Here is a 63,163-nt window from a genome sequence, read left to right as displayed (position 1 = left end):
CAGCTGGCGGTCTTCCAGACCTTGCAGTCCTGGTACCACCGTGATCTGGAGGAGATGTTTGGCACTGCGCTCTTTGGCAGCAGAGAAACCAACCGTCGCCTGGCCAGGAGAGGCACCCGTGCCGCCAGAGAGCAGGAGGGCACCCAAGAGGGGCATCTCACCCCCAGCCCAGCGACCTCCAGCAGCCCGTCAAGATCCACCAGGGATGAGCTTCCCAGCACCTCATCCACTGCCGTTGGTGGACGTCCCAGCAGCTACCCCTCTGCTCCCAGTGCCACCCAGCAGCAGCCAGAGGAGGCCATGCCTGGGCCTTCTACTCCCAGCTGGCACCGGCAGCGCTCCACTGGGAGGCGACACCGACCCCCTAAAACGAAGAGCAGCAGCCGTGAAACCCCTCCAGACAAGAAGAGGCCACCGCCACGTCTGTGAGGCTGGAGGGTGCCTCGGGGACGGCCGAACCCAGACAGGGCCGTCAGCTGGGCCATCACAGCAGCTGCCCAGCTCCAGGACTGCTTCTCTCTAGCTGATCGAAGGGCAGATGTTTCCAGCCAGGGGCTCCCTGCATCTTGATGCTGCTCTCTACATCACCCCAGCAGCCTTTTAAAAACATACATGTCATCAAGACTTGAGAATGGGTACTCAATATACTGCGCACATGTGTTGGCTACTGATGTGTATGGTGTGGACTTCTAGCTTTGCGTCTACTTTTAAGTCACAGATTACTCCTTGAGAGTTTGTTATTGTACTTTTGTTCTCCTCTGAACTCCCTCCAGTATGTCCAAATCCTTAATGGGAACAAGGCCTAAAGAAAGGAACAGTGTGTTCTGCTAAAGTGACCCTCATATTTTATCATCTTTTCAGCAATTTTCTGTGATACAGTATTACGCCTTGGTATTTTCTGATTGTTACACAAACCATTAATATCCTGGCTTTTAGGGCTGCATTATTCTGTGTATACAAGAAAAACCATAATAACCAGATTGATACTGAGAGATAACAGTCTGGAGGGCAGCAGTAAACCAGGAGGTCAAGTTTCTTTAGCTTCAGTTCTAAATTTTTTCCTTTTTTTTTTTTTTTAACTTTGTTAGGATTACCCATTTATGCTTGGGTACCCATAAATGCTTTTTGAGGAGATACAGATAGACACAATAAAGATGCAAGTAACTAAGAAAGAAAGATTTCAAACTGAACAAGAATGCCAAAGTCAAGAGAACTGGCTAATTTGAGATACTAGTCCAAGGTTGCTCATGAGATAGAATTAATGACCCCATTATTTCCTTATTTCAGGAGATAGCTTCAGCACCTTATAGAAAATTTGAGCATCTGGAATCTGAGCTAACTGCAATAGGTGGGGAAAAGAAACCGCTTCAACTAGATGGCTGCTGATACTGAAGGGGGCTTTCTGAGGTGTACCAGTGGGCATCAACAGGAGGGAAAATCATCATAGTCAGTAACTGGGGAACATGCAGGAATCACTGTTGAGCAGTAGTCTGTTCTGGCCATTGTCATCCTGATACCTGCCAATGCTCTTTTGGCAAAGAAGTGTGCTGCCAGGCACATTATAAAGATGCGATGTAGAGAGAGGAAACTCTGTCATGGAGTCTATAATCCCTTGAGGCACACATGAACAGAAAGACTGTCTTCGTTAAGGAGCATTCTTGCATGAGTTTAACGTGAGCAGGATTATCAGAAGAAAAACATGAACAAACACTGCAGACTTTCGTGAAAGTGAGTGAAAGCATCAGGTTAGCAAAGTCACATGGACTGATTGTAATAGGTAGTGATAAAATGGCTCCAGGAGGCTATCATGCTTTTCTTCCTACTCAAATTCATTATATCATTTCCTATTCGTAACCTTCTGAGAGCTAGCTGACTTCGTACAATCTGACATGCTACTTATCCGTGTATCACATCAAGCATGATCATAATAGATAAAAGTGAGAAGTTTGTAGCAATTTTTTTTTAGGTAGGGAAGACAGTTTCCTTCCTAACCATAATTTTGCACTTCCTCCAAAATGAGAAACGTCTGACAAAACAGAGTTGTTTATAAAGAATTCAGACTGCAGGTGAGTTATTGTTGCCCCTGCATGTCATCTACAGGGCAGACTTTGATTTTTTTTTCCATAGCTGAAGAGACTAGTGCCTAGCTATTACATAAACTCAATAGCAGGGACTCAGTATAGACATAGACATTTCCACAGTGGACTCCCAGATACAAGACATGCTTTTTAATTTCCATGTATTTCTCACTTTGTTGCTCGGATTTGCAATTAAATTTTTTGTTGTTCCAGAAATTGAGGTAGATTGTTGCATAAACCAAAAGACTGTACCTCACTTCCATACCTGTAAACACTAGCACTGATGGGTTATTCTATAGGCAATTAAGAGATACCTCCAGATTGGTAGCCCTTCTCCCTACGGAAGATTTCAACTTCCCATGGGAATACCATACCACTGTGATGAGCAAGTCTAGGAAATTCCTGGAGTTGATTGAAGATAATTTACTGTCACAAGTACTCACTGAGTCAACTAGAATGGGTGCCCTCCTAAACCTGTAATTTGTGAACAGATAGGTCTCATGGGAGATGTGACGGTAGAGGTTGTCTTGGCCACAGTGATCACAAAAGGGTTTAAAATTTTCACTGTTGTGAGAAACAAGTTCACCACAGTTGCTATGCTGTATTTCAAGAGAGCAAACATTAAGCTACTCAGGGAGCTACCTCAGTGTCCCCAGGCATCTGCTTTTGAGGGCTTAGGGGTCTGTGAGTGCTGGTCAGTCTTGAAAAACCACTGTTTCAAAGCCCAGGAGAAGCCCATCCCATTGTGTCTCAAGTCAATCAAGCGAGGCAGAAGACCAGCTTGACTCAACACAGAATTTGTTTTGAAACTCAGGAGGAAAAAGAGATTGGATGATCCAGGCTTCACAGGGAGATTACAGAGTTCTGATCTGTGAGTGCGGGAGATGACGTGAAAGGCCAAAGCTCATCTAGAGTTAAAACTGGCTCTTGTTGTACCAGAAAGCAAGAAAAGATTTTATTATTCATGTCAACAGCAAGAGGAGGTCCAAGGAAAACACTGGACCCATGCTTGACGAAGATGGTCCCCTGGCAAATAAGGATGCAAAAAAAGCAGAGGCACACAATGCTTTTTTTGCCTCAGTCCTTGATATTAATGATAGACCTTGGGCTGTCTGGTCCTTTGAGTTGGAGGACCACAACTGTGGGAACCTTCCATTTGTGGACGTGGAAATTGTAAGAGGCCAGTCGTAACAGCTGAATGTTCCTAACTCCATGGGGCCTTGGTGGGGTTAATCCCAGAGCATTGAAAGAGGTAGTAGATGTTGGGGCAGGGCCCCTCTAAATTATCTACCAAAGGACTGGAGTATGTGGAGGTCCCCACTGACTGGAAGCCAGCCATCATTATTCCAAGTTACAGGAAGGGCATGAGGAAGACACACAAAACTACAGAGTTCACAGTTGAACCTCAGTATGTGGAAAAATGATGGAGAAGATCCTACTGGATGCTTCTGAACAGTGTTTGAGGGACAATACCATCATCAGTCCCAGTCAGCATGGGTTCACAAAGGAAAGTTGTGTGTCACTAGCCTGAGATGCTTCTATGATAAGGTCACTCACCCAGTGGGTGAAGGGAAGGCGGCGGATGTGGCTTTTCTGCATTTTATTGAGTCTCTTGATACTGTCCCACACAGCATCCTTCATGACAAGCTGTTCAGCTGTGAGATGAGCATGTGCACACTGAGCTGGGGGAAGAAGTGGCCTGATAACCTTAGGAAGCATTTCCTTACCAAGAAGGTGGTCAGACACTGCAACAGGTGTCTTAGGGAGGGAGGTGTTTGATGCCCCATGCCCATCAGTGCCTTCAAAAGGGGCATTTGGACAATGCCCTTCATAAGAGACTTTAACTGGTTGACAGCCCTGGAATGGTCAGGGAGTTGAACTAAAGACGATGTGGGTCCTTTCCAAGTAGAACTGGCATATTATACTATGTGATAGAGGTGAGCCGGCCAGGGACACTGCACCTTAGGGAGCAAGCATCCCTTCACAGACTCGTGACACTTGTGCTCTCTGCTGTGGCCCCTCATTTCTTGAAAACCTCCCAGCTTAGGGATGCCACAGAGTTTCTGGACAACCCACTCCAGTGCTTCGTTTTTCTCACATGGATTTTGGTTTTGATTCCATATGCCCAGCCTGAACCTCTTGTTTCAGGAGCTGCCATTATCTCTCACCCTTCCACCAGGCAGTGCTGGGCAAAGCCTATCCCCAGTGTGTTGATGCTTAAGCCATAGAGACCAGGATATGCTCTGAGGTGCCCCAAGGCCTTCTCTGCTCCGTGCTGAACCATCCTCAGCCACACACACCAGCAGCGTCTGGTGTGAAACACCAATTCTTAGCACACGAGACATGGGGGTAAGAAGTAGGCCCTGGTGCTGCGGTGCTGCAGTAACCCCAGATGCATGGGGTTGGATGGATGTTGTGACATCCCTGAGCAATGGCCAGCGACATCACCAAGCAATGGGTTCTGAGACCCCAAGCGATGGGTTCTGTTGTCACCAAGGAATGGACTGGGATGTTTCCAAGGGATGGACTATGATGTCACCTAGCAACGGGCTGCGACCAGATGCCCCCACTGCTTGTAAGTGGGTGCCAAGTCTCCCAGCCAGCAGATGCTCACACTGCCAGCTGAGTGACTTCACGAGGCTTGGTGTACCGAGCAGCGGTTTGGTCCTGGAGCTGTGCTCTGTGAGTTGCAACTTGCAGCTCTCAGGGCTCAGCTCCAGAGCTATTGAAGGATTTTCCCGGCCCTGCCAGGTTCAGGCAGCCAGGACACCCCAGAGCTGAGCTTGCAGCAGCAGAGGTGAGCTGTGCAGGGACACCTCACCCTGGGGAGGTGGGACAGTTTCCTTCTTGAAGGACCTGGGCATTTCTTCCCTGCGTCCCAGCAAATGACCGTGGCCTCTCTTCTCCTCCTAGCACAACACCCGCTGCTGCAGCACCGGAGACAGGGAGCAGCTTAACATCACCAGCTCCCTCCAGCCCACTGTAGCCTGTGGCCATGGAGCTCGAGGACCACTGTCCCATCTGCCTGGGCAGCTGGGAAGACATAAGCTATGTGATGCCATGCCTCCACCGGTTTTGTTACCAGTGCATCCTGCGGTGGGCTGAGACCAAGCCCAAGTGCCCACTCTGCCAGAGGAGGATCCAGTCTCTCTTGCACTCAGTGCAGGCTGATGATGACTACATAGAGCATGTCATCACGCCATCTGAAGCATCATCAGCCGTTGTTCAGCAGGCGAGGAGAGCTGCCAGTCACACACCCACCCGTGACTTCCAGCAGCGGGCTGCAGAAGTGGTGTCAACGGGTCCTATGGTCGGCTTCTGGACCCCAAACTGGCTGAGTTCTCTGCAAAACCAGCTGGCGGTCTTCCAGACCTTGCAGTCCTGGTACCACCGTGATCTGGAGGAGATGTTTGGCACTGCGCTCTTTGGCAGCAGAGAAACCAACCGTCGCCTGGCCAGGAGAGGCACCCGTGCCGCCAGAGAGCAGGAGGGCACCCAAGAGGGGCATCTCACCCCCAGCCCAGCGACCTCCAGCAGCCCGTCAAGATCCACCAGGGATGAGCTTCCCAGCACCTCATCCACTGCCGTTGGTGGACGTCCCAGCAGCTACCCCTCTGCTCCCAGTGCCACCCAGCAGCAGCCAGAGGAGGCCATGCCTGGGCCTTCTACTCCCAGCTGGCACCGGCAGCGCTCCACTGGGAGGCGACACCGACCCCCTAAAACGAAGAGCAGCAGCCGTGAAACCCCTCCAGACAAGAAGAGGCCACCGCCACGTCTGTGAGGCTGGAGGGTGCCTCGGGGGACGGCCGAACCCAGACAGGGCCGTCAGCTGGGCCATCACAGCAGCTGCCCAGCTCCAGGACTGCTTCTCTCTAGCTGATCGAAGGGCAGATGTTTCCAGCCAGGGGCTCCCTGCATCTTGATGCTGCTCTCTACATCACCCCAGCAGCCTTTTAAAAACATACATGTCATCAAGACTTGAGAATGGGTACTCAATATACTGCGCACATGTGTTGGCTACTGATGTGTATGGTGTGGACTTCTAGCTTTGCGTCTACTTTTAAGTCACAGATTACTCCTTGAGAGTTTGTTATTGTACTTTTGTTCTCCTCTGAACTCCCTCCAGTATGTCCAAATCCTTAATGGGAACAAGGCCTAAAGAAAGGAACAGTGTGTTCTGCTAAAGTGACCCTCATATTTTATCATCTTTTCAGCAATTTTCTGTGATACAGTATTACGCCTTGGTATTTTCTGATTGTTACACAAACCATTAATATCCTGGCTTTTAGGGCTGCATTATTCTGTGTATACAAGAAAAACCATAATAACCAGATTGATACTGAGAGATAACAGTCTGGAGGGCAGCAGTAAACCAGGAGGTCAAGTTTCTTTAGCTTCAGTTCTAAATTTTTTTTTTTTTTTTTTTTTTTTAACTTTGTTAGGATTACCCATTTATGCTTGGGTACCCATAAATGCTTTTTGAGGAGATACAGATAGACACAATAAAGATGCAAGTAACTAAGAAAGAAAGATTTCAAACTGAACAAGAATGCCAAAGTCAAGAGACCTGGCTAATTGGAGATACTAGTCCAAGGCTGCTGTCCTGGGTTCAGCAGTTGCTGTCATTTTTCGCCTTCTTGGTAGCTGGTGCAGTGCTGTGTTTTGACTTTCGGCCTGGGAACAGAGCTGATAACAGCGATGTTTTGGTTTGGCCAAGGACTTTGTGAGCCTCATGCTCTGCCCGGGAGGAGGGGAATCCAGGAGGAAGCAGAGACAGGACACCTGACCCAAACTGACCAAAGAGGTATTCCATACCACAGCACGTCATGCCCAGGATGTAACTGGGAGTTAGCCGGAAGGGCTGGGAGATTGGAGGAGGTATCGGTTGCTTGGTCGGGCTGAGGGGGACAAGTTATCCGGCTGGTGCTGAGGTATTCTCTTCCCTTGTTATTTCCTTTATCATTATTATCATCGAAAGTGATTTGTGTTATACCTTAGCTAAACTGTTCTTATCTCAACCTGTGGGAGTTGCATTCTTTTCGATTCTCCTCTCTGTCCCTCCGGGAGCAAGGGGAGGGCAAGAAAGGGGGGGGAAGTGAGCGAACGAATTACCTGACTGGGTTTAAACCACGACAGTTCTTTTTGGCGCCCAGCGTGGGGCAAAGAGATAACGACAGATTTGACTGGATTAATAGTCACTCGTCACAATGCTGATTTATTGGCACTCAGAGTTGTTCTCTCACAGCTTCAGAATGTTGTAACTTACTTAGAGCCGGTATTTGCTGTGTGGGTGTTTATCAAGTGTGGGGCCTGGGCTAAGGTTCTTGTCTCACTGTGCTTTATGGCAATGGCTTGTAATACGAGCAGCAGGGCGGGATGGAACTTGTACCTAACGTAGGCTGCGGGGATGGGGGGAGCTGCTGAAACTGAGAGAGGGGCAAGGCAGAGGAGGAAGAGCTTTCTGACAAGTACAGCAGCATCAACTGAGAGTTCTGAAGGTTTTGAACGGCCTTTGGGTAGGGACCTGCCTGCTGATTGTGATGGGGATCAGCATGTTGGCACACACACAGACTGTGTTCTACCCACAACCAGTCTGATCTCAAAAGTTAAGCAGCTGGGGTTAGATGACGATGCAGGGGGACCAAGAGGTTTTCCCCAAGGCTGGAGAGTCATGAGTGGCAAGTATGGGCAAGTATCTAGTCCACTGGGCCCCTCCAAAGCGTCGGAGATGGAAGGCTGTGTGAGTCCCCAGCAACAAGCTGCAGTGCTGGGGACAGTTTATTTTGAGCTGGTGGGCCATTTCAGGCCATCAGAGCAGAGATGCAACATAGAGATGGACTCATGATCGAGGGGTGGACTTAACAATGGACACTATTGCCCAGGTTATTCACCAGTGTGAACACTGCACAGAGTCTCTCCTGCTCTGAAAGACTGTTACAAGAGATGGAGCCTGGCATCATGGACCAGATGGACGCAGCAGCTTTATAGCTACATGCACTTAGATAAGAGTGATGGTATATTGAAAATGTGGGATCTGAGCATGATGTGAATGGTATGGAATAAGGGGTGGATAATGTCCTGGGTTCAGCAGTAGCTGTCATTTTTCGCCTTCTTGGTAGCTGGTGCAGTGCTGTGTTTTGACTTTCGGCCTGGGAACAGAGCTGATAACAATGATGTTTTGGTTTGGCCATTTGTGAGCCTCATGCAGGACCAGAGGAAGCAAGACATGACAAACTGACCAAAGAGGTATGCACGTCATGCAGGATGTAACTGGGAGTTAGCCGGAAGGGCTGGGAGACGGCAAGGAGGTGAGGGGGCAAGTTATCGGTCGGCTGGTGCTGAGGTGTTGTATTCTCTTCCCTTGTTATTTCCTTTATCATTATTATCATCGGTGGTAGCAGTAGTGATTTGTGTTATACCTTAGTTACTAAACTGTTCTTATCTCAACCCGTGGGAGTTGCACTTCTCCTCTCTGAAGCAGGGGGAGGGCAAGAAAGGGGGGGAAGTGAGCGAACGAATTACCTGACTGGGTTTAAACCACGACAGTTGCTCATGAGATAGAATTAATGACCCCATTATTTCCTTATTTCAGGAGATAGCTTCACCACCTTATAGAAAATTTGAGCATCTGGAATCTGAGCTAACTGCAATAGGTGGGGAAAAGAAACAGCTTCAACTAGATGGCTGCTGATACTGAAGGAGGCTTTCTGAGGTGTACCAGTGAGCATCAACAGGAGGGAAAATCATCATAGTCAGTAACTGGGGAACATGCAGGAATCACTGTTGAGCAGTAGTCTGTTCTGGCCATTGTCATCCTGATACCTGCCAATGCTCTTTTGGCAAAGAAGTGTGCTGCCAGGCACATTATAAAGATGCGATGTAGAGAGAGGAAACTCTGTCATGGAGTCTATAATCCCTTGAGGCACACATGAACAGAAAGACTGTCTTCGTTAAGGAGCATTCTTGCATGAGTTTAACGTGAGCAGGATTATCAGAAGAAAAACATGAACAAACACTGCAGACTTTCGTGAAAGTGAGTGAAAGCATCAGGTTAGCAAAGTCACATGGACTGATTGTAATAGGTAGTGATAAAATGGCTCCAGGAGGCTATCAGGCTTTTCTTCCTACTCAAATTCATTATATCATTTCCTATTCGTAACCTTCTGAGAGCTAGCTGACTTCGTACAATCTGACATGCTACTTATCCGTGTATCACATCAAGCATGATCATAATAGATAAAAGTGAGAAGTTTGTAGCAATTTTTTTTTAGGTAGGGAAGACAGTTTCCTTCCTAACCATAATTTTGCACTTCCTCCAAAATGAGAAACGTCTGACAAAACAGAGTTGTTTATAAAGAATTCAGACTGCAGGTGAGTTATTGTTGCCCCTGCATGTCATCTACAGGGCAGACTTTGATTTTTTTTCCATAGCTGAAGAGACTAGTGCCTAGCTATTACATAAACTCAATAGCAGGGACTCAGTATAGACATAGACATTTCCACAGTGGACTCCCAGATACAAGACATGCTTTTTAATTTCCATGTATTTCTCACTTTGTTGCTCGGATTTGCAATTAAATTTTTTGTTGTTCCAGAAATTGAGGTAGATTGTTGCATAAACCAAAAGACTGTACCTCACTTCCATACCTGTAAACACTAGCACTGATGGGTTATTCTATAGGCAATTAAGAGATACCTCCAGATTGGTAGCCCTTCTCCCTACGGAAGATTTCAACTTCCCATGGGAATACCATACCACTGTGATGAGCAAGTCTAGGAAATTCCTGGAGTTGATTGAAGATAATTTACTGTCACAAGTACTCACTGAGTCAACTAGAATGGGTGCCCTCCTAAACCTGTAATTTGTGAACAGATAGGTCTCATGGGAGATGTGACGGTAGAGGTTGTCTTGGCCACAGTGATCACAAAAGGGTTTAAAATTTTCACTGTTGTGAGAAACAAGTTCACCACAGTTGCTATGCTGTATTTCAAGAGAGCAAACATTAAGCTACTCAGGGAGCTACCTCAGTGTCCCCAGGCATCTGCTTTTGAGGGCTTAGGGGTCTGTGAGTGCTGGTCAGTCTTGAAAAACCACTGTTTCAAAGCCCAGGAGAAGCCCATCCCATTGTGTCTCAAGTCAATCAAGCGAGGCAGAAGACCAGCTTGACTCAACACAGAATTTGTTTTGAAACTCAGGAGGAAAAAGAGATTGGATGATCCAGGCTTCACAGGGAGATTACAGAGTTCTGATCTGTGAGTGCGGGAGATGACGTGAAAGGCCAAAGCTCATCTAGAGTTAAAACTGGCTCTTGTTGTACCAGAAAGCAAGAAAAGATTTTATTATTCATGTCAACAGCAAGAGGAGGTCCAAGGAAAACACTGGACCCATGCTTGACGAAGATGGTCCCCTGGCAAATAAGGATGCAAAAAAAGCAGAGGCACACAATGCTTTTTTTGCCTCAGTCCTTGATATTAATGATAGACCTTGGGCTGTCTGGTCCTTTGAGTTGGAGGACCACAACTGTGGGAACCTTCCATTTGTGGACGTGGAAATTGTAAGAGGCCAGTCGTAACAGCTGAATGTTCCTAACTCCATGGGGCCTTGGTGGGGTTAATCCCAGAGCATTGAAAGAGGTAGTAGATGTTGGGGCAGGGCCCCTCTAAATTATCTACCAAAGGACTGGAGTATGTGGAGGTCCCCACTGACTGGAAGCCAGCCATCATTATTCCAAGTTACAGGAAGGGCATGAGGAAGACACACAAAACTACAGAGTTCACAGTTGAACCTCAGTATGTGGAAAAATGATGGAGAAGATCCTACTGGATGCTTCTGAACAGTGTTTGAGGGACAATACCATCATCAGTCCCAGTCAGCATGGGTTCACAAAGGAAAGTTGTGTGTCACTAGCCTGAGATGCTTCTATGATAAGGTCACTCACCCAGTGGGTGAAGGGAAGGCGGCGGATGTGGCTTTTCTGCATTTTATTGAGTCTCTTGATACTGTCCCACACAGCATCCTTCATGACAAGCTGTTCAGCTGTGAGATGAGCATGTGCACACTGAGCTGGGGGAAGAAGTGGCCTGATAACCTTAGGAAGCATTTCCTTACCAAGAAGGTGGTCAGACACTGCAACAGGTGTCTTAGGGAGGGAGGTGTTTGATGCCCCATGCCCATCAGTGCCTTCAAAAGGGGCATTTGGACAATGCCCTTCATAAGAGACTTTAACTGGTTGACAGCCCTGGAATGGTCAGGGAGTTGAACTAAAGACGATGTGGGTCCTTTCCAAGTAGAACTGGCATATTATACTATGTGATAGAGGTGAGCCGGCCAGGGACACTGCACCTTAGGGAGCAAGCATCCCTTCACAGACTCGTGACACTTGTGCTCTCTGCTGTGGCCCCTCATTTCTTGAAAACCTCCCAGCTTAGGGATGCCACAGAGTTTCTGGACAACCCACTCCAGTGCTTCGTTTTTCTCACATGGATTTTGGTTTTGATTCCATATGCCCAGCCTGAACCTCTTGTTTCAGGAGCTGCCATTATCTCTCACCCTTCCACCAGGCAGTGCTGGGCAAAGCCTATCCCCAGTGTGTTGATGCTTAAGCCATAGAGACCAGGATATGCTCTGAGGTGCCCCAAGGCCTTCTCTGCTCCGTGCTGAACCATCCTCAGCCACACACACCAGCAGCGTCTGGTGTGAAACACCAATTCTTAGCACACGAGACATGGGGGTAAGAAGTAGGCCCTGGTGCTGCGGTGCTGCAGTAACCCCAGATGCATGGGGTTGGATGGATGTTGTGACATCCCTGAGCAATGGCCAGCGACATCACCAAGCAATGGGTTCTGAGACCCCAAGCGATGGGTTCTGTTGTCACCAAGGAATGGACTGGGATGTTTCCAAGGGATGGACTATGATGTCACCTAGCAACGGGCTGCGACCAGATGCCCCCACTGCTTGTAAGTGGGTGCCAAGTCTCCCAGCCAGCAGATGCTCACACTGCCAGCTGAGTGACTTCACGAGGCTTGGTGTACCGAGCAGCGGTTTGGTCCTGGAGCTGTGCTCTGTGAGTTGCAACTTGCAGCTCTCAGGGCTCAGCTCCAGAGCTATTGAAGGATTTTCCCGGCCCTGCCAGGTTCAGGCAGCCAGGACACCCCAGAGCTGAGCTTGCAGCAGCAGAGGTGAGCTGTGCAGGGACACCTCACCCTGGGGAGGTGGGACAGTTTCCTTCTTGAAGGACCTGGGCATTTCTTCCCTGCGTCCCAGCAAATGACCGTGGCCTCTCTTCTCCTCCTAGCACAACACCCGCTGCTGCAGCACCGGAGACAGGGAGCAGCTTAACATCACCAGCTCCCTCCAGCCCACTGTAGCCTGTGGCCATGGAGCTCGAGGACCACTGTCCCATCTGCCTGGGCAGCTGGGAAGACATAAGCTATGTGATGCCATGCCTCCACCGGTTTTGTTACCAGTGCATCCTGCGGTGGGCTGAGACCAAGCCCAAGTGCCCACTCTGCCAGAGGAGGATCCAGTCTCTCTTGCACTCAGTGCAGGCTGATGATGACTACATAGAGCATGTCATCACGCCATCTGAAGCATCATCAGCCGTTGTTCAGCAGGCGAGGAGAGCTGCCAGTCACACACCCACCCGTGACTTCCAGCAGCGGGCTGCAGAAGTGGTGTCAACGGGTCCTATGGTCGGCTTCTGGACCCCAAACTGGCTGAGTTCTCTGCAAAACCAGCTGGCGGTCTTCCAGACCTTGCAGTCCTGGTACCACCGTGATCTGGAGGAGATGTTTGGCACTGCGCTCTTTGGCAGCAGAGAAACCAACCGTCGCCTGGCCAGGAGAGGCACCCGTGCCGCCAGAGAGCAGGAGGGCACCCAAGAGGGGCATCTCACCCCCAGCCCAGCGACCTCCAGCAGCCCGTCAAGATCCACCAGGGATGAGCTTCCCAGCACCTCATCCACTGCCGTTGGTGGACGTCCCAGCAGCTACCCCTCTGCTCCCAGTGCCACCCAGCAGCAGCCAGAGGAGGCCATGCCTGGGCCTTCTACTCCCAGCTGGCACCGGCAGCGCTCCACTGGGAGGCGACACCGACCCCCTAAAACGAAGAGCAGCAGCCGTGAAACCCCTCCAGACAAGAAGAGGCCACCGCCACGTCTGTGAGGCTGGAGGGTGCCTCGGGGGACGGCCGAACCCAGACAGGGCCGTCAGCTGGGCCATCACAGCAGCTGCCCAGCTCCAGGACTGCTTCTCTCTAGCTGATCGAAGGGCAGATGTTTCCAGCCAGGGGCTCCCTGCATCTTGATGCTGCTCTCTACATCACCCCAGCAGCCTTTTAAAAACATACATGTCATCAAGACTTGAGAATGGGTACTCAATATACTGCGCACATGTGTTGGCTACTGATGTGTATGGTGTGGACTTCTAGCTTTGCGTCTACTTTTAAGTCACAGATTACTCCTTGAGAGTTTGTTATTGTACTTTTGTTCTCCTCTGAACTCCCTCCAGTATGTCCAAATCCTTAATGGGAACAAGGCCTAAAGAAAGGAACAGTGTGTTCTGCTAAAGTGACCCTCATATTTTATCATCTTTTCAGCAATTTTCTGTGATACAGTATTACGCCTTGGTATTTTCTGATTGTTACACAAACCATTAATATCCTGGCTTTTAGGACAGAATATTAATAAAATTTAAGTATATCCCACACTATATGTAAATTTTACTGAAGGCAGAAAGTTGAGGGGACTCAGAAAATGAATCAGTATATGTGATGGCATATCCACATCCATTGTACCTACCAAAATCCAGGTGATGGTAGAACATGAGTACATATTACTGTGTTTACACATAATAAGGTTGGGCAGATTTAAGAGAACCTGATAAACACCATTCACATTGTTGATTAGTCACTGGTTGATGTCACTAGGAAAAAATTTACCTGGCTAATGAATAATTATTTGCCATGGACTTTTCTTAAAACTCTCTATGGAGCCCTTCATACTAACAAATATCACAGGCATAGTCCAGGACTAGCCAGCCTAGTCCAGCATAGTGTCCTAGTTTCAGCTAGGGTAGAGTTATTTTTCTTCAATCATGCTGGTGCAGTGTTGTGTTTTGGCTTTAGTCTGAGAACAAAGCTGGTAACACTGATGTTTTAGTTGTTGCTCAGTAGCACTTACCCTGATTGAGGACTTTATGTTTTATGTTGTTTTGTCAGTTAATCACTGAGCTTATAAGAGTTTTTATAACTTGGAGGATGTGATACCCCCTTTGTGCTCGAACCAATTCTCCAGTCTCTAGGAGAGAGACTAGGAGACCAGCGAAGGGGATTCTTTCCATGAAGGCTTACTACTTCTTGCAGGGCAGGGAAAGCAAGCTGGAAGGGCATGAATATCCAATTGCCAATCTCCCATCTTACACATACAGAGTCCCACTGCCTTCTCTCCCTCCCCCCACTATGTGTGACTATCTTTCCTAGTCCCATGCCCTGAAGCCAGCTACAGATGGGTGAAGAGGGCCAGGGTCTCTGGGTGAGCAGGCCACCAACACCGCATTTACTGCAGCTGAGGGTATCATCTGGCCAGTTTGCAACTACACCCATCAACGGGGCTTGGCATCTACCACCCACACTCCCACATTGTGACACTTCACATCATCTGTGGAAGATACACCAACTATTAGCTGCAGAAACAGTAACTTCACCACAGGGAGATTTGTCATTAACTGCACCTAGCATCTCTTGTTGGATTAGAATGATGAACATAATAGAAAAACATGTTTAATTACATCTGGTTTTGAACAAAAGACAAATTATTTATTTCTTTCTTCAAATGAAGCATAACACTAAGGTATAAAGGGAGTATAAATAACATCTGATTGTGCTCCTAAGCTCCATGCTGTAACTTTCTTGCAATGACATCCTTCAACAAATTAACTACAACATTACTGTTAAGTATTAATTGCACAAAACAGATACACAAAATATATAATGAGCTAGAAAGAGGACAACATTCTTCCATTATGACAAACAACTCTAACAAGAAATGGAAAAAAACCCAACAGATCTAGGCTTACACAGATGGCAACACTGAGAGTTTTAAGTCCTCTCCTTGAACACATTACATGTGATAAATAATATGCAAAATATTTAAAGAATTTTATTGTTGCTTAGAGAAGATACTTAGCAAGCAAGGAGACAGTAGCAATCACTGCCTCATGTCTCATATCCCCATCATTCAATGCAAATTTTTTACATTTCATGCAATAATCCTGAGCTTATTTTCAGTAACATTGAAATGTCATCTATATTAATTACCAAATACATACAGAGCCCAGCTATGGGATCTATTGTATTATTAAGGCATGAAAAAAAGAATAACAGTTTATTAACTCTGAATGCCACAAATACAGCACAGCAGTTGAAGGGCTCAAAAGAGCTCAGAAAGTACCAGTGGTTTCTGTGCCAAGGTCCTCCCAAACAGGGCTGTGCATCACCATCAGCTACTGAAAAGGTGCAGGATCAGATCCTGGCCTTGCTTACGTCAGGGAGGCTTGCCGTTGCCTTGACTGCTGGACCAAGCTTCAGAGCTACTGGGAGTGACTTGGACTCCTCTTCATATCCCCAAAGAATTGACAAACTTCCTCTCAAGTCAAGTATGAATTTAAAAAACAATACCTATATGTTGTTTTCTTTCTTAGCATTTCAAGTCCATGGAAAGGTTCCATTCATTATACGGTATGGCAATTAATAAAAAGCCTTTTCGGAGAAAGCTTACAAGTTAGTCTGATGTATTAGTACGTTAACAGAAGGGGGAACTATCATGAAAAGAACCTCTGCCAAGTATATGCTCTATTTATAAATTATTCTTAAGTTTAAAACTGAAGACTTTGGTAAGCCACACCAAGGACAGATGTGTGATGCAATGCTACTCTCCATGGTTCCATGGCTCTTCTCAAACACCAAGAGCAGCGCAGCCCTGTCTAGTCATCAAGTGAAGAACTTATCATGCAGATGCATGATTTGTAAGGGGCTGGTCCTATTGTTGTGCAGCTCTTCGGGTAGTCTCTATTATGCACTTAGGGAGTTCTCACAAAACACCTCATAATGAACCAGGGTATTCCAGTTCAGATAACTAAGCCATTGAAACCAAGGCAAAACCGACTGCAATACTTACTTCATGCTTGTGTCACTGCATTATATCCTACACTGGGAACTAAGATAGATTGTGGAAGATCTCCTCTCGCTCTGCTACTGCTCCTGCCCTTACACTTGTCTAGCTGAGCTCAGGGTTCACAGCTGAAGTAGCCTCGTTCGTTTCCTGCAGGCAGTCCACCATCTGCGCTGGAATAAACCATGCATGCAAAAGGTACAGGCTCTCCTGCATGGCCGCTGCCTGTACTTCCTCCTCTGCCTGCACCCCTTGTGCACACTGGCCATCCCTTGACAGAGATGGTGGTGCCCAATTCTGGCACTGCAAGGCTCTGAAAACTTTGCAGATACACATATCCAACTTAACTAATATCACCTAAAACACCAAGTTACAATATTGAAAAAATGGCTGGTCACCATAAACCATTAAGGATACTCAATACTGTCTCATCCAAAACTGACCCAGTTACTGGGTTTGAATTTGTGTGGTTTTTGGTTAACTTCTACTAATAAATAAGTTAAAGAAGGCTAAGGCTATAAATTGGTACTGTCTTATTTATAAATATTCACTTTATTTCTATTCTGTTCTAAAAAAATGTGTTAAGGAAAAAGGTGGCCAGAAGGATTACACACATAAATTGCAATTTGGTTGTTAGGCTGTAAAAACCAATCACATAAGTGAAGTTGAGCACAGTGTAAGAAAAAGCCAGTTTTTAATTAACAACTTATTTACACATTCAAAAAATCAACTGAGCTGGAGTAGATGTTCTGTGTTTGTCACCAATATTTTATTGTAACTGGCAACTTGCACGCTTTATAGTAGAAGAACAAAAGAAAATGAAGTTCACTATATACAGCCTTTGTACAGGCTACTTGACTATACACAAGGCATAGTGATCATAACACAACCTAGTCTTCATAATAACTTGCACACAAAAAGACACCAATCAGACCTTATGTGAACATTACAGTGAAATGACATCACAAGTCCAGTGAAAATTCAGCATAATACAAAACATTTTGATCTACTGCAAATGACATCCTTTAAAACGGTAAGCCTTTTTCAGTAGTAACTTAACCAGAGTCTGATGCAGAGATTTGTTGCGTTGTTATAAGTCTTTTAAGCGAAGCAACCTCTGCAGATAAACTGGCTATGCCCTGCTTCAAATACAGGTTCTCTGAATCGGAGACATTGTAGATATTGTCTTTTATTTCAACAACTCCAGTTTTGCAACCACTCTGAATTTTTACATTGAGTTCCTTCTGATGCCAGAGCTCTGGTTTAAGTGACCAGTCTTGGATGTTAGTCACCTGAACTGAGAAAGGAGTGTGAGAAGAATGCACCAAGTTTTGTGCACCATGTTTTTCAAGCTCAAAATGTCGTTTTGAGGACATGTCAATGGGGGATGACAACTTCCGTGTTGTATCATAGTCATTATCCATTGCTTCCACTTTAACTTGCATGGCTTTGGCTTTAATTCGAAGCTTGTGAGGCAAAGCTGAAGAATTCACTTCTGGAACTTTAACTGTTGCATGAACATTTTTATGTTCAACTGGGGAATGGATTGGACCCTTAGGAACTTGCTGTTCATCTTCTCCATCAGATGACTTTCCAACTACACCATCATCAGTTTCAGACGTCCTGGGGGAGTTACTGGACGACCTATTAACTTGCAGGAGCGGAGGAGAATGTGAGTACATGTTAAAGGTAGCTCCCATGTAGCTTGGATATATGGATGCTTTGTATGAACCTCTATCCTCTCTTGGCTCTCTCTCTAATTCCATGGGCTCCTGTTTTATAATCTGGAATTTATTTTCAGGACTTCTGCAGTTGCCTTGTATACGACTTGGTTGAGTATGCTCTACGGATGGTATTTCAGACACATCGGATATTGAGCTTTGAGGAGAATGTTTAATGACAGAAATACAACTGCTACCAACTATAGATGGTTCGTGCTCATCTACAAATGAGCTGATATTTGATTTGGAACTCTGATAGTCTTGGAAATACACAGTCGTTGAGCTACTGAGTTTCTGTATCTCTTGGGCATAGGCTGCAGAACTAATTAAACCAAACTTCAGCTTCAATGAAAGCAGCTCCGCTTTCAAAGTGGCATTCTCCTCTCCCAGTGCAATTAGTTTGTTCTCTAAGACAAGGTCATTCAGCCGTCGTTTTTCACGAGATCTTTTGGCAGCTTCATTGTTTTTCCGCCTTTTCTCCCAATACATAGCATCTTTCTTTTCATCTGGAATGAATTCTCGCTTCCTCCGGCAAGCTGAAGATTTACTTTTTCCACTACTTGCTTCTGTAAGTAGTATATCTTCATTTGTAGAGAATTCTTCAGACACTTCTGCTAAAGAAGACTTAAGTACTATGATTTTGTCCACATTGCTACTTGTGTCAACAGGTCCGTGTTCCTTTTTAAGGGTCTGCATTTTTCTCAGCTGCATCAGAAACAATTTGTAGTAGACCTACAAAAAGCAACACAGCAAGCTATTTCCCCATTACTTCTCACTCCACAACTTGATAAATACAGTAATTTTAAATCCACACACATTCTTTTTTCATGTTCTCAAACAGAAGTATCTAGAACCAGTTCTCGTGGGAGATCCAATGGGGATCTTCTTAAAAACCTGGAATAAATAGAGAATTTAATTACAATTTAGGAATTGCTGGTTCAGGTCATGCAATAGCAGAGTTCAATAAAAATCTCAGACTAGCATTTGGTACATTAAACCGCTCAACACTCAACCAACCAATACTCTAAGCTTTACAATACCTAGGTAGCAGATTGGCTTCCAAAACAAACAAAACAAATGCAATATGATCCAAGGAAAAATCAAGTAAAAAATATCTGAGTTTTGATCTGACAGTAATGTTGTCACAGAACTTTCCATAGTATCACTGGCCAATCTAAATCTCCAGCAGTTAACACTGAAGGACACCACGCACGTTGATGAGCGGCACTGGAAAGTATCTTGCTCTTCCACATTAAAGCATCTCTTCTGAAAACAGCTGTGGCGTATGACTTAGAAATGCTGTTTATTTGGGTAGTTCATGGATTAAAAATAACATAAGCTGATTTAGAGAAGCTGAAGTGCTCTCTATTGTCTTAAAATAACACCACTATCCATTAAAGCTATTAAGAATTTAATTATTGGTTTTGAATTCTATTAAAATATACATCTATCTACAAATGTTTATACACACACACACTTGGAATTTTAAAATGCCTTATTGATCAATCATGTCATTCAAACTAGTAAATACACATCATTTGGGCAAATATCTAACTATTAAAAAAATTGGCTATTAAAATGAAAACTTTAAAATCAGGATTGAAGAATACATAACAGAACATTTAATAACTTGCGTTTGAAAAAATAGCCTTAATACATCAAAGTGAAATTTAATACCATCGAGGCATATGCACCTTTAGAAAAGTGTATGCATTAAAGAAGAAGTTTACATCCAAAATTGTACCATTAACAAGAGAAAACCAGCTTAACTTTTAGCTTCAAGCATTTTAATCATTGAACTTGAACCTAGCATTCAAATTTCCCTATGTTTTATTTAGTTTCTCTTAGTGTAAAAATAGTTTATTCTCATAGGATCGTTTGGTCTTGATCTGAGATACAGCTTCCAAATATCTCATTTTTCCACAGTCAGTCATGTTCCTGGTAAATGTAGTATGCCAAGTACTTTTATAGAACTGACTATCGAGTCAGCAATAATTCTTGTTGTGTAACAAAAAATTAAATAAATAAATCTGCCACTTCAGATTAATGTCTCTATTTATTGGGAATGCCTTCACAATGACTAATGAAACTAATTTTAACACTATCAGTCGGGAAAGTTATAAAAGAATTAACAAATTGTATTCTGCCAGTTTCTCTTGTCTTTTCCAGAAGGTAAAAAGGAGTGAGTGATGTAATAACAATTAAGCATGGTCATAAAGACTCAGGTTTCAAGCTGTGTTCTGTTCCATCAAACCATGCCAACTCTTCTGTCATGAAAAATTAACACATTTAATAGAACAGCTAAGCAGAATTTCCTAAAATCCATGGTTAATTACTGACATGTAACTATTTGCCTTCAATAATACAGCCTTAATGGAAAATAGAGTTAGAAGTCAGCCACACCAAAGACAGCATCTAACATTTTAGTGCAAAAGCAGCACCATAAACTGCCATGTTTGTAGAGAAGAAACATATCTCTAATGTACAAGCAATTACATAGTTAGATCCTGCTCCAAACCTCAAACTGTAGTTAAAAGGAGTTTTCTGTCAAGTTAAACAGGAGCTGGATCAGGTTTAAAAACAAAAATAAGCCCCACAGCAAAGCAACAACTGTTTGTCCAAATATTCAGTATAACGTGATTTGCTGAAGACGCTGTATAGCAATTTTGTATAGCAAGGCCACCCGAATTTTTGAGGCATTTCTAGAATATTCAGCCTCTGCAAAATACCTTTACATTAAAGGAAGAAAAATACTAGGATTTCATTTCATTATCCTGTAGCATTGGTAATGCACAGCTATTGGTCTGTAACTGTCTTGATACACTGCAATCACTGTATTCAGTTTTATCATTAACAACTGCATTTCTGAGGAAATGCATACACCTTCTATGGCACACAGCAGGAAGAGGTATAACATGTACCAAATACCCGTGAAATTGCTACTTGTCCCATAGTATGCATCTCAGCCAACTCTTACTGAATTCAAAAGGGTTCAAACCAGCTTTTGTGCAAATTTCAGGGCCTTATCAATAGAGATCTTTCTGTGTTGTGCAGTACTACAAAACTATGCTCAAATCCAAGTAATAGTATTGATTCTCTTAGAAATGGGATACTAATAGGCATACGTCATTACTTTCTATGTATTTATCTGCCATGTACCCTGGAACATCTAAACTTACTTGAAACAGCAGCAGCAAAGAAGTACTTACAAATGTAGGAGCTGTGCTTTTTTTAGAAGAATGAAACTACACCCACGCAGTTTGAATACAATTTTTTTTCCCTCTTATATTCCAATCTTCCATTTTGACAATATAGAAAGAGTATCTTTAGTCTTGAACAAGACTGTATCTGGATACGAGTATGGTTTCGTGTCTCTCTGTATGGTCTCAAGGTCAAAATGATCCTACTTTGGTGTCTGTTCAACTCCGCAATCTAGGAAAAATACTACTAATACTAATAATAATCAGAAAAAAAAGTTGTTGCCTTTTTTTAGGTCATTATGTCCCACTCACCCCCTCCCCAAACTTAATGTAGACTACTGGCATAGTTCATCAGTATGACTGTCTATGGACCAGTAAAAACTCAACTGCATGCCCACAGATAACCTGCAGCCCAACACTGGCACAGAGCTGCACTTAACAACCCAACAGCCTGCAGACCTCAAGTCCCTTGTTCTACAGGACTTCAATGCTGGGACAGCAGCATGGGCTGCCCCAACATACAATCTGCTCACTGTAGCACTGATAACTCCTGGTTTAGCCCACTTCCCTCCTGTACACATTGTTCCTGGCACAAAGATACAGAACATAAGTAGCATGCCAGTCTACAGCAAATACCAGTGTGTGTCAAACCGACCATGTTTTCACATGCAGTATTCAACTTTGCTCTCTGCCACAGTCTATCAGTAAGGCAGTCAAGACATACGTGTAACCCACTGACATAGTCTTACTGGTCTGTTATCTATGTAGTTAATTCTAACCATTACTTTAGCGAACTAACAAAACATCAATAAATCTTCAGCTCTTTCTACATCTTCCATGAGCACTTTTATCATGGTAACTGGAATTGCCTCTCTACAAACAGGAGTCAAAGCCCTTGTTTATTAATACTTCTCCATGTGGATCAGCCCAGTGCTGAGTCTGTAAACAAATTAAATTCCATCTGATGACAATGGCAAAATGCCTTCAATAAAACCAGCCATTTCAGTTCACTCACATTTTATAATTCCACTGAAAAACATCAGTATTTACACATAAATTAATGAACTATAATGATTCCTCTGACTATATTTCAAATTCCAGTATTTTCCCTTATGATTAATTTTTCAATTGCTTTATCACTTCCTCATAAAGTGTTTTAAACCCAACATTTAACACTGCCTTACATTAGTCACCGTTAGATTTTTTTTTTTTGTTTGGTTGATGTTAATGGCATTGAGTGCCAATTCAACAATGCAATAACACTCGACCCTATTAACTTAATTACAGACCCAGTCTTGCTCTCACAGTAATTTTGCCATTGGCTTCAACTGAAACAAGATACAATCCTACATCCAAGTATTAATGAGGCTGTTGTATAGAACTCATGCTACTGAAGCAAGAAATTACATATGTAGAAACCATGACAAGTTTATTTATCCATGGACTTCATACTTCAGTGATCTGATTGTGTCAAAATTGTACATTAAGGATCTGATGCTGGGGATTTGTGTATTCACACTGTAAGAACTGAAATGTTTCAAAGGGTTGAAGGACATGGGCACAGTCTTTTCTCTCTCTGTGTAATTCAATTACATAAGTCATTTCTGCTTTAGACAATGCCCGTGGGCCTCCCCACGTGTGTGTGCTTTCTCAAAGAGTAACTGTGTATTATTTTTTGTATTTAATTTTTCAAACATATCCTAGAATTAGATAGCTAATTATTTAATTCTATTGCTCTAACATTTGTATAGTAACCCCATGAAACTAAATGAAATCAAATTTCTAGCAGTTGGATGCCCAAACACAATTCACTTTTGCATCACCATGTGTTCAAAAATTTCTCTCTCAGTTCTTCAGAAATAAAAGAAAATGATGGCCAAGTACAGCTTCTGGTTTCAGAGAAGAACCACGCCTGTATCACCATCACCACTATATGTCAAGCTGCAGAAAAAGCAGTAAAAGTTTGTACTGGTATGTCTGTGCGTATTTTTAGTTGTTGCCCTCCATGTTTTGCATAGGTCTCATTAACTATATTACTGCTACCATTCTGTCACAGGTTATCTATTTTGAAAACCTGTCTACATACCAGAAGAGCTGGTGCCTAACCTGTTCATAGATACCAAAATTACCAGTTTGCATTCCAAACCTTAAAAACCTGAAACATATAGTTAGCACTTTAACATCGAAGTGTTTTAGAAACAATTGCTATCCATCTCGAGACTTTTATAAGGTCCAAAAAATATCATCATTGAGCACGCTAACAGGAGGCAGAGTTTAAACTTAGGTGGTGAGTATACAGCCTGTCTCAACACTGCTGAAATACTGGAAAATACTGTGGAGTTGCTCTACCTCTACTGCTTTTCACAGAAATCCTGCACCCCTCAAGTCTGTCATAATCCAACAGAGGATATGGCCCCATTCTAACCTCCACCAACATCCTTCAATATATTTTTTCTTGCCTTTTTATCTAACACAGTAGCAAAATTACATTCCTGTTGAAGAAAAGCCTTAATACTGGCTCCACTGGAAAAGTGACATTATTCCTAGGATGGATTTGTAGGCAAGAGTGTCTAGGTAATGCAGAGCAAATAAAGTTGCAATTTTCTGGAAAAAAAAAAAATAGGTGACTGCATTTTACGCTATGATGGACAGGTTATCCATAGCCAGAAAGGGTAAAAGCATTCACGATACAAATGTGACCACCATTTACTGCTATTATATAGCTGCACTCGTAGAGACCTGAATCCATTACAGCAGCATGGAGCAATGCAGAATTATTGATCCTGTACACAGTTCCCTCTTCTAACAACTTCATGGGCACCTTAAGTGCTGACAGTTTCAGGATCAACGTGTAATTAGGTCAGTGGAACACTGATGATGATAGCTTTGCACAAGATGACCCATTTTTGCTAAAATGTTGATCATCTTACTGAAAGAAAAAAAAATGGGAGATGTCTACACAATACAGTCCATTGGGAATATAAAAAAATAATTTATTACAACAAATCAAATCAATCAAATCTATTTAAAATATATAGAAAAATTAGTAAGTCTGTCATGGAACTTAGAACATTATTGAACCTTCATATTACGCACCTCCAAACTGTACCCAGAAATATCATCACACATGCAATTTTTACAAAAGGCTTTCACTGTTAGGAAAATTACTTAAGTTACTGTTTATCTTAATAACTACAAATAACTCATTAAAGTACAGCCTGCTTCCCAAACGTAAATTACACAAATTGTGCAAATAAAAGTATTATTTGGAAAGTACAAAACATGTTAAAGGTAGCTACTGCTCAAAAAGGTCAGTTGAGCTTAATAGGCGCAAATTTGACCTATATTTTCTCCCATTCCCTTAGGAAGACAATATGATACTATCAGATCTGTTCAATTTTTCCAAAACAGTTTACTGCTCTGATTTAAGGGATGAAAAACAAAAGCTAAAGAATGTTATTCAAAGTGCCATGAAAAGCTTTAAAACTGAGAAGCAAAGAAAACGTATACACAACTTGTGTAAATATTTCATTATAGATACGTAAGTAGTATGTGTACATAAATCATGCCATTTTGATTATCACATAACTTTCCAGTGTTTTTAATAAAACCCTAATAGAAACAACAGTTACTGAAGTTACAGTACTATATGACAGTATGCATCTCGTCATTTCAATAGCTATTTGACAGCAAGAAAAAACTACACTTGGAAAAGCTGTAACTTAATAGTAACAACATTCTGGAAATATGATCTCAATTCCTCTAGCTAAGAACCATAAAAAAAAATAAACAACAAAACCCAACCAAAAAACAAAACACACCACCATAATAAAATGTTAATTATTCTGACAACAAATGGTTTTCTATTTCTGAACTATGTTCTTAAAACGCCACGCATGGACCAGACCTTCAGCTGACCTAAATTTATATAGTGCTATTTAAAGGCAGCAGAATTATGTCAATTAATCCCAGCTGATGCCCTAAACATGCACCTTGTTATATAACAACTTAAATACAAATATGTAAACCGAACATCTCCCGTAAAATGTTGTAATCTACCACTCACAGCAAATGGAACAGAGAAAGAGCAATCTTTAGTACTCCAATTCTGTGAGACGGGTCAGGCTGGAAGACCACTGCCCATGCTGAGCACCATTTTCTTTATTGGGCTGTGCTCCCTTTGTAAGAGGAGGTCTTGCAGCTCTGACACCTGTACTGTTAACTGCTGTGCTGCCACCATTGCGCATCATAAAAAACAGTTCATTACTCAAATACCTTGTGACAGACTGAAAAGTACACCAAGATGGAGCAACTCAAAAAAAGGGGGGGGGAGGAACCTCTCAAATAAAGCACTCTTTCTGACAGAATATAGATTTGTGTAATGTCTGTCACCAGATTCAGTCTCTCAGTATGCTAATCTGGAAATGGATCAATTCAACACACAAATTACGAAAAAAAAAAACAGGATATCTAAGGAGGTTTTAATAATAATTGACTTCAGATTCATCTTTTAATACAAAAAGTTTAAGAATATTGCTTCTATCACATTTTCAGCCAAGTCCAAGTATGCCCTTGCTTACACAATCTTATTTTTGACAGTCATACTTAGCATCAGTATTAGGAAGTTACATATAACTTGTTAAAAAAAAAACAAAACACAAAAAAAAACAAAACAAGCAAACAAACAAAACCACCACATAAACCCCACAAAAGGGTGGGATTTTTTTATTTCCAAACACTATAAAATACTGTAAAATGGAAATCAGCTGACGTTTTCTTTTAGAACAGACTGTAGAAATTGGCCATCTATTTGCATTTTTTTCCTATTACATATCCTAAGCACATTTATATCTCATAACTGGCTGTAATGATCATGACAAGGTCACCTAGAAGAGTCAATTAAGCTGATGAGTCAGATCCATTGCTTAACAGTGTGTAATAAGACCCGAACAGAGGATTTTATTGTTCATATTATTGCATCATAGTGATGTTATAACAGCAGTACGATTGCTGTCTGGAAAAAACTATTGCATAAGGATAGTTTGCATAACTATTCGTTAAAATAAGTCAATTAAAAATGACCTAAAGGTTTTTTTTATTTATGAGTTTTATTTCAAGATAAAGGATTGAAAAAAGCAGCATGGTATTGATATACTTCTCAGACTGTTTAGACTTCACTGCAACAGAAAAAATGTCTGCATGTCCATCCTATAAATTTTAGCCAAGGCATGGCAAATACCCTTCCTTTTTAGGATGAGATAAGCTGTGAGGAGGTCATGTAAGTACTTACAATTTATGGGGAAGACTAAGCTTTTTGACATAATTCAGATAAGTTTTTTTAAATACATATACATATTTATAAAACCAAACCAACAAAACCCACAACCAAAAAAACCTCACCCCCCCCCCCCCCCAAAAAAAAACAAAAACACAAACACACACAACCAACCAACAACAAAAACTGAACACCAAACAAAAAAAATCAAGGAGAAACTCCAGCCTTTGAGGTCAAATCCAGGAAGCTGAATATTTTAAAAGCTAGTTAAGAATCCTCTGGAGAATGAGTTAAAAATATAAATAAAAATTTAAAGTGGAGGCAGATCATTCTAAAGTGCATTGCATTTCAACAGCCAAACACATCTGTAACATGAGAACTCTTACAACAATAACTGCTATGCCAATGACATTAAGGATCTTTATTCAGTAATCCTTGAACTTGTTGGTTTAAATCAGGTCTTTGGGCCAAAAGCTGAATCCTTATTCATTCAAGTTTCCCATCAAAGTCAAAATTTTGATTGAATAAGGTCCGTAAAACTGATAGATATAGCAGTATTTTAAATGAGGCTCTGGATTAATTACCAAGGAGGGCAAAGATGACTCAAAGTAGGTTGCATATACACAAGCAAACACAATGAAACGGAGTAAAATCATTCAAGTTACAAGGACAGGGGGAAGAAAAAATACAGTTGTTTTTAACACAACAGTAACGCCAAGACAACTTCACGATCAAAGCTGTACTTGACCCCAACAGTCAAGTAGCAGAAAAGCTTAGGCATGTTGTTAAGAATATCGCCTTTTTTAAATACTTTGCTGCTACTACCTATGGCAGGTATACTGAATGCTAATACAGCAGCCAGGGTACTCAGTTAGGGCTCTGGAGGTTTTGGTCACAAGCACAGTGACGTTGGTTTTGTTTTCTTAAACGGCTGCTTTAGTCACATACACACAAAAGAAATAAATAAAAATAACCTCATTGTGAAAGCCAAGTTATCAACAGCAACTTTCAAGCTGTCGAGGACAGAGCACAAGCTGACTCCAAAGTACGGGACGTCCAGCCATGACTTTTACCACTGCAATACCTAAATGACTTGGCAAAATAACAGAATTGGGCAATGGCCATTTTTTGTGGTTGCTGCTCGTTACGTAAAAAGAGAAACACGAGAACGCTGGGGTGGCAGGAGGGGGTTTGTGCTAGGCTCTGCCATGCCTACCTGGCAGCAAAGGGAAGGGGAAAGGTGTCTGCGGGGGCGGGGGGGGGGGGGGGCGGCTCTGTCTGGCGCTCCCTGCCTGCAGGCGATGGTGGGACACGGCAGGGGGCACACGGGCAAAAGAGGTCGGGACGCTCCGCGCGGCGAGCTCAGCGGCCGCGCTGCGGGGAGGCGGCGTCCTTCCCGCAGCACCGCCCCGCACCTCGCCGCCACAAAGGCAGCCCGGCCCGGCCCGCCGACCCCCCTACGTGACCGGCGCCTCATGGCGCCTAGCCCGCTCCCCCCTCAGCACGGCCCCGCGCAAACAACCCACCGTCCCCCCCACCCCACCTACCCGCCCGCCCGCCGCCGCCCCAGTCCAGAACAAAGGGCTGAGGGAGAGCGCCAGCGCCCCCAGCCTTCCCCCGCATGCCCGGTGCCGCCGCGCCCCAACGGCCACCAACGGCTCCCAACAGCCGCTGGGGACGCGGCGACCCCCGCACAAGGCGCAAGGCTGAGAAGGTGAAGGCGGGCGCGGAATCGGGCTCCGCAGGGAGGGCTCTACCCGCTCCGCTCCGCGCCGCCGGGTCCGTCACACTGACCTACTGGAGATGCGGGCGGCTGCCCCCGGGGGCGGCGGCACCTGGACGCCTGCTCGCCCGCCACGGTCAGGCTACGAGAAGGACGGCTCCACCGCTCCCCCCCGGGCGCGGCTGACACCTCCTGAACGCCTTCCTTCCCCTAAATTAGCCGTTTCTTTATTATTATTATTAAAGAAACGGCAAGTGAAAGCCCGTACCGATGTCTCAGCGTCTGGGCGAAATGCGTTCCTAAAAAACCACAGCCTTATCTCAAAACGTCTCTGAAGGCGTGGAGTTAAAAATCCGAGCAAATGGCCTCGAACGTCTACACACACAGCTCTGGAGAAAAGACCAGAAATAGCACATGAAGCCACAATTGCTAAAATGCGATGGAGCTAAATATAGACCAACACAAATCTCGTTTTAAGGCACCCGGCACGCAGCCGACGAGCGCGCCTCGCTTCGCCTCGCCTTCCCGCTTACCCAGTTGTCTACTTCCCTTATTAAGCGCACTTCAGCCGAATCTGTTACAGTTACAGGCTTTGACTTGGGTCTTTTTTTTTCAGGGAGAGATTGTCCTAGTTTCTTTGTAGGGAGATTATAAAATCGCATAATTAGCTCCCTCTTCCCAGCCAGCCTGCCAGCAAATTCTGTGGTTACATAATGCAACATTTCCAGGAACTATTATGCGAGCGGTCCCGGAGCGCCCGAAAAACCGCGACAGAAGCGACCAAGAGGGCCGGGACAGACGCGGCCCCGCACGGCGTGGGCACAGGGCCCGGCCGCTGCCGTCAATCCCGTTTGCCCGCGGGCAACATCCCTCAGGGCCGCCCGACAAGGGAGAGGAGGGGGAGTTCTCGCCAGCAGGCTCCGGCGGCACGCAGCTCCCGGTGGCTCCGGGGCGAGGTGCGGGCGGCGGGCAGCACCCAGCCCTCCGCCCCGCACGGCGGCCGCAGCGGCGGGCCGCTCCACGCCGGCACATTATGCAATGCAGTACAGCGGCTCCGGCGGTGCTGCCCGCGGTTCGCTGTGGGGAGGAGCGGGGGACAGTAAGGCACGCCGGGAATCACCACCGCCTCCCTCTCCGCAATGGAATCCTTCGGCGGACATCTGCCGGGCCGACTCCAGCGGCAGCACGCAGAGCCGGCCCGCCCGGCCGACCGACCACTCCCCGCCCGGCGGCTGCCGGAGCCGGCTTGGGCTCATATTATGTAACAGCGGACCTCGGCCCGGCCCGGCCCGACCAAACCCAGCCCAGCCGAGGCGCGGTGGGTGCCGCAGCCCGGGCGGACACCCAAACTTCATACCGTGCACCGCTCCGCGGGCGTACGCTCCTTCCTACCTGCAGCGCACCGCTGGACGCCGAGCATCCCCCGCCCCGCGCCGGGCCGGGCCGCGGGCGGCCGAGGCGAGAAGCGGTGTGGTGCGGTGCCGTGCGATGCGGTGCCGGGCGATGCAGTGCCGTGAGGTGCGGTGCCGTGCTACGCTGTACAGGCAGCAACACAGCAGCCAAGCGGGAGCGTGCGGCGGCGACGCGCCAGGGAGCGTCCAGCAGGGGCGTGTGGGGTAGGTCTGTGTGTTGGCGAGGCCGCTCGGATCGCGTAAGTCTTCGCAGAGGCGCAGCGCCGCGCCACCGCGCCCCCTACCCGGCAGCGGTGAGACCGAGCTCCCCCGTCCGCTCTGCCGGGGGAAACGGAGCTCGGCGGGACTCTCGCTGCCGTGCCGGTGCCGCGGTGCGCGGCGTCAGCTGGGTGTGTCTGTACGGGTGTAAAAGTCAAGTCCTCCGCCCCGGCGGGAGCCTTGTTGTCTCGGAGCGATTGCACAAGAGCGGGCAGCCGCGCTCCCGAGGCACGTACCTGTTACCGAGCCATGCATACGGGTAACCTGCGGCGGGTTGCGCCGCAGCTCTGACTCGCGGAAAACAGTGATAATTGTAAAAGGGAGGGGAAGGAGCCGGGCGCCTCACCGGGCGCGCTACCTGCCGGCACGCCGCTCGGCGCTCTGTACCTCTGGCGGTACGCTGGCCCTGCACCGCCGCTGCTTGGTTCCGCCACCGTCAAGGCTGAAGGGTTGCGACTGGTTGGTCCGCCTGTTTCATCTCTGCACCCCACCCCGAGGCGGCCGCGCTGGAATGCCGGTCGGAAGCTGCTGCGCGTTTTGGAGGTACTCGTCCGCGCTGCCCCTTGCCTGCTCGGGGCGATCGGCTCCGAGCCCCCCTTCGCCCTGTGGCGCGGTGGGAAGAGCGGAGACAAAATCGGGTGCTGCGTTAACCCTTGCGTAGCCTCCGTTTTAGGTAATGACACGTTCCCGTCAAGAAATCCAGTTCTCAGAACATGTTGGAATGCACACGTTTATTAAGCGTGTGATATTGTCCTCTTTTTTTTCCTCATGAAAGGTTTGTCACTCCCTTTTTTCCTTCACAAGTAAAATTTACAAAGGCAACTGAGAATTTTCCTTATTAAACCCTAGTGCAAGAACATTATTCCCAATTTTATTCTATTACATACTTTTACCAAAATAGCAGTCCTCGCTAACATAGCCCAGTTATATTACTCTGTCATCCCGTATTTATATGTCAACAGAGACATCTCTCTGAAGCAAAGCAAACCTGAAAGGAAGCAAATTCAGGTACCAGAGTGCACGGAATACTTTTAGGTTTATCCTAGTCGTTGATCCTTTATCACACATACCCATATCATTGCTCCACAATAAAGCTAAGTGCCTTAAATTCACTCCCAAGATTATTTATTATGCAAGTCTAATAACCTTTATTCTCAGCAATTTTGCTCTCCCCTCCCAGTTTCTAATATCCAACATATGGAGCCTTGTAATGGTGACAGACTATGGAGCCCACAGTGACTACAGCAAGGACTCAAAAGCAGCCTGCATCCCAGAGATAGACTGCTACCTCCGTCTGGGGGCTGCACTGTCAATTTTTATGAAGTGTTCCCGCTTGCCAGTGGGTACAAATACATACAAAAGCAGTCAGCATGCTACTGGAAATGTCAGGCATAAGCTCTGGCAATGAGCTTAAAGACCTTATTGCTTACAAATATTGGTGGTCTACTTCAGGTATTAGGCACAGTGGAGATCCTATGGGAAGAAACTTGCACAGCACACATGATGTCACATACTATGCATCTGGTACTAATCCAATGCATGGAGAGTCCCTATGACTGTCAAAAACTACAGTCAAAACTTCAGGCAATTTCTTAAATGGAAAGGTACATGCCATTTTAACCATGGAAAATATTTGCAATAAATCTTGGGCGTATACTTCTAACAACTTTAAATCTCATATCTAGAAAAAAAATGCGGTAACTCAAATCTGCTGTCGTAACTTAGATTCTTAAAATACAGAAAGAAGTCTCCAAGGCAATAATATCCTTCCTATGTGGGTGGACAGTCCTGGAAATGATATTCCAGATGGCGTTTGGTTGCCTATTTGCTTATATGTTTGTCACTAATTATAATCAGCCATAAAACCAGACCTGATCTTTCTCCCAGATTAGTAACAAAAATAATTTCTGTGTTTTATGTTACTTCTACTGGGTGGAGGTCGGAAGAATCAAAACCTTCTACAGCAAAAGCTGTTCTTACTCTCCAGACCTTACAGTGGGTGCTTGGCACTCCCAAAGATATGGTGAAATAGCTGGATGCTGATGTGGCTAGAGGAACATAGGCATTTTTCTCCCTCTCCTGAGGTACAAGGTAAAAAAGCACAGATGAAAGCCATAGTTAGCATTCTGCACAAGGGGAACCTAAGGCTTTTGGGAAAACTCTAAAAAGAGAATCTTTCTAGGGTTATCCACCTCTGCTGATTTTCCTACTGGAAGGATGAAACAGGTCATGAAGATCTCTAGCTAAACTATCAGCTGACTAGCATGGCAGGATTTATACTTGCTTTCTGGTGGCACAATATTAGCTTCAACTCCTGTAGCTTCATTGGTATTTATTACTATATGACTTAAACCCTCTTAACACTACTCTCTGATTTTAGCTCAATGAGTATGGCTGGGCCTATACTGAGTCATAGTACTACACAGAATGTCTAGGAAAGGGGCATTTCAGAAATAATTAGTAAAAATAAAACGGAAAGTAACGCCTGTCATCTCTAACATTGATGGACTTCTTTGCATTCACCTTTGTCCATGCCTCTTGGGTTTTCTGTAGTACAAGCTTTGTTTGAGTACGTGTGGCAGACGCTCCCACCCAAGCTGGGATTGAGGCCCTCCAGCCGGTGGGCTGGGACTGACCTCAGTTGTGTAATGCAGACCTCAAATAACATAATGATGACTTCAGCTATGTAATGCTGACTGCAGTTCTGTAATGCTTACTGCCCCCCTGCACAGGCTGCCCTTGTCAAGCACATGTGGTGCTGTATGGGGCTAAGGTAAGACCATCCCTCAGCCAGAGAGGACTAACATGATCATATTTGACAGCAGATCAGATTCGACTGAGGTATAAATGGGGTCCCAATGGTGGGCCAGTTGAGTCAGTCCTCCTCAGAGCAGTGGTTCTGCAGCTGAGGACTCTTGTCTTCAGTCGGGGTGCTGCCCAACGTAACTCCTGAGTTTAAGAGCCCTCCTTTTATTAGGTGAGTGACTGTGCATTCTGGGTTAACCTTCTAAAATGTTAAGAATTCTTAAGTCAAATGTTTAGTACCAATTCCATTTGACATCTCAAATTTGTGATCCACCAGATGTTGGTGAGCTTTAATTGGTTTTATAAAATTAATTCTGTTTAAGTGTATTATTGGTCTCATAAGTCTCCACAACATTATGACCCAGCCTGAAATTCAGAATCAGTTGAAATCAACAGTAAAAGTCTCAATGCCTCCAAAGAAGAAAGGCTTTAATTCCTTTCCTTTATAATAGTCTGCACACAGTTCAGCATAATCATTGAAATAATGTGCAGTTTGGAACAAAATAAGAATAAAATACTTCCTTATTAAGCATATTTTATTAATATATTAATACTTCTTTATTAAGCATATTTTAATGATTTATATATGTGCATGTGTGTGTGAATAAACACATACATACTGGAATTAACTGAAGATACAGAAACTTCTGCTATAATCCTTGGTTTCCTTGCATTACATTCTTTGTAGAAGTTTTACTGCATAGCAGTGCAATCACAGAAAACTGTATTAACCAACCTTTTTATATATCGATGCGATCAGTACTCAAAAATGTTTAATACTAAACAAGTCCTCCTCCAGGGCTTCCTGCCCTGAGTAGTAGTGAAAGTTCCATAAAATAGATGATACCGTGATTTTACAAAGATCAAAGTCAGAAATAAAATACATTCAAGAAAAAGGCAAGTCATTTGACTACAGTTCAAAGTATTAATCAAAACATTTCCATGCATCAGGGAACGTTTGTGGAAACTGTACTGGAAAAACATTTGTGTTGTAATGTACTCTTGCTAAAAGAAAACCCAAGAGAAATAGATGTTCACATTGTTACTTAGGCAGACATAAGTGAGGCAATGTTTACTGGAGAAGTTAAATGTGAAGAAACACCAGAAATTGCACAATAAGTGCATGGACTAAATAAAGAAAATTTACATGATACTTTTGCACAGCAACAGCCAACTTAAAATTGATGGGCCATTCATAACCTTTACATGACACAGAAGTGCAAAAGCAAACTCGATGACTATGAATGTCTTTCATGTTCTCTATCAAAGCTGCAATCTAAAACACAAAAGAAGGTTATGATGTTCAAATATTTTAGAGGAGTCTAGAGGCAAACAAACATGTCCAGTTTCTTAGGACGCAGATAGCAATTCCATCAGCGTAGCCACTGGCACCCTACCCTACTTGGATTCTGGGGCAATCTAGAGAACAGCAATATCTTCAGGACTGAAGGAAGTATCTGATTTCACATGGATATTTTAAACACACAGAAGTATTTTCAAAAGGTTCCTTCAATTAATGAACACGTATACCACTAATGCGTATAACACTGCTGTTACTGAAACTCTGAGGTAGCACTGCCAATACTGTGGAAAGTAAAAAGTATTGCCATTCATTTTGAAGATCAGAGTAAAAAAGAAAAATCACTGGGAAGCCATCAAAATGTGAGCATGTGCCATTTTATGAAGTGTGCAGTATGTATATAGAGAGTGGGAAATGCTCTGAATATCCCTGAAAAAAAAAAAAAAGGATGAGTCCTAGCTTCCCTCTACATATGACTGAGCAGCAGACATGATGAGCAGGAAGTCTGGAGTGCACCACATAAAAGTGCTGGAGAAAGAAAGCAGCAGGCACCCTGCAGTAACTGGGATGGCAAGGCACACCTTACACCCATGTAAGTTTGAAAGGAAGGGAGAGATGGCACACAGGTAGGGAGATCAGCAATTTCTCATGACCAACAGCACAAGAGAGAGACAAGTGACGTTGCAATGCCACCAGGAACAGCTGTTTTCAGCCTGCGGTGAAATGAGTTCACCAGGCAGCATGCTAAGTTCCAGCTTCATGGCACCTTGCTCAGAGGTTGCTAGGGACCAGAGGGTTTCAAATATGTAGTTCTTCAGAGCTGCCTTGCAGCTGACATTTGAATCGTTCCAGTTAAATGAGACAGGACAATAATTTGCAGGATTTCTGATGTGAAATGATGATTTCTTGTGAAGTAAGACCACTCGTACAAGAGAGAAGCCAAAAGTCCCTCATGTCCAGAGGCTGTCCTAGTCTACAGTGACTGAAGCAATTGCTGAGATGTTCTAGTTTAAAGCCCCAGCAAACGAAGCTTTCTGACACAGAAGAAACAAAACAAAACAAAAACCCACAACACAAGCAAACATCCCCCCACACACACACGTTTTCACATTTTCTTTGTTAACACAGTTTTCTGTCCACATGGGTGTGAGCAATCTTATCTTCAAATAAAGCAACACTGTCTTGCATAAAAGTTACCCAAATGACAGTGTTAACAAAAGCTTGGTTCAGTTAGTCATCTAAATGAGATTACTAAATAATGATGATACAAGTAAAAAAATTCACTGCTTGGTCTTCAGCAGATGCAAAACAAAGTCAAGACTCTTAAGCAGAGTTTTTTTAGATATGACGTAACACTGTTCACTGCTACTTTTCCAGTCACCTGCTTTTCTGCTTCATTTGTCATACTCCAAGGTGAGAGATGTGTAAAGAAACCAGTAGGGTGGTTTTTTGGAGTCATTTCTTATATACGTTTAAGACTTGGGCTTGCCATTTAGTCTTTGTTCACATTACTCATTCTCTGACTTTCATGATTTACATTTGTGAGTAATACTTAAGTAACAGCACGAAATCTGTGAGAAATGCACCTCACTTGACTTTCACCACAGTGTGTGGAAGTCTACCACGATTGACCACTAAAGGCAGACAGACACTGGGGGCAGATATTTTGCTATGACGTTATGATTTGAGGAATGATGCTGAAAACAAACATCACATAATAGATTTTTACAGCCCATAACAACTAAGAATAGTAAAATGCGTATTAAAATACTGAGCAGTTGGCTCTCCTATGACAGTAATTATTAGTGAGTCATTTGTTGAAGCCACTATGCTTTGCAAAATAGTTGGAAATGTGTTCTATTGAAGTGAAAATTGAGTAGTAAACTTAAAGACACCAAGAGCTATAAAAAGTTTGTCACACAGCAATGATTAGCAGAAAGACAAGAAGAAGCCTTTGTTCTGTTGCAGGGGGTGTCTGTGCTACTGTTTTATGGTTATTGTACTTTAAAGCTGTGTAAGCACTGGGCAGGCTAATTACAGCCTTGTGGGAGAACGGAGTATAATTCTTAATCTTAGATCCTTGCTCTCAAGTACTGCAGTGAGTCTGGAAAACACCCTTAGCAAGGATCACTGAAAAGCATACTCCTGATTGTTCAGCAGATGTTGTTGCATGAACTTCATCATTTAAAGTCAGGCAGATGGCTTAATTAAAACTTTTGCTCCTGAAATTTTCTGCTCAGCTACTTGGTACCTTGGAGGACTAAAAATAACATTGCCATCATTCCTTTTCACCCATAACATTCTCAGATGACTGAAGTTTTTCCTTCTATGCATGCAGTGAGGAGGTGCCCTTCATGCAGATGAGTCCAACTGGGACCTAGAAATGTGGGAAGCTGGGAGCTATACTGCTCAAGCCCAGCACAGGGTTTCATCCAAAAGACATTCACAAAAACTCTACTAAACACTGCTGGTATATCACTGTTGCACTGATAGTTTCTTAACTCTTGGACTGCAGAGTTCTAGAATTGGCATCGGGGGGGTGGCTAAAAGGTGGCCTAATATGTAGAAAAAGAGTTTAAAAGTCACCAGAACAGACACAAAGAGCAAAAGTGAGCCTGTCTTTTATAGTGTAGCCATCAGAACATTCACCATGGGAGAAAGGTGTGTTTCAGTACTTACTTCAAGGACAATTTATGCATTCAGCAGGCTGGACCCAACCCTGAAGAACATCCTGTGTTACCCAGGATAAATAGATAGTCATCCTGAATTTGTGCAAACATGTATTCATTCTGTCCTGAATCACCCTGATTCCCTCATAGAGCACCACATGCAAGAAAACTACTTATTAGCTAGCTCAAAAATAGTTCTCTAAAAATAAGTATGATGGAGACTTACACAATAATGTATACTTAGTTTTCTTCATTGTGTTTCATGCAAGAAACAGATGGCAAACACAAAAAAGATCTGAATGTAGTAAGAGAGTGTGGTTGGAGAATATGTAGTCCAGTGAAGCCAGGAAGGCTCAGCAGTCTGTAAACAAAGCTGTTTCAGAAGTATCTTATCTGTTAATGCCTGTACCTTTCTTTCAGGTAGGAGATGGAAGTCTAGTGTGTTAATCTATTTTGATTATCATACTTTGGTTCTTTATGCATAAATACCAATCTCTCAACAATGTTGAGTACAAATCTCTTACGTTAGAACAGGTAGACAGGGATAAAATCTACTGTGAAATTAATTTGGAACTAAAGATAGTTCTGATGTAGTGTTCCATATACCTATGTGGTTGCAACCCTTGAAGAGTTACAAGTGTCTTCTCTCCAGAAAAATTCATTTATAACTTCAAAGCTGATGCTAACACAAGTCATAGCAACAGAGGAAAACATTAAGCTTGACTGTAATCCTACTTTTACATTGAGCTGCCCGAAACAAAGGGCAAAGGTTAGAAATAATGTGGTAAGTCAAGTAATGGTTTAGAAGGCCTGCAGTGTTATTGGCAAGCTAGCTTTACCTAGTATTGATAGCCTTCCAGTATTCCAGTGAAATACTTTTATGTTAGAGCAACCTGATAAATTATTTGAATTAACTCTAAAAGCTGAGCAGTGGCAGGCCAAGAAGGAATGGGGCAACAAACTAAAGGGATGGGTATTTTTCCCTATCATCCAATTATTATTGCCTGCACATAGCACATACATTTGCAAGCCACCTAACCTCCCTTTGGAATATGGCAGAATCTGTCTCTCACATCTGCTAGTGATGACACATCCTATAGGAAAATTTGCTGGACATTTGTTTGCTTCTGAGGTACCTTTCACCTCTCCTGTTCAGAGAAGGAGATACCAGACAGGGAGAAGATCAGGGCTGAGAGAGTTGGTGTTTGTCCAGGGGCAAAGCATGGGTTTGTGTTTGAGATATGAAACACTAGTTGTGAACTTCTTATGGAGCTGTGAGAAAACCATGGTCCAGAATTAGGTCAAGGGCACCAGGCTTCACTGCTGGTGATGAGAAATGCAAAAAGATCCAGAAATTAAATATTCTCTCTAGTGGTCCCTGAAAAATTCTGAGGAAAATAAAAGACGAAGCAAAACTTCATGTGGGTCTTTAAGAGTAAACATGGAAAGAATAAGAGGCTGTTTAGTTTTCTAGGACAAATCACAAATGCTTTCCATGTAATTGGTGAAAATAAGCCTAGAATTTGTCTTCATAGTCCCTGTAAGTTCTAAGGACAAGGACATGTTTTAAATTTTATTTTACTTGTATTTGGCTCAAAACGTGTGAAAAGAAAAATGTTATTTCCTTGGTACAAGCAGTATTCTCAAACACAAGCCATTTTAAACTGAGTATATGTCTAGAATGTGCAACACACACCATCTTGAGGTATATGAGCTTAGGAAGGCAGTTTTGATACGAAAGTGAGCAAAGTCATAGTTAGTATAGCGGTATACCTGCCTAGTGTACCTAAGCTAAACTCTGCTTGGGCAAATTAGCCTTAAACACATGTCGTTAAGAAGAATAAGCATGGGTGATTCCTTCCAGATAGACATGCTATTCTCTAACAAAAAGCTGTTCTAGTTTTTTTGTCCACAGTTCTCATGGAGATGAACTGATGTTAGTTCCAGTAGCCAGTATCAGGAGTACAGTAAAATGTGCAAAACCACTTTTCATCTAAATCACCAATTTGCCATTTTCGTTTATTATTTTTCAGATACAATTCTTAGAATAAAATCTGTTCCCTCACAGAATAGGAAGAAAATACTAAAACTTACTCCAAAGAAAGGTTAAAAAAAGTGTTTAGCAAGACCTTTTTCTCAGCCATAGGTTCTCAGCCCTCATTCTTACCCCAGGCCGTGGATGACCTGCTTGCACAATTTGTGAACTGGTTTCCTACAGGACGCTTGGAATCAAGCAGGCAACAGGCAATGGGGAGCTGAGTAGTTTGAAAGCTGACAGAAGCCCACTGCTGCCCATCAGCTTTTGTGGAGATCCTTTACGTTCTCTTCCATTACATGACCAGAGCACATCCTGTAAAGGATGAAAGAAGTCCCAAAGTTACAAATAAACATAGATTATTACTTCCAGAATGCTTTACCCAATATATGTCCGGTTCCCTTTTAACTCCTGACTTGTTCTTGAGGGAAAAAAAAAAGACTTGTAGGAACTGTTTGAATTGCTGCTGATATTTTAGATGGTTTTGGGAGCAATCGCAGAACCGTGCAGTGCAACTGAGGCATAGTGAGTCCTCTGCTGCTGGGAAGAAGTTGGTCTGCCATCCACAAGCAATGCAGCCACTCTGCAATACACATCAGTAAACTGGGCTTAGTAAAGCCCACCATATGACAAAAAAGGGGCTTGGCTTCTCTCACCTCCACAGCACAGAAAGAAGTTCAGCTGTCTTACAGGAAAAAGAGATTGAAACACTTATTTGCATATACAGACACTTTGATCAGTAGTCTTTAGGTAATTAAGCTCATTTAGTGCTTCCCCCCTCAGTGGGTGCTGGATCCAGAAGTGTATCAGTCACAGGACTAACCAGGGTGAAACGAAATGGATATTTTGCTGTCCTGCTTGCAGCATTACACTTCCTCACCCCTCATTTACTGCTCCCATTGCAGAAGCACGAGGCAAACATCTTTCTTGCCCTTCTCAGGGCAGACACCCCTTATCTTGCCTGCCTTTAAATCTAGTTTTGTGCTGGGCAGGCTGCAAGCCCAGGTTCCCGCAGCACTGAAGCAGTTTGTTCAACAGGCTGTCCTAGCACTGGGAGGTCTGAAGGCCTGGCATTTTCTCTCCCCAGCAGGCTCTGGGCAGACTGCTAAGGAGTTGGGTTGGCGAGCTGGCATGAAACAGGCAGGCTTTTGACGAAGCCTGTCTGTCAGGCAAGTTTGGAAAGGTGCCTGTGTTTTGTCAGATTTGTTAAAACAGACACATTCCCACAGAATGTTCTGATTAATCATCCTTTCAGGGCACGTGTCATGTTCCCCTGGAACATTTCTGACCATCTTCACTGACAGGAAGCTGCATATCTACAGCATACCCCATCTCAGTGGTCCTTCGGCTCTTCCTACTCTAAGTGCTCATGCTGACAGGAGACTGAGCGATACCTGCAGGAATGCTAAGCTCCACTGTGTCCGTCATGAATAAGGGCAGGGTGCAACATAGGCAAAGACTCCAGGACAAGGCTGTTTTACATTAGAGGAATACTTTGCAGGCAGTCAGAGAGAAAAAGACCTTCCCGTGCGTTAAAGAACTTCACAAATATTCATTATTATGAGTTGCGTTGCTGAAGTTAGTTCATCTCACACAAACTTGTTCTCACTTTGCAATTTAATATTATGAATTATGGGCACTAGAACTGCTGAATTAGGAAAATAAGCACATGGAAAACATTATGCAGGTTGAAGAAAAGAAACTCCTATCATTCTCTGCTTTACTTTCTCTACTGTTGCTTCTCATTACTGCCTCCTCCACTCCCCAGTGTTTCTGGTATACATTTTAAAAGCCAGTGGTGTATGTGTTCACCCTTGTCTTTTTGAGAGTAACAGCAGGGTTCTGCTTGCTCTGACAAACTGAACTTATTTTCAGGCCCTGTATTTCAAAGCAGGATTTGACACACCGGAAACCCAGAAGAGAGTAAGCCTGTCACACTTGCTTTTCTTTTTGGTTTAACTGATTCATTTACTTTCTTTTCAGATACTGTAGGGCATGTAGTGATTCTTCTGTGCTTTCTTGGATCTGACTCATGATGTAGGCTGGGTCTAAGAGAGGGGCCAAGCCACAAAGTTCACATACAGATTCTTGTTTTTCCAAGATCTGAGGAAGTTCAGATTTGAAGGTTTGGGTTTGAACCCTCTCAGGACTGTACAAGAATTCAGTTCCTAGCTAAGTAATTTGACATGTTTTTCTCTCTTTTCCCTTCTACTCTTACCAGCGCAGCTTTTATTTCACTGATTGTGTTAGCTGTGATTGGATATGAACGAAAAAGTCACAACAATTACATTGTCTTTCTGCTGCAGGGGTGTGGAAGGGAGAACAAACAGAAATCTTCCACTAGATGATAATAGTATTTTGCACTAGTGTCTAACTAGTTACTGATATTGCTACTTGTCAATAGTACCTGAGTGTGTTAGAGGTAACATAGATGGCCATGAAAAAATTCCTAATGGACTGCAGGACCAAGGTTTTCGAGGCTGTTTTTTTTTCAGCTCAGATATCTCTTTTGCTCAGGAGTGAGGTAGCTATTAGAGTTTGGCAATGAAAAGAGGAAATGTTCATGACAAAAGGACTGTCTCAATGTAGAGAGCTGTTATTTTTTCTGAAGACTGTCAGTCTCAAGACTTTTTCATCTTCTCCACTGAGATAACAGAGGACATTTTGTTCCTAGTTCTCAATTGCTTATCTTGGACTTCGAAATCAGTATTGTCCAGAGGTACACAGCTGTATCAATGCATGGGCTGATTTTGATACTATGGTGAGACACAGCCGAAGCAGACAGCTGTATGCCAGAATTACTCCAATGCTTTCTGTCCAGCATGACTGGGAAAGCAGCAAGTGTAACTTTTTCCTCTTGAATTGCCCTTCATTTTGAAGTTGTACGAAGTTCCATACCATTTGACAATATCCATGGAAGTATGATGGACTTAGTGCCCATCCTTAGATCTACTAATTTAAACATTATGACATGTATAGCATGAACTTGCAGGAAACCAGGCTTTGGATAAAGATGAGCTGGTTTGAGCTGAGATCATGCAGGAGGCCTACTCTGAAAAGGTTCATCTGAAAGGCACAGAGGTTTATTAATCAAAAGAGTGAGAGACCTTGACATTTGCATACCATGGAAAGACCCCCAAATGCCCTCTTCCAAGTTCAGGGTGCTAAAAAAAGTCCTCTCTTTTCTCAGGAGGAACCTGTCCATCAGGAGATTCATAGTAGGTCATTTTTAGGATGGATGTCTGTAATATAGAAGATAGTGTATGGGCTCCAGCACTTAACGGCTGCCTGCCCTCCCTCTGACTCACGCCAACATAATCAAATTAATCTAGCATTGAAGTTCTTTCTATGGTTTCCACTCACCTTTTAATGCCATTTTAAGCATTTAGTTAATTTGTGGATCAGGCTTTGGCTTCATCAAAGATTGACTTTTGATGTAGGGCTGCTTTTACTCTGGTTGTCTCTAATTTGTCTTATTTTCTGTAGCAAGAGATTAGAATCCTAACTCACCACAAAATGTGCAAGTGCTGCTAGCTCTTTACCATTTTTATTTCGTATTCTGCATGTTGCTATGCAATATCCTCTGCAAACCTTTCTCTTAAAACTCACACATCTGCATGTATGCTTCTGAAATACGTAATGCATTTCTTCAGGCATATTTGCTTTTTCACGGGTTGGTAGAAAAAGCATTTTGTGGCAATATAAAGCTTGTCCCCAGTACATAAGAAGGGAAATAGCAGTAACTGGAATTTTAAGAGGGAAAAAAGGAGCTGTATGGAATCAACATCTGAAAACACATGCTGGAAGTTAAAATCAAGAAAGTAATCGATCCTGATAGCTCAAACGAAAAAAAGCTTAGTTTAAGAAAGGGCTAAAAACCATGTTATATTTGACATTTAGCATTAGCAGGAAGGGAACAACTATTTTTTTTTTTGGCTAGAGATAGCATTGGTAAGGTGGCTAGGAAGATGAGAAACTGTGAAGAGTATATGGTCTCTGTAGTAAATGCACAATGTAGATCTGCAGATTGTTGACTCAAACTAAAAAAAAACACTTTGTAGTAAAAGATCACGCTGTAATTGGAAAAGGAGGCAGGAGCTCCTGCATACATATGACATGTCTAACAGGTAATCTTTAATAAAAAGAGACTACCAGCAAGTTGCTGGTAGTAAAACAAGGAAACAGGCATAGGAAGAACATGGGCAAACACAGGTTATGGAAGTCAATAAAGATGCCAGAAGGAAACTGGATGCACAGATTAATGGGGCTGGACTGAATGAGGAGACTGACTCGTGGCACTATTTTGTGCAAGTTAAAGGAGATAGAACTTGACCGTGAGAACCAGTCCAGTGTTTTGGAGTGCAGGAAGAGCCTGGAGTAAAAATATCAAAGACATGGTATAGCAGAACCAGTGTGCAGCAAGTACTGGGGGTGTTTACTCTACAATCTGACCTCAGGTGATGGGACACAGTAATTTAGTTTTCAGTTCAATTTTCTCAGTATGTAACTGGGATATTCTCTCCATGTTCACTTCTCACAGTTGTGCTTTGTGCCTCAAATTCACTCAATTTATTCCAGTTATAAATCTCGCCCATGTATTTCTGTAATTTGAAAAGAATTAGCCATAGGCATTCTGAAAAAAAAAAATACCAAACAACCCACACTCAACAAAAACCCACAAAAAAATTCTCTAATAAGCTAGATCACTGGATGTAGAAATACCATTTCTTGTATTACTCTATTTCAACTTACAGATTACTGGGAATATAAAGGGGGTTTTCCTCCCATTTTCTGTTTGGAGGATTTTTTTCCATCTCCTTCCTTCCTTCTCTATTTGGAATAAGAGTGAATCTGTTTCAATCAGTAAAAACCCAAATGTTCATGACACCACAGTTTTCTGGAACAAACAAAACAAATCATCAGTGTCAGCGCTTGTGCCCTGACTGACTACCAATCAAGGCAGTATTTAACTGATTGTTCATATGGAGTCTTTCTTATGAGTCTTATGCTATACAGGGTTTAGCAAGAAAGAAAAGGGTCTTATGTTCCTCCTTGCAGAATCTGATGGCTCAGGACTACGCATTAAAGAAAACTTCAGTATTACAGCAGGCACATATTTTGACAAGAATATGCCTTAGTACAGCAATGACTGACTTGTTACCTGCTATCCAGGAACATGCTCTGCTACTCTTCAGTGCACAACCACCCTTTGAGTACGGCAGATCTCATACTTGTCAATATTTTTTATTTAACTCCTGCCATCTATAGAGCAACAGCCACACCTTCTCAGTGGAAGACATGAGATCAGGCTTGTCTGTGTATGTCAAGTTTTAACCCCAAGGACACCTCATGGATAACGAGTAAAATTATGCTTTTTGACATTGCACATCTCTCTGTAGGTCATGGTTGGATAAGCTCCATGAAAGCTGACTTCATGTAGATTAGATGGGTCTTTACCTGCCCTTTGCGGGGCTACCTGTGACCATCATGTCTAAATAATACTGCCAGGTTTCATACTTTGGCTGTTAACAGGGATTTATGCAGTGAACACTGCATCAGCATAATGTGTTTTCTGCTCCTCTGAAGTATGCGAGATGCAAGCTGCAGTGCTCTAAGTCACTGTTTGAAATGGCCATGCTCGGCACAGAAGGCTGGGCCTCACCCAGCCAAAAATGTTGTGTGCTCAGTGTTGGCTGTGGGCTGAGGTGGTAGGTGTTTCACATCCGAGCAGAGCAAGCCTCATTTTCCCATTGTGAAGCACCAAGGCTTTTATTATAGGCTCATTAGAGCAGATGCTTTGTGGGTTGGGCAGCCATAAACTAGTTCTTGATTTCTATTACCTTGCTGCTGGTTACGCTGTTGGTGTTCTTGCTGCAGACTGAACTTTGGAGCCAAGCCAATTTGGTGTTTGCACTTCCTTCTTAAGAAGCAAGTTTCCATCATTCTGTTTTTGATATCCCTCACCACAACTTCAACTCCTACTCATCCTTTTTGGCGTGTCTGAAGTTGATCTGTCTGTGGTTATTGCCATGGATCAGCAGCAGGTCTTTTGGGGAAAGGGACTGTCAGAGACATAAAACTTGTCCAGTTATCATATAAATATCTGTATGCTGCTCCAGATTGGAGGGAGTCACTAATACCCAGCTTTCTAACAGGTTCACAGCAAAATGCAACAGCTGGAAGCTGCAAGTTAGTCCTTGACTTCAGGAGTGAGGGAAATTAGCTTCCGTCTTACAGGCAGAAACACCTCCATAACACTTGAGGCCATCAACAGAGGTTCCCTGCAGCTTCTTTGACATATTTCTGTGTCCTGTCCCTTATTGTATAACAGACGCATAGCTCTGAATAGCATGAGTTTGAGCTTCTAAATTTTAAAATTTTGTTTGCTCTCTAGAGTAATATCAGGTGTGTATTTCCATTTCTGGGCTCTGTTTAATTATCTGATTATCACCCATGCATGGATGCCAGCAGTGTCTATTTCTTTTTGCAAAATGCTTGAAGAAATCTGATCATTACCAGACATCTGTGTTTGTTGATCAAGCTGCAGTAACACGTGCTATACACAATTGGACTTTACTGGGCAAAAAATCTTCAAGAAACAGGTTTCTCCTGTCAAGGGCTAGCATATGTTTCCTAAAACATTTAGGGTGGTGACGCAGTGGAGCAGGTTGCCCAAGGAAATGGTAAATGTTTCATCCCTTGCAGTGTTCAAGGCCAGGTTGGACAGAGCCTTGGGCAAGACGGTGCAGTCCCTGCCCATGGCAGAAGGGTTGGAACTTGATGATCTTTAAGTTCCCTTCCAACCCAAACCATTCTATGATTCAGTAATTCTTAAATCACACAGAATTTCAAAGCATCTGGCTGCTGTTACAGAGCAGGTATCAGAGCTGCTGCTGCACAGACAAAATGCAGCATTGGCCTGGACACATTATTATGAGGAGTTCCATGCTATTTGGCATGTGCAAGGAGAGCTATGCAGAAGATTTTTGTTTTCTGAGTCTGAGGTGCGTACAGAACCATAGCTGGCTGCACAAGTGACACATCTTGCCTAAATCAAGCATTCCTTAGACCGTATATATACTTTTCTATATATACAAACTCCATTGGTTCTATTCACAATTTGGCCTGCAACAAACTTGCAGAGTGATTGACATCTATACAGAAGAGCTTTGAATGTACACAGCTTGCCTGAGTGTATTTTCTTCAAGCCTATCCACCATGCCAGTAAGCAATATTCTAGAGCTAGAGCCAGTGGGAGGACACTGATGTAATGGCATATGTGATTCAGGAACTCCCTGCAATGATGAACTGCCATTTTTATACACCCCTGTGACAACTGTAATGGAGAAAAGCACCATGAGATGACAGAGGTGAGGCTTGAAATGAAAAAAAAAGTATTGTAAAGGGTTAGTTTTGTGATAGCACAATATTGCAGCCTACCAGACACAGCATGTTCTCACATCCCCACAACAAGAAGCCTGTTAGTAATTTTGACCTTCACACTCTGAATATTTCTAGATGTCTGTGTTTCTTAAACATAGCCATATTGCTGATAATGTTTTCCAGTGAACCATGTGTTATTGGTATTAGTACTGCAGCTAGATTAGATGTGCAGAGTTGAAGCTTTTTAAGATAGTGACAGCAAAGCAAGGAACTCCTACTCTCCTCCTCAGACCAAACAAAATCTTAAAGTAGTCTTGCAAGTTCTCTGGTTTTAAATACGCACATAAAGTGCAGCCCTCAAAAATGTTTTCAAAATAGAGATAATTTAAAGAACTAAATCAGATTTTCCTTTACCATTTTCTGTGTTCATAAAAATGGTATTCCCATAATATGAACAGCAGGGGGAAAATAAGCAGTGAAAGAAAATCACCATTAAAGCACTAATCGTGAAGCTGACAAATGTATTTTCATAGTATTGTCTGAGTTCCAAAGATAGCTCTGAAAAAAGGAGGTCAGACTGGAATTGGAGCATTAAAAAAATGTTGGTTAAAGACAGGAAAGGTCACGACTGTTTGCACAGTGCTCTACTTTCTCTGTTAAAAAAAAATACAGTTAAGGAGAGATGATGATTCAGTGCTGGAGGAAAAAAAGCAATGTGTGTGATTGGTGAGCAGAGTCGCCCCATCTATGAAATCATCTACATGCGTGGCTAGATGAACATCTGCTGCATAAAGGCAGCACTGGTTTCAGTATGCCACAAAACAATTTTGCTTTTGCTTGTTTTCTGAGGAACCATGCAGGAAGAATGTATGCTATACCCAAGTAGCTAATAATGTGGCATTTAATAATGACACCAGTGAGCAAGCTTTGCTAATAAAATTCAGTATCTTTGTCTCAAATGTGTTGTTAATTCAACATGATTCAGAAATGGATAAACGGGGGTGGGAAAGTAATCAAGCATACTTGTTTACGTTATTTCCTCTATTCTTTATCAAGAAAACTAAATGCCAGCCTGTGATCAGCTCTGACTCCAGCACACTGTGCATTTGCAATAACTGTTTTAATGGACTGCTTGAACTGATGGCAGAATGAGAAAGATCATCCAATAAATTCAGCATATACATACAATATAAATCTGGCCTGTATTTATCAGTTATTAAGTATGACAGGGAGTAGTAGCTTATCCAGGAAATTCCATATGCTACATGGGCCAGATCCTCAGCTGGTATAAACCAGTTTAGCACCAGTGAAGTATTAGCAGTACAGTAGGGACGATTGTAGCTGCCAAGTTTGATGCTGCATCATTTGTGATATTCTATGCCAATTATTTAACAAGCTTATTAGATATTTGCATCTAATTTGCATACAGACAACTTCCTTTTTGTAGGCCTGCACTACTGCAGTGGGATTGGAAATCAGCCCTGCTGAACAAAACCTTCAGCTCAACTACCAAGCAGTCACCACTGGAGGTTTTCATAGCCATGTGCATTTCTGTAGTACCTTCCCTGACAGACCTATACTGCCTCCTCTAGTAATTAAAACTGATGCAACGAATTTGTGTGTAGGGGCTGCAACTGGGAGTCCTTGCATCTTCCATCCCACTCTCCGGCCCCCACCGCAAAATCAGGTGCCTCATAGCAGCCACAAAACATCACTTATGTGTGAGTAGGTTTAACTGTACAGATCCAGGCAAGATTTATGCTGGTAAACTACAGCCAGCCAAAAGACTATAATCAACAATGCTACCAGGCATTTAGTCTTCTAATAGAGCACTAGTAACCTTCAGGAAGATATCAGGAGTTCTTGGGAAGGTTCTTCTGTAGAAGAAATGACTGAGATTTGGGATCCACCACTATGCAGGCACACATTATTTCAGTCACTGTACCCCACCTGCTTCCTAAAAAGTCAGTTCTTTTCAGCCCAGTTACCAACAGCAGTAGGCTGTATGTGTAAATTCACCTCTCTAATGCAATATTTTCATCACAGGAGTATGTCTTAGGATGCTGACCTTTACACATTTTTTTCCTTGACATGGCTTTGGAATGATAATACAGAAAGGCATTGCACAGTCCTCGTGTATTCTGCCAGCAGAGGAAGAGGTGGAGAAAACATGCCGTTATCTGCTGGAGACCAGCCCTCCGAATGCAACACCCTTTGGGAGTGCAAATGTTGGGTTTCAGGATTTCCTGGGTTCTTTCCTTGCTTCAGGAGTAAATTATAGTTTAGTGGTCAGAGATACTTTTGGGTTTGGGTTGACTGCAGGAAGCTAAATTCAGGATAATTCCTTTCAATCCATAGATCTTATCACTTGAGATAAAAGATCATGTGCATTAAAATGGAGACTTAAAAATCACTACGCATAGTCTAACCAGCTCAAGGATAAAGACCTGTTTTGCATCATGGCTCTTGACTCTGAGAGGCAGCATGTCAAAGCAGGGCAGAATGAAGCCTACGGTGTTTGAGAAACAACTAACTCCCTCTGTAATCTGACTATAAAATACAAGAACAGGTGCTGGTTTTCTGGTTTGGAGCAGAATCCATTGATTAGGAAGATCATGAAGTGTCCAGTAAGAGAAGAGGTTGTCTTTACAAGCTGTAGTTTCCCAACTTGTATCTCATTACACTTTCTCCTTAGGTTACAGAAAGTGTGGGAAGAGCCCTCTGTCAGCAGAAAGTGAGTGTCTGAGTATCACTTGCAGAAGAGCTAAGGCACACTAGTAATACGAAGGTCATATAGTGCCCACAGTCTCTAGCATGTTTGATGAGCAACCAGGTTTTGTTATACTCCTCAGGGAGCAAGGGCATCACAATCTGACCTAGATAGGAAGCTTGTCTGGAAGGATAACAGAGTGGTGATAACATCGAAGTACAAAAGGTATGAACTAAATGTAATAAAACACATTCTCTGGAATAACTAACTAAAATAAGATGAACACAGCAGAGATCTTCATATCAGAGCAGAGATCAGAGATCTGGTGCTGAGACTGTCTGCTGCCTCAGTTTCTCCCTTAGGAGTTTTCTGAAAGTGTCCCATAAAACCTATGTCTCAGGCAGTGCTCCTTCTTGTCATCTTTTTTAATCCATTTTCCTTTGCTGTGTTAGTTTTCACTGCATCCCTTCTTCTAGCTCTTCATTCATTCAAAAGGCCAATATCAACACATTTTGGCACTTGCTGTGCAAATACATGCTCAGGGTGTGCACAGCATGGTGTTAGCAATTCCAGGTCCAGTGCTGCCATTAGCTCTCTCAGTGCAGATATCAAATTGCAATACATAATCTTAATGCAAAGCTGTCAACTGGTTATTTCATTATACCTACTGTATCGTATTCCCAGGACAAAACTATATTAACAATAGAGTTAAGACAGAGAGCATAGATTAAAAATGTAGACAAATTAAGCATTACACAAGTCTTGAAATTATCTTCCAGACAGATATTAGAAACCCTTAAGATTCAAAGTTCAATCTATAATAATAGATATTCACAGTAAGGTCATTGAGACAACCTCAACTGTGACAAGTAGTGGCAGTTCACAATAAACAAGTAAGTTAGCCTTACAGCACCAACAGCTGCAGTATCATGAAGCATTTCTACAGATTTAAAATAGTTTTTTTCTTCTTCATGCTCTCTTTATAGTGAACTTATATATGAACAGTAAACACATGTAGCTTTGTTTAACAGCGTATGAGGTATGGCTATCTTCTAAGAGTTGAAGATGCAGGAAAAATGACTGTTATGTTGGGAATACAAGCAGCTTTGAACAAAAATCATGTGTCTTAATACTAAGAAACTCCAAAAAGTTGAGTGTCAGCTTTAATAAAAATCAGGTCACCTGCTCTTTTAACACAAATATTTTGTCTTGCATTTACAGAGTTCATGACGATAAAATAACAGACATCCTTAGCATGTAATTACAGGTTCTACTACCTACAGTGTAAATAGTGTGTCCTTTAAAAACAGTTACTGGCATATAGCTAATTAATGAAATTATTCAGGGTTATTGTCCACATACTAGCAATATTCACTACAGAACAGTTTACATTCAGGTTTAACCAGTTTGCAGCCCCACTGGCTTGCCACATTATTTTCCATGATAATGCTTTTATCTGGCTTAAGAAAAATGCATTTTAAAGAAAAAAAGCTATAGTACAATATAAGGCTGGAAATAAACAACACTGTGGGCAAAATCCAGCCTTAGCATCATGAAGATGTGTGCAGCTACAAGGAAAGCCTGTAGCCCATCAGGCTGCAGGCAGAAAGGGTGACAGCAGCTGCTTGGGGAAAGGGGAGGATGTGTGCTTGGCAGCATGCTTTGAGAAGCTGCATATGATCTCCCTCTGCATCTTGTTTGGAAATGAAACATCAGCTGAAAGGAGCTGGGAGCTTCCCCCGCAACCTAGCACCCAGGGGAGTCCAGGGCTAGAAAAGGACCCTGTTCCTGCGTGTGTTGCTCTGCCCTGTCTCTCTCTTCCTGTGTTCAGATTGGCAGTTTTTTCTCCCTTCACACCCAAGCTCCAGTAATGTGAGCTGAGGTTACACTGTTGACTCTAGAACTGTATTTCATTTGTTTGCATTGGTTTAAGCAAATTCCTCATAATCACTTGATGTCATTGAAGCATATAGTTGTGGGCCACCTGGGTGTAAACAGGTAGGTACAGCACCAGAAGTGTTCAAGGAACTGCCTTCACTTACACCGAAGGCTGAATTTGGTCCAGTATTTTTGCACGGAAAAGCAATGTGTAATGTTACTGCGACACATTTTCCCTGGCGCTGTCTCACTGTTGTTGGCACAGACACAACTCTTTGATATTGAGTAGGTGAGTGATTTTTCTTGCTGGCTTTCTATCTATAAGCTTGACTCCCAGTAATATTTGCTAGTTGCCATCAGTACAGCAGCTTTTAAGTTTCATTTCAGTCATAGGCTAGCCATTAAAACAAAGCTAGAGGTGGTGCCTGTCCTGACAAGTCATGATACTCTGTGGTGATGCACTTCTGCGTCATCTCACAATGACGGTGTGTGCCATGAGGAAGAAAAGCAAGGGGGAGTAGGCTTATGTCTGTATTTAGCAGAAAGCACAAACACGCATTTCTGTCTTCATTCCTGTGAACAAAATCCATCCACAGCTCCCCAGAACATACTGTGACACTGCAGAGCAGTCAATAGAATTTGTTGGGGGAGGCTGCACTTTGGCATGGGAAAGGAAAAAGGTGAACAGTGATGAAACATCAGATTTTACCTCTTACATCTTAAAAACTTTAGGACATTAAAGGGGGATAGTTTCATACCAACAACTATCCATAAACCACAGGAACCAACATGTACCTTAAATGCAGCTTGTCAGCTGCAAGGTATTTTCTATCAAAACATCAACAAATGTGATTCAGCCTGTAGGGCTGACTGTACAAATCCTATGTAATTTATTGCCTCCCTTCTTCTCTATGCTGACGCATTAGTCTGCTGATTTACAACAGAGTATTGCAAACGCAATGCCTCCTTTAGTGCCTAATAATAGAAACAGTATTCTAATAGTATCAGAAATAATATTTTAATCAAAATGGGGGAGCTGATTTAGAAAGGTGAGGTGTTTTCCACCTATGGAGAAGAATGTGTCTCATCAACAAGAAGGGTTGGTGCAGGAGAAACAGGGAGGATATTTGGCTCCACATGTACACATGCTTTGCTGGATGTGCAGTTTCACACCACAGCCAAATGAATGCAACTGGGAGGTTTGTTCAAATGAGCTCCTGCTCCTTGTCCTCCCGTACACATTTGTTCTCTTGTTCCTGCTTATACCCCATGTTGCTCTCAGGAGTTGCCTGGCTGGCCACTGAGCAGCTAGGACACATGGTGGATTAGCCCCTGTGCTGGTTCAGTGAACTGATGCAATGCACCCTTTGGGAGAAAGATCACTGGATCTTATGTACGTCTTACACCTGTGTGTGTGCCAGAGCTCCAGCCCGCTCTCTGGCTCCACCTCAGAGACCTGACAGATGAAGCACCTTGCAATTCTGTTCCATCCCAGGCAGCCGCAAAGTCTAGCTAGCTGCTTACAAAGTGCTTTGGAAATACATGGAACAACAGGAGTTCTCCCAAGTGCAGTTAGTATGATCAGTAACTTTCACCTTCTCAGAAGTAGCACAAATGGCCTAGGCTTACCTACCAGCCAGATGCTGAAGGAGGAGAGTGCTGAGCATGGGCTGAAAAGCAGTGACAGGGCACATTCAGGAGCCATGGGGCAGTTGCAGTTACAATGAACCTCACTTAAAGCCAAAGAGCTGCCCTGCATCTGTGGGGTTGACAATCAATCAGCTATTCCCAGCCCTTGATAAATTAATTTAAACAAATGCAGCTAATTTTGTAATTTAAAGTGACGGTGTTGATGTTACACCCAGTGCGGCTTTTCTTTGAAAGCTGCCCATCAGCTTGCCCTACTTTCTGAAGGTTGTGGGGATGCTGTAATGAAAGGGATGCAAATAGTTCATAATACTAGCACAGCTTTATAAAAGCACAATTTCTGAAAATTGCCAATCACCACTCAGGGCCTGTTATTGTGAGCAGCACTTGGGGCCTGCAGCACCAGGAATGCCACTGCTGCTTTTGCTCCTTCGCATGACTTGTTTGTCCTGTATCTTCCATGTCCAGAATGTTCTTCACAGGTCAGATTTTAATCTTGGGTGAATTGTAAGCAGCACCATGTACCTGGAAATGTCTGTGGAGATACATGATCATGCATGCTGTGCGCCCAAGATTAGAGCTTTGGCGCGGCACCAAGAGTTAGGAAACCAGACCCCACCCACGGGTTAAGAAACTTGCTTACATTTGTTGTGTACTATTTTAAACATAAGAACAAAGAGGAAAACACTCTGCGCTGATCCTTGCTGATGTGGAAAGTCAGACTAAGACACCTGTTTATGTTTCACAATGTTGAGGAATATCTATTACTTCAGGACGACAGCCTCTCTGAGCCTGTTGTGCAATGGGGATTTACAAGAACTTCTGCAAACTTACCCTCTTAGGTACGAAATGAACTTAAGCCTGCCCATGTTTACTACACGAAGTTCATTTTAGCACTAAAACAGTTTGTGGCACTGTTTGTCCTCTACTAGTTTCACACCCTTCAGCAAGTGGCACACCACATGGGAGCCCTGGCAGCAAAGGGGATGGTCTTTGAACCAAGAGTGGGGTCTCTTTCTGCAGGATTTGTCCACAGTTTATTTTTTTTAATATTTTTCAGAAGAGAGCAAAATAAAGCAAATCAAGACTCAGAGTTTCCAGAAATGCTGTTTGAATGAGGCAGACACTTTGTAGTATCCCCTGTCATGTCAGAGGCTATGGGAAGGGGGCTCCTGTGGTGATTCTGGTGGTGCCAGGTTGCTCAGAGGCAGCCAATGGGGTCCAAGGAGGTGGCCTGTGAATGGGCCGCTCTCAGTGTGGTCACCAGAGCCTGCTGGGGCCTCTGCCTCTGAATCACAGGGAGCTCAGCCACAGTTCAGGCACCTCTCCAACACAGCCTAGAACAGCAGACAGGGTGAACCCCATCCTGCCCGAGGGAGGTTCCCAGGATGCAAACAGCGGTCAGGGCCTCTACTCAAGTCAGCGTTGAGAGCAAGCCAGATGCCCAACTTTGAAAGGTTTCTGGGCAAAGCAACATTGAGCCCTTGTAAAATTAGGTGCTGAAGTTGGGCTCTTACAGCAACAATTAGTTGCTTACAAAAGTGACCTGATTTTTCAAATGCGCTAAACATCTGACAGTTCCCATGGACTCCAATTAGGGCTGCTGACTGCTCAGCAGTTTTGGAAATCAGACCATTTCTTTGGATGCCTAAATACGGGCCTGGGGACACTGGCTCTAGCCAGTCCAACATACAGATTCTGGTCATACTGTTTCTGCAGTAAAGGCAACCCCAAGTTAAGGTTAGCAGAGTTAGAAGTCATTTTAGAAAAGCAACCTGACTGCACTTTGAAAATCTGTCTGGTCTGCTGACATTATTAATAAATAAAATAGAAATTTGTGTATTGTTTGTCAATAATCATCTGTGAGATAAAAGAAGAATGCACATGTACTTCATCCTTTGGTATCTGCCATTCTGCTTGAACTTGGAGAGAAGCTGCAGAACACCATAAACTGGTTTTGGAAGACTGTCCATTTAATATACATTCCAGATGCCCATCACAAAGTACAATGTACTTTACCACAGGGAAAGACTTGGACTCCCTTTCATCAAAAGGAAAAGAGAACAGCGATAAATAAAAGGACTGTAGTCAGTGATGAAACTTGTTCTGCAAGACTTCCTTCCCTCTGCCCCTCCTCCTTGTCCTCCACGGGGAGAAATACTTGGGTGACAGTTACAAAATACTTTTCATTCCCCTTCAAACTTAGTCAAAGGAAGCTTTTGTTTGCTATCAGTAATGTTTAATAGTCATCTAGGGACTGTAGTGACAGGACAAGGGGTAACAGGTTCAAACTTAAGCAGGGGAAGTTTAGGTTGGATATAAGGAGGAAGTTCTTTACTGTTAGGGTGGTGAGGCACTGGAATGGGTTGCCCAGGGAGGTTGTGAGTGCTCTGTCCCTGGCAGTGTTCAAGGCCAGGTTGGACAAAGCCTTGGGTGGCATGATTTAGTGTGAGGCATCCCTGCCCATGGCAGGGGGGTTGGAACTAGATGATCTTAAGGTCTTTTCCAACCCTAACGATTCTATGATTCTATGATTCTGTCTAACAGTCAAGTTAGCCAGGAGTGAAAGTGCGCAGTGCAATCTGAGTTTGCTCAGGTTCCTTGTAGCACTGGTGTGGGTTAGACAAGCTCTGTTAGAGATATTCATACATGTGTCCCTTTAGCAAGCCTTACCTCTTGACTTCCCACCCACTCTGCCAGCTCTCTCACCACTGACTGTTTAATGTGCCTCTCCGCTAAGCTGGAAATATTAAGACAGGGTTGTGAGCCAATGCAAGTTGTCTGAACTGTGACAGAAAAGTGCTCTTGCTAGAGTACTTGGCTTAAGCTTCTGTATTTGGGCCCCCAAAATAGGCATGCTTGGCAGGTTTGATATTAAATGAATTACTAATACTGGCTTTCAGCAAATTTCCTGCTAGGCTTTTACACTGATTTATTCTGCTGGCAAGACTTTTCTAAGTTCTGAAAACATATTTAGATATTATCACTAACTTATGTAACACAGAGAGCATGGCAAGTAGTGTGGAAAGGGAGCTAATTTTCGTTTGTATAGCTGATAGAATCACGTAACTATATGTTTGCCCATGGCTTGTTTGCATGCTGATTCCTGTCCCTGTAATTTTAATGTAATTATGTAGAATCTTCACCATGACTCACATAGGAAACTTCAAAGACAATGAACTTCATTCATTTGTGCGCTATGTGTTTCCCAAATTTAAACAGAAAGTTATCATCACAGCATCCCCCAAAGGGGGAGTCCAAGTGATAATAGTTGCCTTCCCTTTCCCAGTAAGTACTGCTCAGAGTATTAAGTAACTTTCTTATGGACATTCCAAAGAGAGTAATGTATAACCTACGCCTTCACAGAAGGCAAAGAAATCCTTGCTTGCCTCCTGTAATGTATTTCTGCTGAACACAGACAACTCATTCTTAAACATATTTACTTTGGGGTGACAGAGGCATCTCAGTCTGTAATAGCAGTTTCACATAAATATCATTTTGCTCAGGAGAGCTTTTCCTGTGGTAGTGGAGGTAATGCTTAATGTAACACTATTTCTCTCTCTCTTCTGTTTTCATTCCCCCTAAATGTCTGAACACTAATTCCCCATTTTCTGGTGTATATTTCTTCTAAATGAATAGAAGAAGCAATAGTACGCTGGGGCTGGCTGGTATAAAGCTGTGTTCTTTGAGGAAAACCCTGTCACTGAGGTTTTTGATCCTCAGGATGAAAGTGTCTGGGCATTCTGCAGAAGAGCCAGCTATATGGGCTGTCCAGGATCTTGACTGTGAGAAGTTTGAAGAAACCTCTGGTTGTACACACTGGAGAATGAGAAGATATTTCTTGCAGTGTTATGTGGGTCTTACTGCTCAAGAATATGAGAATTTCTGTTTTTTTTTCTTCTGGTCCCTGTCTCATCAGTGCACCAAGGAGTTGTGTTTGGAATTTTCTTTGGTTTTCCTCATTACTGATGGGTAAGGGAATTTTTACTTTTTAATCAGCAAAAACAGAGAATGCCCACCTTCACAAGACATCAAGAAATCAGGCTGCAGATCCGGAAGATCTCAGCAGTGCTATGCATACTCCTGTGATGTTTAACAGATGTGATGCTCTCATCAACAATGGGATGTTCTCAGGTAGGCGGCAAACTTTAGAGACAGAGCTGCGAACACCTAAGTTTAAAAGGCACCTTCACTCCTTGAACTACCCTCACTTCCTTCTCATCTGTCCCTACTTCCACCCTGAATCCCACCACAGTTCTGTTGGCTCAAAGGAGGCCACAGCTGGTGCAAATTTCCAGCAAGAAAGGAATAGAGAGGTACGGGGGGCAAGTATGGGGTAATCTTGTGTGTACAGGAAATATCATATCCCAGCTTTGCGTGGAGGCCTTGAAAACATATTAATGGAAAAATTATTGCTTGTCTGACTTCTGCATAGACCAATGTATGTAACTTTAGTGAATATGTTAATTAAATATAATTCCAATTACTGACTGTTTAGAAATAATAAGATCAATGAAACTCATCCCAATGAAATATTCCTAACATTTGGCATATAATTTCTCTGCAGATTATACATGTATTACCCACAGAAAGCCCACCTGAATACTGTTCTTCTAAAAGATGACAAAGTTAAGCATTCAGGATTTAGGAAATCCCAGCATTAAGGCTGTCTGTGCAACCTTACTTCAACCTCTGTTGTACATATGTATTGTCCTGATGTATGGTGACACAGTCACCCAGAGGTTTCTTCTCACAAGACCTCTGCCTCATTAAATTACTTAGGAAAGGCAGTGCCCTGTAGATGTTTAATATTTCATTATTTCCTTGTTCAATACACTGTTGCCTAATGCGTTATTCATTGAACACTATTCAAGTCTGCTTTCAAAAAAGAATATAAAATTTCCTTAAGGGCTTTCTGTGGTGCTTACCATAATAGTGTTATACTGATGATACACAAATGTTAATGAATCGTTTCACAGATCAAGAAGAGAGGCACAGACAGTCAAAGTTGGTAAGCAATTTCAAATGTTTGCAACCTGTTTCTTATAATTATTTAGTATTGTATTTCCAGAGCTTGTCTTCCACTAACTACAGCTTCAGCTGTGAGCATTCAGCATTTCTGCAACATGGTTCTACTGCCACAAGTCAGAAAACCAGGAAATAAAATAGAGGCCAGGCTTGGAAAGTCACCTGGAAGTCACCTAGATAGGGCTGCCTTCTGCAACAAGCCAAGTTTACAAAACTGGTCTGAACCAGTCCTGAATTGACTCTTGCATCATAAAAATTCCAGTCTGGGCTTAGAGAAAATGTTTCCCAAAACCAGAATGTGCACAGGAGTGTCTTGATATTGATAGATTGGTGTTTTGTGACAAAAACATTGCATAGAAAAATTTCCAAACAGCTTCTGTTGCAGCAAAGACGCCAGGAAACCAAATTAAGGTTGCCCCAGCAACATTCAGTTTTTGCTATTTCTTATTTTTTTGAGTGCATCATTAGTAATAATCTTTTACCAGTGTGTGTGAGCAATCTAGTTCCATATCGGTGAATGCATGTGTCTTCATTTGTACATATGCACATAGACATAGATGTGCTTGGACTCAGTGCTACATCGACTGTCAGTACCCTTACTTTTGTTTGTGAACTGTGATTAAGCAAGCTAGAAATAGTATATAAACAAACAGATAATCTGCTACTTCTGACTTTTTTTTAAACAATGACTTGAATCTGCCTGAAGCTTTAGCTTGCACTGGAAGATCTGTTTGTTGGTGATTTTCACAGCTATATAGAACTATAAAGACAATAAATAAATTTTAAAAATATTTCTGTATTTTTTGTTGCTGTATTATTTACATCTCTAGACAGGTTTCTGACTCATTCAGGAAGGATATTATGCAGGGGGGTGGTAGGAGAGAGGGAAGACTTTGTAATGGGAATAGATTTACCATAGATGTTATTCAGAAATACTTTTACCATAGATGTTATTCAGAAAGAATTTTAATAAACCCACCAATTGTATTACATCAGTGCATCCTCTTAAATCCCATGGAGATTTTCCAAAACAGAACTAAGCCGTTTGCCTCAAACATCTTATCTATTTCTGTCACTACACAAATCCCCTAAATATTTCAGTCACTGCGAGGCCAACTGAAATGGTAAATTACCTCCTATACTAAAGGGAAAACTGTTGAATAGTGCAGGGGTTTGATCCTGCTGAAAATGAGGCTTCTGGGATTGAAGACAACTGCAGGAAAACCAGAATTATAAGCAGTATCATCCCCATTCAGCAATTACATTGTTGCCTATTGGTAACATTCCTTTATACTTCTCCTTGCTTTTCATTTGTCTGATGAGACATTCTGCTATTTTCCTAAGAGCATGTTGAAAGAGAACTGACAAAGGATAACCTCACTTATTATTCTTTGTAATGGAAGTGTTTGCAGACAGGTCACCAGAGGCTACTGCAGCTTTTGGAAAAGCTGACGATAATACAGTGAAAGCATTTCTGAAACCTAAGGCTGCCAATACTGTACTTTTACTGCTCTATTTTAGTGTCAAACGCTTTTCTTAGTGCCCCTTAGCTATTTCTGGAAACAGGTACTTTTTGTTAGACAGATGGTTTAACCTGGGAATAAAGCTAGCAGCAAGAGGGGACAAACCCAAGTGACTCAAATAGGGTTCAAGTTCACTTACAAACTTATTCATAAAATTCTACAATGAAAGACAAATCCAAAGAACAATTAGCTGCTGCCACTACAGCAACTGTCTTTCTAACAAAACCACCAGAGCATTAGCTGTGATACTAGGAACTGACAATTCGTAATGACGACATCAGCCTACAAAGGGAAAGCAGAAAGAAATGCATAGAAAGTATTATTATCCTCCCTTATTTGCTAGGATTATTATTTGCGGTTTGTGGTGCCATCACTCTTGTGATGCAGACATTCAGTTGTAAGCTTTGCCACTGGCTTTTTCTAAAGACATCCTTATTGGGAAAGAACAAAAGGATTCTATTTTTAGCAAAAATCCTGAGTTTTGTGGCTTTTCCACAACCTTTATTGGCAATTCTGAAGTTTAAGGGCAAGTCAGGAAGCAAATGACATCTTTATTGATGGAGAGCAGACTCCAAAACACATACCGGTAATTCTGATGTCCTTTTAGAGCACCCATGGTTGCATATTTTTAAGTACTGAAGGGACATTTCAGTCATAAAAGGCTGATTGATCTTTTCAAATTTGACCTTATTTACATGAGTAAACAGGTTGCTGGAAACTCAGAGTAAAACTTGCTCTGCTCCCGAATTACATAGGGCACCTTCAGGAAAAAACTGGGCATACATCTTGCTGTATGCCAGCAAATGCACACTGTTAGCACAACCCCATCCCAAGGCCTTGGAAAGGACCCAGGGCTCTGAACTCCTCAGAAATCAAAACTGCCTCGATACCACACTAGCATTGGCATGAACGTATCTTCCCCTGACAGCCTTCGGGACAACTCCAAGTCAACCTCTCTCACACTGAACATCTCTTGCTCCCCTTCTCATTTCTCCATCCTTCCCCTTGCCCCACCAGCACCAGCCTTCCTCTGTACACAGAATAGTGTATTGCCTTCCTCTAGAACACAGAGAATTTGGGAATCTTCCCTCTTACATCAGGGTGGCATCTCCTCCTGATCCGAACAGCCCCCCCCCCCGGCTTGCTGCAATGCCCCTGCTCAGGACAAATGCATGCCTCATGGCTGTTCTGCTTCCTGGTCCTGCAACAAAATTGCTCAGTTTGCCAGCATGGTTACACCTTAAGAGCAAGCAGCATGGTCAAGATGCCTGATTGAACACAGGTGTCTGCTTAGCATCTAGATTTTAAGATGCGGATACAGCTCCACTAGCAGAAATGTGTACTGACTGTGAACTGCCTATGGTGCATGGACTCAGAAAACTCCCTGCTAGGCTTTTTAAGAGGCTTGTGTATTTATATGCCTCCAAGAAGGAAGTTCAAAAAATCAAAACAGTTTTCTGTCATACAAAGGTGACATAATAATACCATTCTTTTTTCCTGTTATGAATCAAAACTTATTCTCAGGAGGATGGGGAAGGGAGCCTTCATCTCTCTTTATCTGGAACTTTGTTGAAGGCTGACATCAAAATACAATTATATGGGTTGGACACATTTTTTTTCCTGCAAGAGGTCAGAAAGGTGAAGTCCCAATTTCCTCTGCCTTCCCTGTGGATAAAGGCCATAGCATATTTCTGCTGAGCAGCACTGGGAATGTTTACACTTTTCTTGGGAAACATCTTTCTTTCTTTTCTTTAAACAATTTATGACATTTTCTGGAAAGCAAGGGCAGCAGCAGTACATTCAGACCAACTTAAAAAGCCAGAGGTTCACACCCACCTCTGGATGGAAGTTTTCCAGCTGACAGTGTTGAACCAAAGTCAAAGAGGGAGTTCTAACCCCAAGTTTGGTTTTGTGCGGTTTTCAATTGTTTGGGAAGCAGTGGCAGCCTCTTTTCAATTAGAACCTGAGGAGAAGATGAGGATGAGGAAGTGATGTGATTTCCATGCAACCTGTTTGCATCTGCAGACACGCTCACTGTTTTACAGGCATGTGGCTCCATCTGCAACATCCCAGGTACAGCACTCAAGGACTGCTCCTGGTCTGTGCAGGTCAAGAGAAGGAAAGAGGCAGGTCTGATGCTGCAATGAGCGCACACTCCCCATGAGTAAGGGTTGCCCAGTGACCTCCCTTCTCCTTCTGACATGGCAGGACTCTGCAGCCTTCCTGCCATAGGGCTCTGTCTCAATGCTGTAGATGAGCCACACTCCTGGAAAGCAATGCTGGAACTATTAGAAGAGGCAAGGGTGTTGTTGCCAGGTAGTGCTCAAAGCTACTTCAATCCTTTATGGAAAAATATGATGCTTAAAAGAAAAAGTGCACTGTACGTGTATGCAAAGAGCTAACTGAAGTTAGCAATAAAAGAAGGATTAGCTGATCTGTGTAGTATTTACTGAATTCTCCCAGCTATGGTATACAGTTTCCTTGAATTTAATATCTTACTTGCATCTACCATTTCTTTGGGCACAAAAAGAGAATGCAAGACTGCCATATCCCCTGGTATGCAGGCTGCCATCAGCTGCCATCTAACCCTTATAATACAGAACAGTTCTTACATATGGGAGAAATGAAGACAGACGTGATTAATACTTGAAGCTGTTCACTGGTTTCTGTCCTCTTGGCAGAGGCTGTAGCAGCAGTTATCAGATTGGTGACAACCTTCTTATATCAAGTTTTGCACAATCAAAATTCCCCAAAGTATGGTGCAATCTACAAAACTTCTAGAAGGCCCATTTGGACCACTGATTTCTGATGTTACACATTTCTGATGTTCATTTGGCTAATCTGTTTTAAAATGAAAGCATTCATGTTTGATTTTATTTTCCACAGGATTGTTAGCAGTTAAGACAACTGTTTTCTCTCTATGGGCTCTGAAACACTAGAAGAAAATCTCAACCTCAGTAATGTTCATTCTAGTGCCACTTTCTAATCAAAGATTTAAAACCACTTTGCAAAGCACTAATGAAACAGCCAAAACTCACAACACTATTTTGAGCTCAATAGGATTCACTCTTACTTATTCTGATACTTCCTTTCCTCATGAAGAAGAGGAGACACCACAGTTATAAGTAATTAGCACAGATTTTGCAGCCCAGGACACTAGAATGTTTTCTGTGACCAAACATTGCCTAAAATGCAATGCTGCTATGCTTCAGATACCATAACTCATACTCACTTGTCCATGAATTAACTGTAACTTATTCCTGATAATTACCACTTGCTCACAGGTTCCAAACTACAGACGTATAGAACTAGGTATGGCTCCATCTCAGTTTATTCATGCCGAGTTCCTCTCCACTTCAGAATAAAGCCCAGACTGTTATTTTTAGACAACAACCAACAACATAAGTCAAATATTCTATAACCACACAGATGTCATTAAAAATGGCTCTTCAACTATGTGATTAGTGACTGATGAACCTACCAAAACAATTAAAATACATAAAAAAGCTGGACAAAACTGTTCAGGAACATCAAAATGTAATGAAAGCAAGTCTCTCATCCAATTAACACAGAGATATTTCTTTGGAAAAATAATAAAACAAACCCGATGGTTTAGAAAGGAACAATTGCAGCTGAGAATTCAAAAATACAACAACAAAAATAACAGCACAAGAACCAAGTTGTCTAACACTAAGGCCATCAGACTAAACACACACACTGCATGAAGACTATATTTCCACTGGGAGAAATAGCTATTTACATCACTCTTGATGGAGAAAATCCCCCCCCAAGTTAGATGTAGCAGCTTAGACAGGAGACACAAATTCTGCATCAGGAAATTAGCCAGGTAATTAAGTAGTTGACAACAAGAAAAAAAGCTACAGGCACAGATGGATTCCCAGCTGAGATTTTTAAGCTTTTGTAAGTAATATTTTCTCCTAAGCTGTTTAGAATCTTTAATGATGTTTCTAAGTGAAGGGCAGTTAAAATTGAATGAATCTGATTGAAATATTGTCACCTTTAATGAAGACAAACCAGTAAGTCTCTTGCCATTTGCCATGCCGTTTCAATATCAAAAATGCCTTCAAATAATTTGGCAAACAGATTGGAAAACTGCATAAAGCTCTCGATTAGCAGAGATCAAGTTGGCTTCAGTACTGGCAGGTGGATAACATCTGGTAGCTTGTGGATTGAGTCATTAAAGGAATGAAAGTGACATCATCAAATGCCGTAAAAGTTTTTGTTATGGTCAATGGGGATAACTGTTATAAGCATGACAGATAATGTAGGAGAAGCAGATCTGAACAATTGAAACAGTGAGATCAGGCCAGCCATTTTGCATGAAGTAAG

At 42.9% G+C, this 63,163-nt stretch overlaps 1 protein-coding gene and 1 long non-coding RNA gene across 4 annotated transcripts; both read right to left on the bottom strand.

Moving 5' to 3' along the window:
* Positions 1-16,923: 16,923 nt before the first annotated feature.
* On the bottom strand, positions 16,924-29,658 carry NFIL3 (nuclear factor, interleukin 3 regulated). Of its 3 annotated transcripts, XM_057428214.1 has the most exons (3): positions 28,699-28,827; positions 28,434-28,554; positions 16,924-18,861 (listed from the first exon to the last, which is right to left on the bottom strand). In XM_057428214.1, the coding sequence occupies exon 3, from the start codon at positions 18,676-18,678 to the stop codon at positions 17,302-17,304; it is 1,377 nt and encodes a 458-aa protein (XP_057284197.1). In that variant the 5' UTR covers positions 18,679-18,861; positions 28,434-28,554; positions 28,699-28,827; the 3' UTR covers positions 16,924-17,301. The 3 variants fall into 3 exon arrangements, with proteins under 3 accessions (XP_057284197.1, XP_057284196.1, XP_057284198.1); XM_057428213.1 differs by lacking the exons at positions 28,434-28,554; positions 28,699-28,827 and adding an exon at positions 29,558-29,658; XM_057428215.1 differs by lacking the exons at positions 28,434-28,554; positions 28,699-28,827 and adding an exon at positions 27,417-27,615.
* Positions 29,659-58,865: 29,207 nt separating this feature from the next.
* Positions 58,866-61,060, bottom strand: LOC130609340 (uncharacterized). The gene is made up of 3 exons (XR_008974765.1): positions 60,849-61,060; positions 60,650-60,776; positions 58,866-59,095 (listed from the first exon to the last, which is right to left on the bottom strand). It is a non-coding gene; the product is annotated as an uncharacterized LOC130609340 (long non-coding RNA).
* Positions 61,061-63,163: the final 2,103 nt, after the last annotated feature.

Source organism: Pezoporus wallicus, unplaced genomic scaffold, assembly GCF_028554395.1.
Source record: "Pezoporus wallicus isolate ANWC-B61680 ecotype Strahan unplaced genomic scaffold, APGP_CSIRO_Pwel_v1 contig_13670, whole genome shotgun sequence".
NCBI lineage: Eukaryota > Metazoa > Chordata > Aves > Psittaciformes > Psittacidae > Pezoporus > Pezoporus wallicus.
The sequence above is the reverse complement of the archived record's forward strand: the minus strand, read 5'-3'. Positions and strand labels throughout refer to the sequence as shown.

What these genes read in the sequence shown, in the direction of transcription:
- NFIL3 (XM_057428213.1), bottom strand. Translation starts at nt 18,678, where the DNA reads ATGCAGCTGAGAAAAATGCAGACCCTTAAAAAGGAACACGGACCTGTT.